Source organism: Phoenix dactylifera, chromosome 1 (assembly GCF_051530095.1).
Source record: "Phoenix dactylifera cultivar Ajwa chromosome 1, Ajwa_hap1_PhDact_Kaust_v1.1, whole genome shotgun sequence".
Lineage (NCBI taxonomy): Eukaryota > Viridiplantae > Streptophyta > Magnoliopsida > Arecales > Arecaceae > Phoenix > Phoenix dactylifera.
The window spans coordinates 33,788,758-33,855,410 of record NC_143190.1 but is presented as its reverse complement, the minus strand read 5'-3'; the positions used below and the strand labels follow the sequence as shown (position 1 = coordinate 33,855,410).

Below are 66,653 nucleotides of genomic sequence, written 5' to 3'. Positions count from 1 at the left end.
TGGTGGAATGTAAATCAGCTCAGCGATATGTAGTCTTGGCAGCTGTACGCTTAATTACCAAGGTGGAGCTTCTAAGTTCTAACCAATGCCCCTCATAATGGAATGGCCATCATCAAAAGATTGTGGTCACAACGTTTTCCCACTTACTTACATGGATGGGCCATCCAAAACGCAACAAGTCGTCACCACAGTATTTCATCTGTACAAAACTAAAAATGATAGTTTAACACATTTAATAATAATAATAATAAAAAGAATCTATAAGCCATACTGAGCAAAACAGGCAGTGCAAATAATAGGTTACTACTTGTTATGGTCAACCACACAAAGTCCAAATCATGGTCACATAGGACGATGGAAGTATGAAGTACAATATATGATTACATAAGCAACGTAAGTACAAGATATCAGCAACACATCCACAAAGTATAAAAATAATTAGTATAGTACCAGATCGAACACATTTTTTTATCTAAATCTTCCATGATCTGCAAGCTTCCTCGCCAGAAATCTCTCCAAATACAATGTACAAGATACACATAGTTTCAGCCATAGTACAATGTAGAACATGTATTAAATGAAGAGCATGTAATGAAATATACCATTGAAACCATATGAAAGCATGTATGATGCATATGCAAGCATATAAGAGAGATCATACAAAGGAAAGCATGATACGTAGATTCTTCTCAAAAAAAAAAAAAGATACATTAATTGAAAAACATAATACATAGGAAAGCATAATATATAAGAATATGCAAGCATGATCCATAGAAAATTTTGACGCGTAGGATCAGATAGGCATGATATATTAGAAGCTTTCCATAAAACCAGAGAAAACAATGAAATGTCACACTCAATCAAATCTAAGTATTAGAATCATAAAGGTCACCCATCCTTTGTGATGTCAAATCTAAGTATTAGAATCATGATGGTGTTATAATGAAAAATGACGGGCACTGGTGAAAGAACAACGTGTTATCATTCAAACCACTCGTAGAAGAGGACTTGGTTCGATCTCCAGCCTTAGCAAATAGTCATCATATTACTAAGAAAACAAAGTTGAGTTTGGGTTCAAACTCAAACTTATCCATCAAGTTGTTAAAATCTCTTCTAACAATACAAAAGATTTAGGTTCAATCTCACCGTCCCTCTGATATCTATGGATTCTTCAGTTCTCGCTTTTTTTTGTTTTCTTTAAAGAGTGGCTGCTTTTTATAAAATTGAGTCTGCTGTTCTTATCTTTATCGGATGTAAGTCCAAATGGTATTGGTGATTCATGTTGTCTCTTTCAACTCCTCCTGTCATTATGCGTTGAAATCTCTCTTCAACTTTCAAGTCCATGATAACTTTTTCTTCCACCACTTCTCCCCATTTGGTTCAGGATAATCTTATATAAAAATATAAATCTAATATCAGATAATATTTCGTATTAAAAGTGGACGAAAAAGATGGTAAACTAAATGGTAGATTCCATATTTATTTTTTTTAAAAAATATTTTTATTTTAATTATTATTTATTTAATAATATTATTTCGGATGCTTGAAGGTCCTGCTGATCCGAAGTGATTTAGAAAAATCTTCAGCTAAGCATGGTAATTTTTTCAGTGCTATTGTTAGAAATAATTTTTCCATCAATTAAATATAATAAAATTTATTTTTTATATTTTTTTAGATAAATAATTTTTAGAAGTAACCAAATTATAGAACAATGTAATATATCCCAATCAAAAGAATGACAGTAATACCACCGGGTGGTAAGCATGGTTGGAACAGGGCTAAAATTCTACCGGAGTGGCCCACATTCGAAATGCGCGGGCGTCTATTAAATGCGGGAACCGAATGCCCCCGTCTGGTTTGTCCGATGAAGTCGCTATCTAGTCTGCCGGTACTTAGGTGGTACTGGTGTGACGTACTCACACGTGGAAGGAGCTGCCACGTTGGTGGGGCTTCTTCGCTGGTGGAAAAAGTATGAGTAAAATTTATCTATTCGTATCGAATATTTTAGTGGGAGTTGCTATGCGGGTGAGATATTCGTCACTTTTTTTTTTTATCTTAAAAAAACGGCCGTAATTTAGTTGATTATAGCAGAACAGTCACCTCAGCAACAACTGTTACCTCGCCCTTAACGCCCGGGTTCCATTATTGCATCTGCCTCGAGCCGCATCTAATGAGGCAGAAGGGCTCCATCCATGGAGAATGATGGCGATGGCGATTGCCAATGGCCAATTCCCATTGTGATCACATCATTTTCCATTGATTGCAAGCAACATTACTGCTTTGAATTATTATGACAAGACTTGTGATGAGATGTCCACGAAATCATCGTAAGGGGATGACTTCTCAATGCACTTTTCATGATGTAGTTGCCATCATCATCCATCCATCTTCTCCCAAATTTCAATGGAAGATAACCAAAGCCCGTGATATGGTCACATAGGCACCAAGGGAAAAGGTTTTGGGTCACGAAGCGTGCCCTCCATGGAAATAAACGTTCAAGGCCTATAAACCTTTCAATTAGATGACCTGTCTCTCACCAATTGGCTGAAATTTTTGTGGTAGGATCCATTTGATTCCTCTTGGACGTGGGCTCCACTTTGGTTGCTGCGTGTTTGCGCGAGGGTCATCGTTCCACAAAAAGCGTTGAATCATATGATTTCTTGCTTCCCATGGCCACCAATATTTTGACGGACCAATGATGTGACTGCACGAATATTTTAAAGCACAGGTTTGGGGTCAAGTTTGTAGGCTCATAATTGACGTAAAATAATGACTTGGAACGATAAGGATAGGCTGCAAGAAACGTTTTAATCGTAGATCTACCCAGAGTCGGATCCGGAGCTAGTCACGAATAAGGCTGGGGATTAAATTATCTCATTTGTGGTTGGATTCTCTAAAAGGATATTTTAGACCTACTCATTAGATGTCTCAATCGCATTCTGTGATATTTTACTTTCTAAATTTATTGAATTTGTCCATACTAGAAGTGTATGATTCATCCCTCTTTCAAAAAAAAAAAAAAAAAATCTATTCTTCATCAGCCTATAAAACTAGTGCATCGAAAGACTGGTAGGCTCTAACCAAATCCTCTCCTACTCCGAAGACCTTCGTTCTTTGGAGGATAAAAATTTACCTAAAAGTCTATATTTATTAATATATTTTAGACAATATTTAGATAAAAATATATTCTTGTTCTTTTATGTATTAAAAATGACTTCATTCTGCATTACTACTTTTCAGAGTAAGCTGCTAAGATCTATCCATATTTTACATAATATCCTTTATTATAAAAAATATTATTATATATGATAATAATATATTATATTGTATATAATAATATATAATATAATATAAATAATATATATTATATTATATTATATCTTATGATGTTATTATATATTATATTATAATAATGTAATATAATACGTTATAATAAAATACATTATATTAAAATATAATACATTATTATATTATATTTTATTACATATATTTATTATAGATAGTGTAATATATAATAATATATAATATAATATAGAGAACAAATTATATTATATTAATAGAAAATCATTATTGTTGCTATTTTTAAAAATAATACTATATGTTTTTTGCCACCAACATTGATGCCACCACTATTACCACTGTGGTTGCTGCTATTGTAGCCATAGCTATTATAACTGTTATTGCCACCATCTTTATTATCATCACCAAATTGTTGGTGTTGCCATTACTATCTTTACCATCATCTCTACCATGCAACTATCTTCATCATAGCAGCCTCTTCCATATTATCAAGGTTTCCATTATTATTGCCACCATCTTTGTCACTATCCTTATGCCACCAACACTACCACAACTCTCACCATCAGTAATACTAGCACCCCTATCTCTACTTTCATCACCTTGCATATACTTTTAAAATTAATAATAAAATAGAATATAATTTCTAATTTTATTTTATAGCAAAATCGAAAAATGGTGTAACGCTCCCCCACGGTTGGGCAAATATCACATCACAAACTTGAAACCTATTGCTTTGAGTTTGGCATTTTTTTTTTTTGGGTCCTTTCAATGGGTATCGATTGCACCGTTGAAAGCAACCAGCCCTTTTTTGTGGTGAGAAACAACCAGCTCTTTGCTGCCAAGAACGCACAACAGTCCATGACATTATTTACTGGTTTTAATATGGCAAAGTAAATCTTAATTATTGACATGCTTCACGCATGTGAATTATGTTTCTACGCCAATCATTTCCGAAAGTATTCTCGTAATTAAATGTCACTTAAAGCAAATACCTTTAGGATTCAAGAAATATCATATCCAAATTTCCTAAAATTTCAAGAGTTAACAAATTACTCGGTAGACATAATTGAAGAGCGGAAATAGCAACTCGCAAAAGAAGCAATAAGTTAAATATAGACTTGAGAATTTGGAAAGAGTAATACAATATAGAGCTAATTATGTACATATGAAAGTTTCATTTTTTGCTACAAGATCATTTCTCATCCCTCTCTTAAACTAGTTTTTATTTTCTGATTTTATTGGATGTATTCATATTAGAAGAATTTGCTCTGTCCAACCTATCCACAAAAAAAATGTTTTATTTTTGACTGATTGTAGAAAAGGAATAGGATCATGGATGGATCGAGTGCAACACAGATGGGTCGCTGCTGTGGAATTGCCATCTCAAAGCATTTTTTTGAAAAATGTTGAAGTAATTTAAAATTTTAGGAGTTCTATTATATGATTATTTGAAAAACTCCATGTCATCTGATATTGAGGGGATTGGTGCAGCTTACTAATCCAACATGACATATTATGGTACAAAGCTCCAAATCTTTCATGACACGTGGTTATATAAAGCTTTTTTACATGCCAAACTTGGGTTCTTGAGCATTTCTAATTTCAGCAATCCAAAAAATAGAAAAATGAGTACTACAATTATTTTCCAGAAAAATATAGTATATTAAATTTGTGTAAAGCCTAAAAGCCAATGCACCTTTATGGTGCAAGCATTTTCTCTTACTTGGAGATGAGGCTGATAAAATAACTTTTTCTAAATACCTCAGACTTCTCCAAGTTTGTAAATGTGGGATGTAAAATTAAAATTTCGTGGTACAACTATTAAAATCTTTACCCGCTTGATCAGTAGGAACAATTTTTCTAAACAAATACAAATTAATTTAAATACAAATAAATATTGATTTGCAACTAACTTTCAATTTAACCTAATACAAAAATATACCTATATGTCTCACATAGATCCTCAACATAGCTTTTTTATCACTAGCATGACAGCATGCAATTAGAAGCAACCTAAAAATTCAAAAAAAATATTCCTTAGTTGCACAAATACTAAAGTTGTGGTGGCTTTCTCCATTTATCACATTTAGAATCTTACCCAAAAAGCTAGTTAGAAGGTATTATTTGGGTTCCTTGATCCTATATAAGTATACAAGATCTACTTAGTAAATAACCAATGTGAGACTAAACATACATCCACATGAGTCCTCATATACTTTCTCCGTTTAAGCTGTGACATTCTCATCAAGCTTATGGTTCAAATATATTCAAATTTAATCATAAGCACCACAACCGATCCTGATCTGCAGTGTCTTTTAGTCTACATCGATTACGGACCGGGTCCGTTATGATACCATTTGTTACAACCCAGATCTTCACCCAATACATGGCACATTCTAAGTTGAAAATATGATTATAAAGCAAATGTTATACAATTTTTTTTTTTTTTTTAAATCTCCCTTCTAGCGTGCAATGGACATCATGCCCTTCTCCACAAATGAATGAATTTTAGGGTCCTTTTGGCTCATGATCGAAATAGAAATCAAAATAATCATATTCTCCAATATATTTAGTTTACGATTAAAATTAAAATTAAAATAAAATTTAAATACTAAAAATTTGATTGAAAAAAGAATCGAGATTGCATTTTGCCGGATTGGCGCTTTTATTTATTTATTTATTTTTGGAATCGGAATTAAAACTTCCCCCGACAGCCATATATTCTGATTCTTGAGCCCAGGCGCAAAACCAAACATTCTCTAGGTTCGGTGGGTATATATCCCTCGATTCAGGAGACATTTACCCGCCGTTCCGGAACTTACTATGTTCGGGGTCCAGCTACGAAGTTTCCTCGAATATTCTCCAAATGCCAATTCAAAGAAGGCGAAGCCGAAGAACGAATCCGGGCTTGGTTACCAAAAAAGGAATCCGGACTCTCTCTTGCTGGCTTCTCCTCTCCGCTTTTGGACTTCCTCATCGCCTTCTCTCTCTCGAGGAGGCCTTTGCTGTTGCCCATAGAACCAGTCTTCTCCCTCTAGGGGTCCGATCTCTCTCTCACTCTCCCCCCTCTCCCTCTCTCGCGAGTTTGGTGACGCCCGAGGTGATGTCACGCCAGTTTCTTTCTCGCGATGCTTTGATTGGTTTGAAAGCTATGGCTGAGGGATTGAGCTAGGGTTGCGGTGCGCGGTCAACGAAAGCAACGCTTTTTGTAAGGGGTTTTTTATCTCTGTTTCAAAGTTGGGTTTCTTTCTTTCTTTCTTTCTTTATTGGACTTGCAGTCGGTTAGAATTTTTCTCTTTCGTTTTTCTTTTTGCTGTTTTTCTTGCCGTGTTCGTGTGGGAATTGGACTCTTTGGGTTGCTTTTTTTTCTTATCGTAGTACAATCGGGTTTTTGAATTGTATTCTTTGTTAAATTCTGTCAGTTGGCTTTGACTGGCGGTGGAGATCTGGTTTAGTTCTTCTTTTTCGAAGCAAAATTTGATTTTTTTTCCTTTCTGAAGTAGCTGGTTGTAATTTTTTCCCCTGTTTTCATATGATATATCAGTTGATTAGGTGAATTCTGTGTTGGGGATTTGTTTTTAAGTTGGGGGCTAACATGGTAAAGGAGGGAGCTTTCTAGGGTTTGGTCCTATTTAATGTTGGTGGTCGGGGCATGATGAACCGACTGAAGAGATTGAAAGTTTTAGAGTTTGCTTAAATTTCCTTTTTCTGGGACCTTTGTTTTTTTGGATTTTGTGTTGGGTCGTTCTGGCAGTATGGGTTCACGGAGTGGAGAGAAAGATGGAAGTGTGGAAGCTGCTGCTGAGGTGAAGGAGGGGGGATTTAGATCGAAATTAAAAGGGTTTGGGAGCTTTGGCAGTAAAGATACGTTTTTAAGGGCCGATAAGATTGATCTGAAGAGCTTGGATATTCAGTTGGAGAAGCAGCTGACTAAGGCATGGAAAAAAGACAAGAATGTTCAGAGATCCAAGGAAGAATGGGAGATTGATCTCTCTAAGTTGGAAATACGTTATGTTGTGGCCCAAGGGACCTATGGTACTGTCTATCGAGGCAATTATGATGGCCAGGATGTTGCAGGTACTTTCCCATTTCTTTTGAGGTGCTAAAATTTGTGAAGGTTTAATGCTCTGTATGTGTTGTTAGTGCATTTTGTTCTTATCTTTTATTCACTAAGAACAACTCTTCTGCAATCAAAGAAACTGAATGGTTCTATTCTAGTTGATGAAAATGTTTCCTTAGAGCGTCAACTGATATTGCTCTCTTTTAATCTGTATGTTTCTGTGGAGTTGGTGCTTTGGTGCTTGATTACTTATTTTTGTTAAACTGGGGAAATAAATGATATTTCTCTCTTTAAGCTGTATGTTTATGTGGAATTGGTGGGTTGATTATTATTTATGTTAAACTGTGTTAAAAACTGGTTATGCTGTAGTACAATTCACCTAGAATTATTAATTCCTAGCAGTCCATTGTTATTACTATATCTATTTTTTCTCCCATTTACTATTGTTGCTAATATGTAAAGATTGGGGCAAGTGGCAACTTTTTGTGAGCTATCCTTATTAACTACTTTCCATTAGAAATCTCCTTCTAGGATAGAATGGATATTCAAGATTCTGTCATATTTGCAGGAAAAAGGAGGTTAAACAACATTTTCAAGAAAATGAATGTGCACGTGCAGCAGACACAATTCAATAATTATCCCACAAAATGATTTGGAATGTTCTTTTTGTTTTTAAAAGTGAATTTGCATTGCAACTTCTTCTTTTGGTACATCATGAGGCTTCCCTCTTTTGAACACCTAGACATACCAAGGAAGCTTAAATGCAATAACACACTTTTTCTAGGGAGTAGTGGCATTATTACAAGAAAAAAAGCAACATAGACTAATATACCAAATATAGAAACCAGTCAGGTAATTAAGTATAAACGAAAACAATATAAAGTCAACCATCACCTATTTTTTGCTCCAAGACTGTCAAAATCTACATTCCTTCTTGCACGACACTTCCTGTACAAATAGGAAACCTTTGAGAATAGTTAAGATGGTTGGTTGCTGATACTGCCTTGAATGCCAACCACAAAGCATATCCTAGTGCCTGAGCAGCAGGTAGAGATGCAACAATATACATCAACACTGTATATATGGACTGTGCTTTAACAGGGTCAAAAACTTATAAACTCACATTCTCTCAAATTGAAAGAACTCTATCTTGCTGTTAGTTTAGAATCACTTGATCATGAGGTCCATCTCTTGTTATAACTAGGGATGGGCATTTGGACCTGAACCAATTAATTTCACATGTTGGATTTTAAGCGTCACCTACAGATCAAGCAAGCCTGATCCGTTAACAGGTTGGGTTGGATGTGTGTCCATGGGTTTTAACCTGTTGGATCGTTATGATAAATATAATTATATAATCTTATGTTTTTTCTCTTTATGCTCCCCTTTATAATGAAAACACCCTCTTGTTTTATTTGCTTCAAGGGAGACAAATAAGAGAAGTGTGACAACCTTGTGGGAGTTCATATATTTCCAGTCATGGCATGGAAACATAGCCAACCATGAAAAATAGAACTCTAACTTTGTTATCTTGGTATCTCCCTCTGTTCAACAATCTATAGTCTCTCCATCTTGCTTTATCTCCCTGCTGATTGGGTTGGGTTTAAGCTTAGGGTTACTTTAGTTTGGTGGTGGAGATAATTCAACACGAACAAACATAACCCCTCGTGGCCTGTTATTATAATTCCAGGCATCGTTTTATCTCACCGTCCATAAGGCTTTTAAGTTTCCCTTCTGTGAGACTTGCAGCATAGACAGAGACCAATAACCTCCTTGATGGTAATAATAACATTTCAATTTTTGATCCTGTTGAACAATGTTATCAGGCCCACTCTGGCAACAGGTAGTCCTTAAAATTTATACCTTTCCTTTTGTCTATCTGGCAGAAGTATAGGTAGTCATATTTATTTAATTGAAGAGGCCTATGTCAAGAATTATTATCCTTCCACAAATACTTTCTCAATCTGAATAAAAATCGAATAGTTCTTCTCAACTAAGTTGAAGAAATCATTTCTGTGGTAGGGAGTTGTCCATGAAATTACATGCCTTATTTTAGCATCGGTGATTGAAAAAGATTGGGTACCGTTGGTGAGGCTATTTTAAGTTGATGCTGCTGATTCCATAACACAACAATATCATGTATAGGCAATGAAAACTATGGCAAAACCTTAGTTGGAGGAGCACCTAAGGGAAATACTCATATTTGAAATTATGGGAAGTCTTGCTATCCTAATCTTGATAATTTTTGGGAACAAACTTCCTTGAAACATTTCTTCCCCAAAACCTTTGGGCAGGCTTTGTATATCCATTATATTCTATTCAGCGAAACAACTCTATCATAACAACATAGGGTGAGCCTTGGTGCAATGGTAAGGTTGGGTTGCTCTATTGTGATTGGAGGTCACTGGTTCAAAAAATGGAAACAGGCCCTCCGCATGAGGGGGTAAGACTGTGCTTATCTAACCCCTCGCAGACCCTGCAATGGCAGGAGCCTCAGGGGTTGGGACCGGCCTTTTTTTAACTCCATGAGAACACCATTCTTGTTTCTTTTTGGAGTTTTCTTCATTAGAGTTTTGTTATTCCTATTTAGATAAGTCCATTCAAACACCATTCTTGTTTCTTTTTGGAGCCTTCTTCATTGGAGTTTTGTTATTCCTATATTGATAAGTCCATTCAACTGCTATTATAGAATCACTTTACATATAACATCGCCATTAAGAGGTAAAGAGAATATATATTTCTTGTACTTCTTCTTAAAGTCTTTCAATACATTAATCCATCTATAAATTTTCATCTGTCCTTGCTCAGGTTATCGGCCCTCCTTTGAACCTTAATTTAATCATATTATCTTGATGATGTTGGGGTCATTATAGCATATGTTAACTTCTTTTTTTTACTTAAAATTCTCGTATGGACTTTGGATGAGTCATCATGTTCCTTGTCATCATTTAAGTTGTTTGATTAGAATACTTGTACATATGAGTTTTCAGCCGAACAAAGTGAGCTTAGACTTTTTTGGTTAGTTTTCTACCACACTCTCAAATGAGTTGTAATTTTTTCTGCTTTTTTATTTCTTTATCTTTATCCTTGGATGGTCTAATCCAAGACTATAATAGGGACGTTGATTTAAGTAAACTGTTCGTAATGTTCAAAGTAAACTGATCGTAGTGTTCAACCCAAACTGATTTGTATCCATGCGTAGATCAGTAGATGGATGTAGCCAACGACTTTTGGAAACCCGTCAGAAAACTGTAATAAACCCTCATCATTATCATCTTCACTCTTGCTCTAATTCTTTGCAGTGATCCACCTCTTTGAATTGGAAATCGTCATGGATGATTCCAATGGTAATGGCAAAGAAGCAAGTGCAACAATTGAAGAGGGCTGCAGACTAGGAAGCCGGAGCTCAATCCCCACAAAAGCCTTTTTCTTTAAGAAGCACACTTTGATGTTTAATTTGAATTATTTAATCTGGACTATTGTTCACATGAATTTCAGCTGCAATGAGATTAAACTTCTGCATGGTTTCTCTTATTGAAAAGAGAGAAATTCTTGAACATCTTCATTCTTTAATCAGCTTTGGTAGTTTAATTTGGGGTTTTCGCAAGGACACTGATTTAAATTAATCTTGCTGTATGTTCTAAGTTTTACCTAGATAGATTGGCATCTAGACAAATTGGTAGACATTGCACTGCAACCAGGAAGCCACCTCCTAAAAATATAGCAACGCCTCTTCCTGCCACTGCTTTCATCCTCTTCCGTCCTCCTCTCACATATTTCTTACATGCTTCACCTCCTCCAATTCAGAGCCCTTGCTAGAGGTGATGATGTATCAAGGACTAGTTGGTGGAATGGCTAAAGAAATTTGAGAAGCAGGAGGCAAGGACCAACTGCACCAAATCTTCATCCTTAAGAAGCTTGTCTCTGGTGTCACTACTAGACTTCCATCTGAGATTCCTTTATCATTAAAGAAGATGGATTGACTCAACGTGGAGGTGGAAGAGCTCGAGGACAAAGGTGGATAGGCTTGATGTACATAAAAGAAGCAAACATTGCTTTCAAGGAGTAATGAGACGACCAGCTTGGTGCATGCAAAGAATGGTGAGAGAATGAACAACAGAGAGAAGAAGAGAAGGCTATGGAAAAACAAAACCTAGAGAAGGTTAAAACCCACCAAGAAATCCATGAAGAAGGGGGATGATATGGACATGGAATGCTAATTTCTTGGACAGCCAATCTCAGCCATTTGGAGAAATTCGTTTCTTAGAACTGGTGCAGCCTAGTTGGTTGTCATTTTTATCCCTTTTCAAGAATAGTCTTCTGACACCATCAAAATAAGCATGTTCTTTATTAATGGTTTATTTATCTTTGAAGAACCACAAAAGAGTGAAATATAACTATTTGTCAGTTGTTTCAGAGGCCTTAATTATTCGACCTATGTTATCAGGCTCCCTTTCTCCAGCTTTCATATATGCGTCATCATGAAGGTTGTAAATGTTCATCCTCTCTAGTTTGCAATTATGACATCTAGTTCTCAATAAGGCTTTACATTTTTTTCCCCTTGAAAGCTTACAAGAAAACTGAAGAAAGAAAAAGCATACTTTTGTTAGGAAATTCACTTTTTATATCATGTATAAAGTCCTGAAAAAAAGTTTTGCTAAGTGCAAAAACTGTCACATTTTAAGGCATTTCACCTTGTTCTTTTACTTTTGTTTCTATTCAGCATTAATGAGAGGCTTCTAACTATTTGGCATACCTTATTTAATGCCTTTCATGGTTAGGACAGGCATCTGTCTTCCTTTTAGCATGTATATACTTATTCCCCGACCATCCTTTCATTGGCTTTAGATGAGTTGGTCATTGGGCAACATGCCAAGTGAACCAAGCTTATGACTTAATCAACTATGATCGCTCTCTCTCCCCCTCCCCCCCCCCCCCCCCTCTCTCTCTCTCTCTGTGGGGTGGGGGTGGAGGAGGTAAAGTTGTGAATGTGAGGAATATTACTATCATTTTTATGTCTCTCATATTGTCACCTTTTAAACATCTTCTCCATCATGCTTCTCCATTTTCACATTTCTCATACTGCCCTGCTGAAAGCTGATCAACGGACCAAAATCATAGCAACATTGATTTGGACCATTCTTTTATGAAATCTTGTGATGTTTATGCAAGAAGAAGAATATGACGCTGTTTGTCGAGGGAAAGAAATTGGAGGTTTGCTTTATATACTGACAATGAGCAAATAATATTTTTGAAATAATATTCAAAAGGTCTCTCATAGTTTTTGTCTAGACATGAACACACAAGTTGTGTGTATTTTTCACCTATTCCTGTATAGCGGGCGTGCTAAAAAAATTTCATCCTGCTGACTTTTAAGTTTTCTGGAGCCCTTGAAATGGCTATGATCCTGTCTGTTTCTTCAGTGATTCAGAGCATAAATGTATTTCTACAGATCTTGTTAAATTAATAATACTATTTGTGAAACGAAACAGTTTGGGTGAGTCTAACTAGTAAGACGCTTCCAAAGATCTTAAAGAAAGACATCTGACCTAGATCTTCCTCAAAGTTTATATTATTACTACTATTGAAGGGCACGGGAGATCTTTTGGTGCTTGTACTGGTTTTGCTCTGCTGCGAGGTCTATGTAAGCATGTATTATGTGCATATAGGAATTATATAGTTCCTACCTAGAATATTGATTGTCATGAACAATTGTCTTCAGTGCAACACCTATGTCTTTTGATTCATAAAAATATTTCTTTTATCAGAAAAGACATTTTCCATAGTATCTTTTGTTTGGCGAAATCAGTTATGGGAACAAATGCAATTTGATTTTGCTATGAAACTTGAAGACAATTCGGAAGTATTATGGGAAATATTCAGTTTCTGAGTGGACTGCTCGTATTTTGCTAGTCTTACTCTGAGCTGTGTTACATAGATATTTATGTCTGTCTCGATGAATACGTGTTGTATACATTTCTGAATTAGATATGCATCAGAACTTGGACATTTGGCTTCTTTTTTTTTCAGCTTTTACAGGTAGATGGATATTTGATCTTCCAGTAATGAGTAACCCATCATGTTGATGTTGAAAATGGCCTTTTTTTTTTAGAGATTAGTCATGAATGTAGATATTGAAATAACTTTTTAAACTATCTTTTTGAAGTTTGAAAATGATAACTATAATTATTTTTTTTTTCTACATATCCCTCTATATCCTTTTTGTCCTCATGTTGAGTCAAACACTTGGACACATGCTGTAACTTGATTCTCGTATCCTTCTCCATGCAACACTAACTCTGAGTGATTCCAATTTCCCAATCTCGTATTTTCACTCAGCTATTTGCTATTAATGTTTTTTGTATCTGATATAAGTATGTTTACTCTCTAGCACAATGTTCAATACAGATACTGCGAGGGTTTCTTTTTTTTTTTTTTGCTAAAGCAAATGATTCATATAGTTCGAGTACGGATACATCCAATAAGATCAGAAAATAACAAGTTCTAGAGCGCTCTAGGCAATTTTTTCTCACCAACCCATAGGGTGCCCCTAGAATGACTGGCCACATACGAAGCCACCCAGTCTGCAGCTCCGTTTGCCTCTTTAAACACATGCTTAGCCTGGAAGGCCACACCAACACTCATCATAGCCCAAATATTCCGAAGCAGGGGGTGGCCTCCACCACCGCCATTGGAGCCACCCTGTATCCAACCAATCATGGTTGCTGAGTCGCCTTCCAATATGATTGCACTGGCCTGTAGCACACGCTGAGCATGGCTCAGCCTGGCCCATGCCGCCCTCAGCTCCGTGCCAGTAACTGAAGTATCGAAGATCTGGCAGCCGCCAGCAACCACTACCCTGGAGTCCGGGCTCCTGATGACGATGCCAGCACCTCTCTTTCTGCTGCTGTCAAGCACGCATCCGTCAAAATTGACCTTGAGGAAACTCGGGGATGGGGACTCCCAGGTGAAGAACACCATTCGAGGTGCTATCCGAGCAAAGAGGGAGCCCCAGGTATCCCGAGCTATCAAGGGTCCTATGTCTGGCCTGCATGAGTGATCTTAGATGCCTGTACTCAGGCACGCTCCACGGTGAACTTTGGAGACAGACTGCTCTCACTAAATGTCTGAACATTCCTTGCTAGCCAGATTTGATAAGCCGTACAGGTCGCCCCAATGGCCACCTGACGTGTCTGGGGGGCGTCGGACCAATGACGAATCACCTACAGGAAAGGACCCAGCCGGCTTTAGGTATCCTGCGGGATCTCAACAAGTCTCTAAACCCTCCTAGCCCGCACATAGTGGAACAGGACATGATCCACGGTCTCGTTCACTTGGCAGTCCGGGCATTGGGGTTGGATTTTGACAACCTTTACTGGAACTGTTTTCAATCTTCTGTTATGTCTTCATACAAGGAACTTCGTGAACCTGTGTTTTCTAATTGATTGATCTTTTATTTCTGTTTCTGCTAAAATTCAAACATCTTTATGGTCTCCAGAGCTCTATTCTAACAATTCTAGATTCCTTCAGCATAGTGATAGGATCACATGTTAATTAAATCAGCCTGAATCTCATCCAAGATTAGGTGATGAAATTTGAACCATTTGGAACATGACCTGTTTTGTGTTATATGAGACCAGAAACCCATCTCAAGGTAATACATGTATGATTTTCCCAGTTCACATGAAAACTTAAAGTACTATATAAAAATTTATATGGCTTTTGGTGAAAACTCCATATGTTTCTTTGTGTTGTTAACATATTCTTAATGTGTTGTTAACATATTCTTAATGTGTTGTTCTAATAAATCTCAGGTATAGAATCATCTGCACGTGCTTTATGAAACTAACTTATCTGTGGTTGTTAATAAAGCTAACTTGTTTAACTATTCTTATAATGCTTACATTTTTCTTATTGGTTATTTATTGCATACAAGTTGACTGTCCTGATTGATACCCCATTTTAAGGTTGGGTCTGATCTGATATGCTTGCAGCTCTATATGGACGTTTGTGCAAGAAAAACCCTCTAAAAATATAAAAGAAAAGAAAATTTTACTAAGAACTATCCTTTTTATCCGTTTGAACTAAGATAACAGTTTCAAACAGTTCATACTTGTTTCGGCAATGTTACAAATGATTGTTTTCTGATAAAACAGTTCTGTTGTATCCTCCAACAGTAGCGTTACGAAATAATCAATTTTCATATTATAGTGAAGTTGTTGGACTGGGGAGAAGATGGTGCTGCCACGGATGCCGAAACTGCTTCCCTTAGGGCATCATTTCGACAGGAAGTTGCTGTTTGGCATAAGCTTGACCACCCAAATGTTACAAAGGTAAGCATCTCCACAGAGTATGTTTTAACTAGTAGCCATTATGTGTGATCTGTGTGCTCATTCCAAGTATCATGGTCTTAGTGCTAAATTGTAAACATTTTAATTGTTATTAGTTTATTGAGTCTTGTCTGGCATTAAATTTCAATTATATTAGACTCGGGGTGTTTCATTGTTTCTTTGAATCAATGCTTGTGCCGGAGCTTCGTGCTGTTTCTGGTCTTTACATGAGAGTTAATTGATATTCCTATTCCTATCCCTGCTTGCCAATCTTATTTGTAAACACAAAATCTTTGATGCAGTTTATTGGGGCATCAATGGGGACAACGGACCTTAAGATTCCACATTCCACAAGCAGCGGTCAGACTACTATTCCAGCTCGAGCATGTTGTGTAGTTGTGGAGTATCTTCCTGGGGGAACACTGAAGCAATATTTGTTTAAAAATAGGCGAAAAAAACTTGCCTATAAGATTGTAATTCAACTTGCCTTGGATCTCTCTAGAGGGTAAGTGATGGTGATATTGAGATCTGTTTTTTGTAGTTAATAAAACTGAATACTTAAAACATGCATTTAACAGCAGCATTATTATTTTGCAGGCTGAGCTATCTACACTCAAGAAAGATTGTGCATCGGGATGTGAAAACTGAAAATATGATATTGGATGCCCATCGAAACCTTAAAATTGCTGATTTTGGTGTTGCTCGTGTCGAGGCTCAGAATCCCAAGGATATGACTGGTGAAACGGGAACCCTGGGGTACATGGCTCCAGAGGTGTGTATTGCCTATATCTAACTACTGTTGTTGTAGCATGAAATTTTGAACTATCATGATCATTTGGTGTTTACCAGGCTACCTGAATGTTTGATAGATTGCTATGTATTGGCTCAGTAAATGAATACCATGGTAACAAGAATCTTATTAGGACAGATATAAGACCATTTTGCATGGGTAGAAAAGTCTAGTTTTTGTTTGAGTTATTCAAGGAATTCTTACAAAATTTGACCAGGTCCTTGATGGGAAGCCTTACAACAGAAAATGTGACGTCTACAGCTTCGGCATATGTTTATGGGAAATCTACTGCTGTGACATGCCTTACCCTGATCTCAGCTTTGCTGAAGTCTCCTCTGCTGTTGTTCGGCAGGTTAGTTTGTTACTTCCCCTTTCTAGTGGATATGTGATTATGAGGAGCTTCCATTTTCACTTGTTTTCTGAATAATAGGTTGATTTATAAGTAATATAAATAACATGGCTTTTTAAAGGGCTAATATGAACCTGTTCATTAGTTTACTGTTGAAACATATACATAGTCCAGGTACCTGGTAATAAAGAACTAAAGATTGTAATCTTTTCTAATTATATGCCAGAATTTACGACCTGAGATTCCTCGATGTTGCCCTAGTGCTTTGGCAAATATTATGCGAAAATGCTGGGATGCTAATCCAGATAAACGACCTGACATGGATGAAGTTGTGAGGCTTTTGGAGATGATCGACACGAGCAAAGGAGGTGGAATGATACCTGAGGGCCAGGCACGTGGCTGCTTCTGCTTTCCATATCGTGGCCCGTGATATCCTTTTTCTTTGGTCAACTGCCTTCTTTATTAGTGTACATGACCCGAATGGCTATGTGGTGCTTTCAAATTGCTAGGTTGGTGTTAATGATCTGGAAAGGCTCCTTTGAGTTAGATGGAAAAAAAGATTGTTTATTACATCGATTATCACTGCAGCGATCTATGGATCTTGAAGTTATTTGCATCTTTAACAAGGTTATTACTATAATCATAACAAGTTGTGATTTTATTGTCGTTATAGTTTGTACAGTCTCTCATGCTTTTGACAAACAGATGGTATGTGATTGTTGTATCATTTAAATCCCATTTGTAATGCCATTCATCATTAGTCTACTTACAATACCAGAATTATAGGGAGGTTGTGCGACACTAAAGTAAAGCAGATTTTATGTCACAGGACCCTAGTAATATAGTGTCTCAAGTGTTACTGTTGGCTGATAGTTTTCAGCAACTCGAATCAGGGTTATGAGATTTTTCTTTTTGCATATTTCTTTTTAAAAAATGCTGAAAGATGTTGATACCTATTGTATCAGAGATGAAATGAAGGCCATCACCATGGAAACTTCTAAAAAACAGGTTACAGTTTTTAGGACTACTGAATCCTTTAATTACTTTTTATTTTTCATTTTAAGAATACAACGATAGGTGCAAAAAATGGCTCATTACCTTCATGAGTTTTAAATCAATACAGACTAAAAAGGAAAAGATACTTGGCACAGTGCAAATAGATCAAACAACATCTCTGTTATTGAACACTTTATTTCATTCAATGATGACTATTATCTAACTAGCCATTGTGTATGTAAAATGCATCTGTTGTAACTTAACTGGAAGGATTCAAAAACTATTATAATGATATAGAAGGGAAAAATGAAAAAAAAATATATATGACTGACCTGGATTGGCTGCCTTTTTATATTCTCTGTTGATATATGAAGGCTGAAGATGGATGCTGCTGGTTTCTGTTCTCTTCAGCATTGATTTTGCTTTTCTATCTTATTTCTTCTTCTCTTTTCATGTACCAAAAAAAAAAAGAGAGAGAAAACAGTCTTGACCTGGAAAAAAGAAAAGACTCAATTATGTGCAAGGGACTATATATAAGATGCCAACATTGCCAGGGATAAATGTAAAATAACAATCAAGCATTAACATGGCCATGAACAAAACTGGTCTGTTGTTCCTAAGCCCTCTTCGAAATACAAGATTTGCATGGTTAACACAACGCATTAACATAACAGAGAATGCATATGTGCACATTAAGAGCATGTAACCGATAGGATCGGTTGGAGGTTAAAAGAAAAATCTCAAAAGGTTTTTTTTTTTTCATATATATATATATATATTTCATTCAATGGGGATCCATGCCACAACCCTTTGTGCTCTCGCTTCTCTCATTCCCCTAGTTTTCCCTTTTGTTCTTCTTACATTCTACCTATGCCGATGTCGCCAAACAAGTTACTGAGCGTATTCCCTTTTTCTATATGTGCAATGTTGCCAAACAAACTTTAAGTGTGCTCCTTTTTTTATTTTTCATGTGCAATGTTCCTTAATTTTTAGATGCAGTCATGCAGGCACTGTCTTTGTTGGTGCACATTATAGACGGTTGATGATAACTGTAAAACCTACTTTGTGCAAGCAGGCAATTTTGAACCATGGTATAGATATCTATTCAAACATAAGTTTGATTTATGGTGCAATACTGCTTCATCCTATCATAACAGGAGTTGTATGGTTGACGCACTTGATCATCGTGCATGGGAGAAAAAACTGGCAAAAGTTTTTCCACCTATCATGAAAAAAATCATAAAATGCTCTCGCATGTCATACAAATAAGGCTGAAATTGGATTGGATACTTATATATTCATATCTATATTTATTTTGCTTAATAAATACAAATATGGATACAAATGTTAGTTTTATGTGAAAATTAATATTCATATTTGTTTTAAACGAATAAAGATAAAATCGGATGCTGAAAGTATAGATATAAATATGAATATAAACAAGATAAATTAAACTTTATGATCCTAGAATCAATGATATTATTAAGTGGATGGTAAATCAAGTCAATAATATATTAATGTAGTTATATATATTTTTTAAAAGTGTATGAGTGCTATATAAAATTAAATAGAATTATAAATAGAATCGGATATTCGATTACGAAATGGATAGTTACTTATTCATATATATATATATATATTTAATGAATATGAGTACCGATATAGATATTAGTCGGATATTCAAATTTTTATCTATATTGCAATAGATTCGAAAATAAAATAAATCCAGATAGATATTATCCGATCCACTTTCATCCTTAATCAGGGGGATGCATGACAGGCTTTTGTGACACTGAGGTTTCTGGTCCATGTCCCAAATGATAAGAGATAGGTGCACCGTGGCCCCTGCCTTGCACGCTGCTGTGTTTCTTTTTACCACTTCACTCAAGGATGTGTCTCCAACCATTTAAACTTATGGGCTTTATATTGGTTACCATCCTTCTACATGCTTCAGTTTGTCTATTTGAAGTACATTGCCAGCGCGGTTTGCAAGTAATGGTGACGGTAACGATGTGTCCCATGTGCCATGGCCTATACATTGATGGAAAAACTTCAAGTAGTTTAAGCAACATTTGAATTGGAAGTGCTTTATTTAGCTTACCTCTTGAGTTGACAAAGATTATTTTAACTTAAAGTATAGTAATGGAGAAGTTGATTTGTGAAGTGCTACATTTACACGTTCTTAGATGTGATCCAAATTATATTAGGGCTAGCAAAATATGACCTGATTTGTCAACCCGATCCATATTCGACTCATCATACGTAGATTTGGATTTGGACTAAACATGTTTGGGTCGTAAATAGATCACCCCGTTTAATTTGTTTAATATTCGAGTCGGCTTCAGATTTTAGGGGTCCGATCCGTTTAATCTATTTAATACGTTTAATATCCGGAGCGGATCGGGTCGGATAATGCGTTTACATGTTCACCGTTCAATCCTGTTGTTCAAAATTATTTCAATCTCGCCTCACGTCTGCAACCTGTTCCCTCGAGTACTCCTTACTGTTCAAAATTATTGAAATTTAGAATAAAAGTCTAAAATCGCGATTCATAATCTCTGGCTGGTGGCCACTGAGCGCTCCTTACTGGCTATTGTCTATCGCGTCTCGTCTCGAGTGACCGAGTCCCGAATCCCAAGACATTCCGGCACTCACTGGCTGCCCATCCTGCCATCCACACTCGAGATTAATGTCGCATCGCCTTTCTAATTCCCACCTACCCCATCACGTTTGAGTGAGGAGCGAGGTCCGACAATGGTTTTTTTCTTCTTTGATTCTTTTTGAGTTCTACTTCCTCCTTTCCTTCTCTTCCTCTTGGTTTTTGCTCTTGGCCAACCCAGTGCCCAGTGTGGTTGTGCCCCCTTTTGCCTTTCCTCATCAATCGAGTGGCGAGCCGTTGACCACCCTCACCTCTCAAAGTCTCAGTCTCTGGCTCTTTGCCATGTCCCAATTTGACTGACTCTCCTCCCATCTCACGTTTAGCTGTTTATGGTAAACGCCCTAAATGGATTAGGGTTTCTCGCCCCTATTCCATCGGCAAGCGACCCCTTTCCTCTTTCAATCTTACTTTTAGAGGAGTAAATCTATTCTTCCTCTAGAATCTAGATCTAATCTTTCATCTCAAATCTTAAGTCTCTAAAAACCCCCATCATCATCCTCAAACCTCAACTCCTTTCTCATTTTTCTCTTTTATCACTCATTTATAGTTTACTTAATCTATTGCAGTGTTGCCTCTTTGCAAAATAGAAGATCAAGGTTGAAGGTACCCTCAATCTCAACACGATGAGCTATTCTACAAGACTAGGCATGCTTTATTATTTTCATTCTTTTTTTATTTTAATTGTGTTATTAAAATATTCTTCTGTTAGATCTGGGTCGGACTATTGGTTAGACAAATAATTTTAGGATTTTTTTGCATGAATACCCTCCAAAATATATAAAATTATGTGAATACCTTCGAAAAATTACTATTTATATGTATACCTTCATAAAATACTTATTTTGCATGTATATCTTTTTTTACTTTCTTGCAGAGAAAAAAGGCTTAAGGCAAGATATTTCTACAAGATGGAATTCAACTTTTTTAATACTAGAGAGTGGTCTATTTTACCGCCGAGCCTTTCTTCATTTGAAATTGAGTGACTCTAATTACAAGCATTATCCATCTGAATAGGAGTGTGGCAAAGTTGAGAAGATTAGCAAGTTGTTGAATGAGTTCTATGATGCTATTTTAGTATTCTCCGGAGTTAAATGTCCTACATCAAACTTATATTTTCTTGATTGAGCTCACTTTAAGATAAGAGATGGAGAGTGTAGATGCTTCAATGCAAAGAATAGCATGGCAGTTGCATAAAAAAATTGAAAAGTATTGGTCGGATCATAGCTTAATCTTGGCCATGACAGTCATTGTTGATCCTTGACACAAATATCAGTTTGCGGAGTATTGTTGTAGAGATGGTTGTACCGAGAGCATGCGCATCCGTGATTGTATGTTTTCTCTCTTTAATTAGTATATGCTTGCTTCTTCTAAAGCTCCAACTACTAGCACATCAACTCATGGAGACATGGAGAGTGGTACTTGTGAAACTTCTGAGCCAGGTAGAAAAGCAGATGCTTTTAAGGTGATATAAAACTTTTTTATCAAAATAAATGTATTGAACTTGTATATGGTATTATTTTTAATAAATAAATTATTTCATTTTTTTCAATAATGTAGAATTTTGATACATTGAAAGCTTTGATTTTGTGACTACTGCACAGAAGTAGTCTCAATTGGAATTATATTTGGATGAGCCTAGAGTTGATAGAAAGTCCAATTTGGATATCCTTGATTTTTGGAAAGCCAATCAGTTCCGATATCTTCAACTTTCTCTTATGACACGTGATATTCTAATTATTCCAATATCTACGGTTGTCTCTTAATCTGCTTTTAATATTGATGGGTGAGTACTTGATAAGTATTGTAGTGCACTTAAACCGGATATTGCTAAGGCATTGATTTGCACTCGAGATTTGGGGTTTGAAAAGAAATTTATATGTTTCAATCATTATATTTCTATTATTTTTTGAATGAATTTATTATTAATTATTGTAATATTTCAATGTAGATATTTTGGATACTGAGTTAGATGATATTGTAGAAGATGTCATAAACTCAAGTTCCTATAATGAAGCCCAATCAACTCAATGCTCGACCAATGTTGAATCCAATCCATAGTGAGATGAATCATGAGCATGGATACTTTTTTGGACTCCTTTTTGGTTTTGATTTAAATATGGATGTTGTCATAGTTTGGGACTCTTTTTTGTTTTGCTTTGACTATGGATCTTGTCATTGGACTTATGGAGTTATGGAGGTGGTTAGTAATCATTAAGTGGTAGATTTGTGTAGTTTCTTTTGATATTTATAGCTATTTATTGTAACCATGATTAGAAATTTGGTTCTTGTTTTGTGAGGGATTTAATTTCAGCCTTCCATTCTATAAACTTTCAGGTTCTAGTTTTCCATTTAATTAATTTGATACCTTCCATTGCTATGCGGGTTATATGATGTATGTTCTAGTTTGCCATTGTCATCCGGTTTTGAATTTGTTGTACCATGCAATGTTATATCGTCCCTGTGCATTTGCTTTCTGTTGGTTTTAAAGAGCTTCCATGGAGTTTGAATTTTATAAAAAAACATCTATTGTAGTTGATTTAGAAGGAAATATCTAGATCTGTTGACTTAGCACATTTTTGTTTCAGATGACGGAGGATCTTCATTACTAAGATTCTATCATCTAGGTCATTTACTTGGCGCAACCAGAATATGCACTGCATATATACCAGATCAGCCATGTAATTGAAAGTTGAAACTGATTGCCAATGAGGGCATTTTTTTTCTTGTCATTTCTTGTGGATATTGAATGGTTAGAGTTTTTGTTTTCCCCATTAATATTGTTATCTGATCATCTAGTTGGCTTCATGAACATGCTAGGGGACGGAAGGTTGAGGACCTTGCAATGTTAGAAAAATTCGGCTTACCATAATAAACAATCTTCTTGAGTACCACCCTGTATGTTCCTATTTTCATACTTGTCTAGATTTCATATGTATTTTAATAGTTTTTGTTCTTTAATTGCACGATCTATTTGCTGTTTCTGCAGGATCTAGTGAGAAGCTGGCAATGGGCGAGGTTGTTGGAATAAAACCTCCAGAGAAGAGGTTCTTTCTGATAGTTGAATATAGTACCACATTTTGTTGAGCCAAGCTTTGTTGATACAAAGAATCTACCTTACTGTCATTTCTTGGTTCAGTGTTTGGAACTTTGTGTTAGTTTGGATCTAAATATTTTGCGTTATCCTTCATTGGCAAAGTATGTTAGCTTTCCTGCTGAAGTTCTGAATTAAAACTTGAGGAAACCGATGCTATAAGAAGATGGCCTACTGCTTACTATCTTCAAGCTGCTGCTTTTCTCAGTCTTGGAATGGAAACCGATGCCCAAGAATCACTCAAAGATGGTGCTTCTCTAGAGACTGAAAGGGATCAAAAATACTGAAGTGTAAAGGTTTATTGTATCATGCAAGATGATGGGATCAAAATTTGAAATATATTCATCAAATGAAGTTAATGATACAACATTTCAACACTACGTAGGCAAGTTTCTTGTAATGTTTTCTACATTTATCTTCTTTTTTGCTTTTGCTGCTTAATGTATTAAACAGGTTGGTTTGGGTTGGATTGAGCTAACAAGTTACCTATTTATTAAACAGGTTGGGTTAGGCTAATAGGTTACCAACTTACCTATTTATTAAACAGGTTAAACAGGTGGGGTCGGATTGGATAAACTGATTACCTATTTATTAAATAGATTAAATAGATCGGGTCGGATTATCAGTTTATGATATTTCTGATCTATTTAATAGATAGATCGAGTTCAAATTTATAATTTTTTAATCCAACTTGCATCTGATCCAACCCGAAATTATACACTTCTATTGATGCAAGCATCTTTGGATCTACCTATGCTATTTTGAGGATAGACAGCTATACATGCGTGGATATAAAGCATGCTGCATCTCCATTTCTTTCCTATAAGACAGACCTTACACGTTACTTCATTATATCAATTGTTGAAAAATTTTAGAGGAAGCATCCTTTCTATTACGCAACATATAGAAAAATTGTTTGGATGCAAGGCAATAATAGCTTTAGAAAATAGAAAAGGTTGCTTCCTCTAAAATTTCTTATGTTAGAAGGAACATATGTTCTATCTTTAGGATAAATATTGCATCGAAGAACTTTATAAGAGAAATATTGCAATGAATTACTTCAAAATTTTTGATGACACCATATTCCATGCTAATGGCAGACAGAATATAGTCTAATATATTCCATGCTAGTGGAAATGTCATTTTCTACCTGAAGGACAAGTTCATTGCAATTTCCTGTTGTTCTTTGGGTAGTAAAGGCAAACAAGTTGTGTACCCAAAAAAAAAATAATTGCAAACAATTTTATTCATCCCTATCCTTGTGAAGTTTGGGTGGGACAGATCCTCCACAAACATGGCAGACAGAACATAGTCTAATATATTCCGCTTCTTCTTCGCTGCGGATTAGACAACAAGAAAAAGCTATGACTAAACTATGGATATGCTTATCCTTTCAATAGCCAGGCCAAGAATGCGATCCAATCACCTCACCTCCATCCCTTCTGACATGAAACCTGCCGTCTACCTCAACAAGGTACGTTTGTCTGCACGTCACGTCAACGTATCAGCCTTGGACTCAAAAAAATATTGTTATAATGCAAAATTCCTGAAAACTAGAGGATATTTGAAGCCATCTTGTGGCAGGATCAAAAGTCAAGACAAATAAACTTAAAATTAAAATTTAAAAATTAATTTTATATTATTTAATATAATTTATTGGAGCAAAATTATAGCTATAGGTCCAAATCGATCTAATTTGATTATTTATTGGACTGATTTTTCGAATTAGATTGAGGCCACTTATGTTCCAGCCCGAACTAACGTATTTGTACCTCTAATTATATTATGAGTAAAATTTTACTCTCTTCACGGAACATCCTAAAATGCACCTCATGTGAGATTTCTAATACATGCCAAACAAAATAAGCTTATGCTGAAATTGGAAGACATTGCCACTTTTTAGAGATCTAAATACATTGAATGGACTATGCTAATAAACTTTAATTCCACTCTATTTCTAAATTGTTTAGGTATATATCTTGTATTATCTCTATTCTATTCAGTTATTAACTATGATACGGTGATTGGAGATTGGAATTTGGATTTTTTTTTAAGAAAAAAATCCCCAGTGAGGATCCTAGATCTTTAAAAAAAAATCCCCAGTGAGGATCCTAGATCGTCAGAAAATCTGTACATAAAGTTTATTATTATTTCAGTAAAGGTACTTTTAACGCTTGCTGCTGTCTATCGCCATGTGTCCCCATCCACGTTCGCATATCCAACCAGGGGCATTTTGGGAATCACACCTCCACTCGTCGCGCTATGTGAGGGTAGTTCTAAATACACCCCCCCTATTGCTCAGGACACCCCCCAAAAATTAAAAAAAAATTAAATACTCTCTACACCCCCCCCCATTTGCTAAGGACACTCCTAAAAAATTAAAAATTCCTAAATTACCCCCACCCTCCCCACCCCCCACCTCCCCACCCCCGCCTCTGCCTCCCCCCTCCTCATCCTCCTCCTCCCCCTCCCCCTCTTCCCGCCCACCTCTGCCTCCCCCTCATCCCTCTCCCCTCCTCCTCCGCCTCGCCTCTGCCTCCTCCTCCTCCCCCCTCCTCATCCTCCTCCTCCCCCTCCCCCTCTTCCCGCCCACCTCTGCCTCCCCCTCATCCCTCTCCCCTCCTCCTCCGCCCCGCCTCTGCCTCCTCCTCCTCCTCCCTCCTCCCTCCTCCTACTCCTCCACCCCTCTACCTCCGCCCCCCATCCCCATCCCCTCTTACTCTGCATCCCCCTCCGCCTTCTCCCCCTTCTTTGCCTCCTCCTCCACCCCCTTCTCCTCCACCTCCCCCTCCTCCTCCTCCTCCTCCACCTCCCCCTCCTCCAACTACCCCTCCCCCCTCCGCCGCCTCCTCCCCACCCTCCTACCCCTCCTCCCCTCCCCTCCGCCGAACAGAAGGATTCTGTTCGGTTGAGGGTTGCCGAACAGAAGCCTTCTGTTCGGCACTGGATCGCCGAACAGAAGCCTTCTGTTCGGCACCGTTCAGCCGAACAGAAGCATTTTGTTCGGCGATCCAGTGCCGAACGGTACTGAGAAAATTTCAAGGGCAATATGGTAATTACACTAAAGGTTAGTTTGGGTATTTTTTTTTTAATTTTTGGGGGGTGTCCTGAGCAATAGGGGGGGTGTATTTAGAACTACCCCGCTATGTGATGGGGCACCGCCTTCCCCGCTCCATTCCTCTCCTTCTTCTTCGGTTTCTTCCCTCTTCACTCTCTCCCTCTCTCTCTCTCTGTTTCTCTTCTTCCTGAGACATGGGATCCGGGACCACGGATCCATCGGCGCTGATGCGAGAATTCCTGCGGGAGGCCGGGGGGTGCGCCGTGCTCGACGGGGGGCTGGCGACGGAGCTCGAAGCCAACGGCGCTGATCTCAATGACCCCCTCTGGAGCGCCAAGTGCCTCATCAGCTCCCCCCATCTCATCAGAAAGGTAAATTTCTCTTCTTTTTCTCTTCTACTCCTTTGCAGTAACTTAAAGTTCCGATCTTTCTGGGTTCTAATGGTAGTACCCCAATATTTTTGCTTTCTAAGAGACACTTGTTTTCCCTTCTTGCGTTTTCATGTTCAATTTATGCTCATTTAGTGGGATTTTATGGGGATAGATATTCGGAATCAAGTTCAAACTCAGGCTGGGAGGAGTTCAAGATTAACCTTAAATAAACCAAAAGAATTCAACTAAAGTTAGAAACTAATGAAAAGAAAGATCTTTGCCCCTTTTTATCTCCTAAAGTTTGCCCCGTTTCAATTTCTCCTGCACCCGACTGTATACTTGAATAAAGATTTTATATGATTCTTTTGTTACATTAAAACTCGTGTACAAGGTATTTTTTTTCCTCTCCTAACATTAGGTGGTATTTTGATTTATTGTTTCTTTATAGAATTTCTGGTGAGGGTGTGTTTTGGTTTCTAGTGACCTGAAGGCTGGGGCGGCCCAATACATTTGGAGGCCTTAGGCGAACTCACCAAGGAAGGACTTTTTTTTAAAAAATAAAAATAAAATTAATAAGTGTAAAATATTTTAAAATTTTATTTAAAAATAATTCGTCTAGCTTTTTGAGATGCAAAATTACTAATCAAACTTTTGTACTCAAGATTTATTAAAATACTATTTTCAATCAATAAGATAGCTAACTCATTTAATCTTTCTTGTGACATAGTTGACCGTAAATAAGATTTTATCAATTTTAATTTTGAAAAACTTCTTTCAGTAGAAGCAACTGTTATAGGTATTGTTAACAATATCCTGTAAGCAATGCATATATTTGGAAAAAAATCTGTTTTTTTTAATAAAGCTTAAAGTATCAATAGGGGTACTAGTTTATGTTTGTAAAACTTATTTTAAAACTTTTAACTCTGAAAATAAATCAAGACCATCAATATCAAAATATTCACTATGCTTTTAAAAATTTTCAAGATTAAGACAATATTTTTTTAGATCCTCTTTATTCAAAGATTTTAACTTTCTAAAATTAAACAAAAAATCAAAAACATTTTCATATATGGTGAATTGTTCAAACCTATTTTGAATTGAAGAAATAGCTTGATCTACTATATATAAAAAGTAATCAATTCTAAAAGATTCTTCGGCTAATCTTTCTATTTCATCATCACTATTTTTATCAAATTATTTTTTCTACGGATCACACGTTTTTCACAAAATGTAGGTGCTATTTTCATTTCATTTGCAGATTCTTTAGATGAAACCAAAGGAGACATGAATCCATTTTTTCTATAACTTTTTAAATAAGAAAAAAGATCTTTTAATTGATTTATAGCAACATCAATATGCATGTTTTTAAATTGTAAGTTCTTACTAGCTGAGTTAACAGCAAACAATATATCATACCAAATATTCATGCCCAATAAGAATTCAAAATTCTCAATCTTATATGTAGCTAAACATGTAGCTTCATTCTTTGTTTTAGGATCTTCATTAGTTTTCGCTAATTGAACTAAGGCATTTCTTATTTTAAGAGCTTGGTTTTTAATTGCTTTAACACTTTCAAGACGACTTTTCCAACGTGTCTGTGACAAGGGTTTAAGTGTCAATGTGGATACATTATCTTGTAAAAATTTTCATCGTTTTGTAGAAGAAAAAAATAAGGTATAAATTTGTTGTATCACTCCAAAAAAAGATATAGCCTTAGAACATGAGTTAGCAGTATCACATAATACTAAATTTAAGTTATGACATCCACATAGTATGTAAAACGCCTTAAAATTTATATTCAATAATCTTCTTTGTACACCTTGATGTTTTTTTTTAATATTAGACTTGTTGTCATACCCTTATCCTCTTATATCATTAATCTCAAGTTTATGTTTTTCTAGCATATTTATAAGTTCACTAAAAAGACCTTTTCTAGAGATATTATCTACTTCTAAAAATTCTAAAAAATATTCTTCTACTTTTATTTGATTTGTTGAAGTATCTATACATCTTAAAACTAGGGTCCTTTGTTCTTGATGGCTTGCATCAGGAGTGCAATCAAGTATTACAAAAAAATATTTTACTTCTTTAATCTTTTTAATTATTATGATTTTAATTTTAGATGCTAACATTTGAATCAATTTATTTTGAATCTTATGACCTAAATAATGATTGTGAATTTCACCATGTTGAATGCGTCAAACATGTTTTTGCATTACTGGATCAAATTCTGCAATCATTTCAATAAAACTTAAAAAAATTTTATCATTGCTTTGGTAGATCGTTTCATTCTTTCTCCGAAATGCTAATTATTTTTTGCAAGATTTTTCACAACAGCAATAAATAGTACTTTTTTCCAATAATCCTTCTCTTGGTTTATTTGTTCTTGGAGACTTTTGTCAATTGTTTTGTTTTTCAACAATCTCACTTCTAAATCAATCCACTTATTCATGCTAGTAATATGTTCATTAGTTGTTTCATGACTTTTGAGCTTAATACCTAGATTTTTTCAATCCCTAGTTCCTTCATTGACTAAGTAACTCGTGCTATGCGTTGAATCAAATAATTTACAACAAACATAATATACCCTATCCAAATCCTTCGAATACACTAACCATTTTCTATCATATTTTTCATCATGAGGTAATTTACGAATGTAATGTATAGTAGAAAAGTATCTATTATTTTCATCCCTAGGAAAATTAAGATCATAATCTCTAATTGGACCTCTTTTCACTAATAGATCTCTCAATTTTGTATCAATATTTTTTCATTGGCCAGGATCATATATTTTTATAGAAATATAACTAGTTTCATTAAACTCTACACTATCTTTGTTTATCCTATCTCCATCTAATTCTCATTGTGTTCTTCACTAGAGATTGTTTCAGTAGATTTTTGAATACTACTATGAATCTGGTTGTCAATCTCATTTGTTTTATTCTTTTTATGTCATCTTCAAACTTTATTTCGTTCTGAGTTGAACTTGATGTATTGTTTTATTTATTTATGACAACAAATCTATCTAGAGCTCCTTTTTGAGATTGAATGAGTTCTTCGATTTTTCTTTTCTTTTTGATTTTCATACCCACATTCAAATTTTCTATTAGACATTTAAATCTAAAAATAATATTATCAAACAAAATAATTAAGACAATCACTACAAAAAAACCAAAGTATAAGAGAGTTAAAAATGATAAAATCTGAAATGTCAACAAAAGCGGTGCCGGACTCGACGACGAACTCAAGTCCTGACAAGCGGTGTCGAACTCGACGGTGAGAAGTGGTGCCGGAGCTACTGTTAATTTTAATGGGGACTCTAGACATGAAAAACTACTGTCAATTTTTAAGAATAAGCATAAAGTTATACCCAAAGCAATAGACAATAAAATATGCAGAAAATCATGCCTAATTTTTCTATCTACCAAATAGCAGTTCAAAAGACAGCATAACTAAGAACTATAGTCAAAATTGCTTACGATGGCCATAACTATTCCAAAAAAGCTGTTCTAAACTATTTCTTAGCATTAAAGTATCTTTTATACTTACTATGTACTTTGATGGTAAAACTTATTAATCAAGAATTATTCAAAGAATAAGATTGAACAAAAAATTTCAAACACATGATATCACGATTCACATAAACATCATTTTTATTATTTTCATTTATCTTATTCTTGAACCAAGCGCAGCCTTTGAGGCTTTGAGCACTACCATACAGGTGTGTGGTCATTTAAATGCAGGGTTTAAAGTGCTGATATGGTTATATACAACCACAGGAGAAGAGAACCAAATTTTTTGCTTGAATGGAGTACAAAAAAGAAATGCCTCTTAACTGCAGGCACATATTACCAAATGTAGAGTTTCTTGATGACTTGATCCTTATGGGAACTATTAATACAAGATTAACTTTACAAAACCATCTATGTCAAGCAGATTAATTTCCAGCAGTCGGTAGCCTTACATCATTATCCTCTAGAAATTTGTCCCAGGAGGTCTTGCATATGAAAAGAGTATTTGCTCTTTTAGAAACATGATATAGGCTCTGGCAGCAAACTTTAATCACTGAAGAGATCGAAATATAGACAATCGAACTAGGAAAAAATCAAGAATATGAAAATATGCGCCTTCAATTAGCAGAGAATGCATCCAACACCCCCTCCCCACCTCTCCCCCACCTAATCAACACACACACAAAAAGAAAAACAAAGAATGCATACAATGATGTAAGAGTAAGAACAAAATGGTTAAAATGTAAAATGATAACCATAGCCACTAGAAGGTAAACACATAGTAGCATTTTTAAGAGGTAAACAAGGTTTTCAAACAAATAGCATAATCTAACAAAAAAAAAAAAAAGAAATCTGAAGTCCCTAGGGGCTAGCCCCTTGCCCAGTTGCCCTTTGGTTGGCTCCGAAAATCATTTGCCATTCGCCAAATGCCAAATTGCCAATCGGAAGACTGAAGTCTGAAGATAAAAAAAAAAAAAAAAACCGAAGTCGGAAGCTCACTTGGAGAGGGCGGAGGGCCGAGAAGGAGAACTGGAGAAGAGATGCAGTCACGCTGTCATGCCGGCAATGCCGCCTCCTTGATCCCTCATCACTCTCTTCGGCCGAGTGCGGAGTGTCGGCCCGACGGGGAGGACGGCGAGTGGGCCAGGGGCAAACGGGCAAAGTGAGACTGTGAGAACCGAGTTACCGAGGACGGCGAATGGCCAAACGAGTGAAGGACGCCGATGAAACTCGGAAGAACTAAACTAAGGAGGACCGACTACCAACTAGGCGACTACCGAGGACGGAGGAACTCAAGAACCACCGAACAAGAAGGAAGAACTCAAGAAGACAAGAACCGAAGAAGAAGAGCTGAAGAAGACGGGTGAGCCCGGCGGTTTACTGGTTATCTGGGTTACTGGTTTACGGCGGATGGTCGGATGGAGAAGATGGGCTACGCTGGAGCCTGGTCCGCTTGGAGAAGACGGGCTATGTCCATATGGGGATGGCTAGGACGTCTTGTTCTGTAGCCATAGGCTGTAAGCCGTAACCCCGGTGGCCGTGCCTGCCGCTTGGATGCTGCCATGGCCATGCTGGAGCCTGGATGCCTACGAGCCTATGCTGGAGCAGCTCTCCCGAAGGCCTTCCTTTGGGCCGAGGCCTTAGGCGACCGCCTCGGTCGCCTAAGGCTCGGGCTGGACCTACTTGAAGGAAGAAAGGAAGGTTGCAGTCGATAGGTTGGTTTTTCCGTGAAAGAGAAAAATGGGTATTATTAGATATTACTTTGTTCCATGGGTCATGACGAGATATAATGCCAAAACTGCATGCTTTAGCAGGATATTTACACCCTAAAATCGAGACTGCCTGCTGCGGGCTGCCCATTCTTTTCTTTCTTCATTTTTTGCCCTTGAACTTCTAAAAAGTAACACCATTGTAATGCATGTTTTATAGAAAAACCCCTGGTGTCATTATTTGCCTTCCTTCTCTTTATTATTTTCCTGAGAAATTAGCACATTGTTCTCTTATGCACCATTCCTTTGCATCCTAATGAAACCAGGTCCATTTAGACTACCTTGAAGCAGGTGCAAATGTTTTGATCACAGCATCCTATCAGGTGTGCTTGCTTTTTTTTTTTTTAATTCCTTTTTTTCTTTTGTTGATAACGTCATCTCATGTGCACTTCTAATTGTGATCATTTCAATTGGTGCAGGCTACCATTCAGGGATTTCAATCCAAAGGTATTTCTAGGGAAGAAAGCGAAGATTTATTGCGTAAAAGTGTTGAAACTGCTTGTGAAGCACGTGATGTATTCCAGAAGGAGTATTCTAAACATTCTCATAATGTTGAAGACAACGAAACTACGTACAAGCAACATCCTGTTTTGGTGGCAGCCTCCATAGGAAGCTATGGAGCATTTTTGGCAGATGGTTCTGAATATAGGTGGGACGTCCGAGCTATCTATTGTCACTTTATTAGTGTTGGCATGCGCTCTGAGAAATGTTGACTTTTCTTATGTGAATAATTTAATGTTTGTAGTGGAGACTATGGTGAAGCAGTTACCCTTGAAACTTTGAAAGATTTTCATAGGAGAAGACTTCAGGTGCTTGCAGATTCGGGTGCTGATCTGATCGCCTTTGAAACAATCCCAAATAAAATAGAAGCTCAGGTAAATTCTAGTTGATAAGCTTTATTTGTTTGTCTTTTCTTTTTTTATTTTTTAAAAAAATGGGTTATGCCCAGCTGCTTTCCGCAAATCATTTTGCACTAAGGCTTACACATGTTTAAAATGCATGCCATCAACTGAATATTAGTATTTTAAACTGATATGTCATATAAACTTTTTGACATGTCATTGTTACCATATTAGGCTCTACTATTATGTTGATAATATTTAATTTTTCAAAATGTGTGGCAAGGAAGCTAAGTTCGATCAGGTTACACCCAGCTGCTTTCTGCAAATTGTTTCTTAAGTGCTGCACCAAGGGCTTATGTTGTGTTCTACCAAATATTCAGTACTTTCAGAGCATCTTTTTTTGAGAGAAGATCAGACACAGTCCAATCCAATTAACTGAGAAAATTAGCAAAGGATACAACCAACATAGAAAACAGAGCCAAAGAGCTCGGTCCAACAACCTAAATATAAGCTCCAGTCTACTTTGTGAACATCTTACTCTGATATTTCATTTATATTTACATTGTGATATTTCATTTATATTTTTATAACTAGGCTTTACTATTAATCTAATGATTCTTCTAAGTTTCGTGCATATCATCTGCAGCAAACTCTTTTGTTACAATTTCACTAGATTTTGGTTCAGCATGTCATTGTTAAATGAGTTGTGATCTGTGCTTTTGCAGGCATACGCTGAGCTTCTTGAGGAAAATAATATAAAGATTCCAGCTTGGTTTTCTTTTAACTCGAAGGATGGAATTAATGTGGCAAGTGGAGATTCATTAATTGAGTGTGCCTCTATCGCCAATTCATGTAAAAGGGTTGTTGCTGTTGGAATCAACTGCACTCCTCCAAGATTTATTCATGGGCTAATTCTTTCTATTCAGAAGGTATGAACAGCCATTTTATTTTTCTCTGCAAGATCAATGTTTATTTTTAGTTTTCTCTTCCATGCTAAATGCTCCTTTGCTTTTTGACAATATGTTGAACATATAAATGTTTGCATTGCCTTGCATGCTTCGAGAAGACCTATCCTTGATTGACTTAGCAAAATGGAATTCCTGTCAACTTCATCTTGGGATCATTTGGCCACTTCTGGATTTCTTACTTTTAACTTGATGTGCAAAATGCTTGGTCAATTTAATGAAGTGTATTTTTATGTTTTCCATCATTTATCTCCTCTCTAGAACTTTTCCTTTTCTTTTCATCTTTTCTCTGTTTCTATCCATTTCATCTTTTTACTCAAGCATTATTTATAACTATTGAAAAAGAAAAGTCAAAAGAATCTAGGCAAGATTCTTTCTGAAATGCAGTAATGAATCTACAATCTGTATTATATCTCAAATTGAACACTAGTATTAGGAAGGAATCTGCTAATTGTTGGTTGATTTGTATGACTCTCATGGTGATCGAGCTGTGAAAGGGCAGTAAAGCTCTTTTGCTATGTTGATGAAGGCACCTGCCAATAATTCAATCATATACTTATATGCTTAGCTTGTAGACTTGTATTGATCCATGCACCTAAGACATCTCATTTGATATTGTTTTTTCAGTTTTTGCAAGAAAGAGCATCAGTGAGATACTCAAACAAATACGTATGAAAATCAATGGCTTTCACAATGTTCTTTTAGTAATTGGCATCTGATCCCCATGGATGAGGCTTTTCCCTTAATCATAATTTTACATGGATACTCACATGCATGCGTGCATCCTTCAGTGCATACTCAGATAAATTCCTAAATACATATACATGCATCTATACCTGTTCATTCCTACTTTCTTGTCTGGACTTTCTGGTCACATTATAATTCCAACTTAGTGTATCCAATTCCTGATTATAACCTACGTTGTCTTTATGGGTGCTTTCCTTGACTGTATTATTTAAAGATTCTAATTGAAGCTATATACAAATGCATCCTGTACCGCATTTTTACAGTGCATTGGATGACAAAATATGATTTCTCTGTACAGGTTACAGATAAGCCAATTTTAGTCTATCCAAACAGTGGAGAGAGATATGATGCTGATAAAAAAGAATGGGTGGTAAGTTCATTACGAAAGAATTTAGGAATTCTGAATTTGGTGCTGCTCTTGCAGAGAATGTCTGTCTTTGTTGCCTTGTATGTTTAAATTACTGATACTCTATCTAAAGCGGTGGTGGGTGAATCACCACCTCTCAGAAATAATATTCCATCAAAAAGTATTCAATTCTCTCTACTGAAATAAGAATATATGTTGTGGCTTGTTATACTTAAATCTTCATGTGCTAAAAGATTTTGGTTTGAGCAGTTAGTGTGGAAGTAGACTGACCCATCAAAATGGGAGCATTAAAATTTTACAGAAACATGATTGCAGTTGTTAGCAGCATATAATGTGCTTGGTTTAAACATTTTTAAGTATTCATTCCATATAGAGAGATCTCCCCTGCTGTGAATGGCTTTGACTCCCTCTTTAATGGCTCCATCCAAGTTTTAGCTTCTCCTTCCAGACTATTAAGCTAAAATTGTTTTTCAGCTGGCCCTATTCTACACTTTTGATGCTATTTAAATGTTTTTCAAAAGCTGCTTAGACATTCAGGGGGCTGGCTGAGTAAGTGTGTTTGCAAGAAAACAATAGGCTGGCAGACTAAAGTGCTCTGGCCTCATGATCACTGTTTCTAGTTTTCTTGGGAGAAATGTTTTTTTCTGCTGCTGCTGCTGCTGCTGCTGTTGTTTGTATCAAAATTAATCTAAAAAGATCTATATAATGACTTACAGTGTCTGGTTTGACTTCTGTAGTCAGCTGATTAATTGCGTTGATGTATTATTGTAACCATCACTGGTATATGGTAGCAAGAACCAGATGTTCTAATCATGTCTTTCTTAACTCTTGCAGGTGTCCACCGGAGTTTCAGATGAAGATTTTGTATCTAATGTTGGCGTATGGCGTGAAGCTGGAGCTTCTCTTATCGGCGGTTGTTGCAGGACAACTCCAAATACTATCAGAGCCATCTCGAGGGCTCTTCACTCGGGATATGATGTTCCGCAAACATCTGTACCATAAACTCTTCAGATCTAAGCTTTAGTTGATGTCAATGTTAAAAGAGACCTGTTAGAATTAAAGTGCTGAGCTCTGCACCTTTCTTTTGTTTACACACAATCTCAGGTGCTTATATTGCCACTTTATTGTGTCTTGTCAGATCTACACAGGTTGGGTGGTCCATTGGTCTAAAAACTTCTCTTGTTGCTCTGCCCTCTGGTTTTTAGAAGCGATTAGTTGTGTAGAATATATCATATTTAACAAATCCTCTTTAGCTTTCCTGAGCAGGTGGCCGTGGCACTTTAGACAACCTACTTTGAGTTGCATGCTCATTCAATTATATCAATGAACAAGAATCCATGGTGGTGGATTTTTCTGGGGGATTTTCAGCTTAAACGTGGATACAGCATGTTATAGTAAAGGAGTGAAACCAGAGACCAATATTTATAAAGTAAGATGTGTTCATGGTTTTATTGAAACAACTAATCAATTATTTCACAAAGTTATTGCCAAGCATTGATGTCCCTGCAAGCATTCATGCTAGCGATCTACAAACCTTGCCTCAATTGCTCATGCATACTTTTGTCTTGTTTAATGAATGTTATTAGCTGGTTGATATATAATATCTATTACTGGTTTTCATTTTCCATCTTTTCATCACAAAAAAATAAAAAACAAAACAAACTACAACCAGCTAGAACCATTGCTCAAACAAGCCCAGTTGGAATATATTATTTGGGTTTCTAGGTCATATATAAGCATTCAAAATCTATATAGTATATGGTCGATATGAGACTAGATATATATTATTAAGTCATAGGTTGTCTACTCTGATATAATTTATGACCATTCAGTAAAAAATATTATTTAGATTTTTTGATTTTATATAAGTATCTAAAATTTATTTAGTGCATAAAATGGCACAAACAAACTATATCTTTTGGCATACAAAAATTGGAACCTCAAAGGCTGGCCTAGCAATATCATTTATGTTGGATTTGGTATCTCCCTTTCTATATTCAGGAAAATAAAATACAAACATTAAATGGAACGCTCTTGCTTCATGTTATTTAGGAATTAGGAGCACTAGCCTGAGGCCAAGAGAGGGAGTGCGTCCGTTCGTGGGATATGATGCAATATGTTACAACTTTAGTTTCCATCCTCTTGCATGATCCATGTCCATGTTGAAGTACGCAAATTTGAAAGGCTTAAACCTGTTGTTTTTTCTATTTTTTTTTTTTTTTGAATATATTAGCTGCTCACACTAATCATATGCGAGTACAACTAGCCGTGTCAGAGAAAAGAAGAAAACTCGGTGGAGGCGGGACAATAATACTTTGAGTCTAAAAAAATTCACCGAAATGGTGTGCAGTATAGAAAACGACATAGTTAGTAGTTTTATTCGCCTCGTGGTAAATATGCATAGTTTGAAAGGCATCATGTTCTTCCATCGGTCACCATATATTGACACCTGTTTCAATCGGAGGTCTTGGACCACACTAGGCTCAACTTTTAACCAGAAAAGCTAGTCCTCACCAAGCCATATATTGGAGCAAGGCCGTGAGGAGACAAGACCTTACGTGATAGGTGCCAAACCCACTATGGCAAGAACCTCACGGTCCCAACGCTCCAGTTTTGCCACTGCAGCCATCAGAATGGAAAAAAAAAACTCTCTTGTTGTTCACTAGGAACTACCAAAACACTGTCCAGGTCATTTTTCACATAATTATTTCAGCTAAACTTCTCTGAGGCATATCCTAATTTATGGACAAATTTCTTAGACAACTTCTTGAAGTTTCAGCAACCACTAAAGACTTATTTGGTTCATGAAAAAAACTTTTTTTTACCAAAATATTTTTTTAATGTCCGAGAAAATAGTTTTTGTATATTTGGCCGACCATGAACAAGTGACAATTTAGAGTGGCTTATATTTGGTTGAGTATGTACTTTTCTAATAAAGTTGTATAAAATATATGTATATTTTTAATTAAAAAAAATCTTAACCTATTCTATTTAAAAGTTTTAAGGGCGCTTTGGGCAAAAAAAATATTACAATTTTTGGCCATTAAAAATTGGACTTTTTTTATATTCCACATAAATTTTTGTTTCTAATAAAATATAAAATTTTATTAAAAAAGCTACTTTCCCATCTTCCTCCTTTAAAAATTCCAACTAAATATGACTTAATTTTTAATTTTCTATTGATGATACTTTTCTCTTCCTACCAACCAAATGAATCTAAAAAATAATGGGTTAGTTTTTCTCTACCTGAAGTGACCGCGTGAACCCTGGCTATTCACATGATACATGACTTGTTCCTGAGTTTTGGGCTCGAACAGTCCAGCTCTCTACGTTGATGAGAAGTCGCAAGACATCATCACCCCATGGGGGAATCAAAGTTGTATAGAGCGCATCCTTCGATTGCAGAAAAATCCAAATGAGCAAACTATGGGTGTTGGGAAAAAATCCAAATCATCCGGAAGATGCTGTTTCAAGGGGCGCCCGATGCAAGGCAGCCACCTCGGCCAAGCGCCCGAACAGAGGGTGCCAACCAAGCAATACCCGGGCCATAGGCGCTGTAGGCGCCCGACTTAAGGCAGCCAGCTCGGCCAGGCGCCCGACCAGAAGGCGCCGACCAGGCAACGTCCGGGCCGCAAGCGCCCGACTTGGGGCAGCCAGCCCCGCTCAGTGCCCGGCAGGATGCCAGGTTCCGAAGCATCCCACCCTAGTACTCGGCCTCGGCCTGACACCTTTCGGGAGTCTAACTCCAGACACTCAAATCTCGCCATATCAGGCTACCGCCAGACCATTAATGCGCATGGCCTCTGTAGGCCTCTAGTGCACTCAACCATTAATGAGCACGACTTAAGATGATCTCCGGATCACTCGACCATCAAAGCATATGACCTTCCCCGATCACCGGTTCGCTCAACAATCAATGCACTCGTTATCTACGGACCCCAGGCCCTCCACAGCGGGCGGTTGAACCACTCCACCAGGTCCGATCAACCACGACAGTTCACTGAATCCGGTCTGATCCGGTCTCATCTCCCACGACACCATTAATGCACATGATCGTGCTCAATTATCACAAAGAGGACAACCTGCCCCGTCACCTCCCAGGTAATATAATATCCCTCTATAAAGGGGAACCCCTCCATCGGGGGAGGGTTGGACACAAAAACCCAAAAAAGAAACATCCTCCTCCTTTTCTCCCTCTTACTTTTCCCCCTCTGACTTAAGCATCGGAGGGCCGGCGCCGGGAACCCCGGCCACCGGCTTCTTGCAGGTCCTCCGGAGGACGCCACCCGCCGACGTACTGCTGCCCGCCATTCCAACAGCGGAGCTCCTCCTCCCTCAGCCGACGGTCGTCCTCGGGTCCAATTTCCAGCAACAGTTGGCGCTAGAGGAAGGGCCCGAGTCGCGGTCATGAAGTTGAGGAGTAAAGGAGCCTCCAATGCCTCCCGGCGTCCCCCATAAAGTCTCGGACACTCTGTCCAGAATTTACCACCTCCGGCTGATCCAATTTTCCAAGTTCAGCCGGAACAGTTCAATGTCCTGGTACAGCAAGTCCAGGCATTAGCTGCTGCCGTCCAAGGCCTGCGGCGCGAGGAAGCCCTACCTACGCTCGCCCCGCAGGCCTAGGTCCCGCCGGTGCTTCCTCCAAACGGCCCGATTCTCCAAGGCCAGAACCTTCACGGCTCTTCCAAGGCCAACAACGAGGAGCGAGTGTCTTCCCGGAGAGAACTGCTTGGGGGATCTTTAGACAGAAGGCCCCAGCTCTCCGAAGCAGAGTCGGCACCGGACCACCGCGAGCCGGAGCAAACTACGGCGACAATTCTCCGGGCTGGGGAGCTCGACAGGAAAGTCGAGAACCTGGAGCGCCAGATCGAAGCACTCCGCAGCAGAAAGGCAAGGCATGAGGGGGACTTTGAATTCACCACCAAGTCCTCCTTTTTCCGCCAGATTGAGGACGAGCCGATCCTCTCGAGGTTCAAGATGCCTCAAGTGGAGCCTTACAGCGAAACCACCGACCCCCTCGACCACCTGGAAAGCTACCGGGCTCTCATGGCACTACAAGGTTCCTCGGAGGCTGTGCTCTGCAAAGCCTTCCCAGCGACCCTCCGAGGGACAGCTCAACTCTAGTTTTCCGGGCTGAAGCCAAGTACGATATCCTCTTTCGAGCAGCTCGGCAGATAGTTCGCCACCAACTTTGCTGCCAGCCGATGCCAGCGGCGGACATCGGATTCTCTCCTAGATATCAAGCAGAAGGAGGGGGAATCTCTCAAAGAGTACCTCGACCGCTTCACCGTCGCGACCTGGGAAGTTCGCGAGCTCGACCAGTCGATAGCCATGTCGACGTTAAAGACTGGAGCTCGCTCCTATAGATTCCTCTTCTCCATCGAGAAGAGCTTCCCAGCTGACTTCACCGAAATGCTGGCCCGGGCCCGAAAATATGCGAAGGCCGAGGAGACTATCGCCTCCAGGCGGGGCGCGACCGAACAGGCTTCGAAGAAGCAGAAGAAACGCCGCGAGGAGCGCGGCCGCCGGCGAAGCCCATCTCCCCGTCGAAATAAAATTTTGCCATGACTAAGGAGTCCACCTCGGCAACAGAGGCGGCGCAGAACAAGGTCCCCGCCCCGACTGAGGTCTCCAACACGGCCGCGGGTTCAGCCGGGGAAGTACGAGAATTATACTCCCCTCAACGCTCCTCGGACGGAGATTCTGATGGAGATCGAGGGCCGAGATTATTTTCGGCCTCCACCACCGATCAGGGGTCCTGGAGCCCACCGCAACCCTAGAAAGTATTGCCGCTTCCACCGAGATCACGGTCACACCACAGAGGACTGCTTTCAGCTCCGGGACGAGATCGAGGCACTTATCCGTCGCGGAGTATTGAACCGGTTTGTACAAAACCGGCTCGAGGAACGAAGGCCAGCAGAAAAATGCCGAGCAGCCCGGAGTCTCAAATGTCAATAGGCCCATCGCAGGCACTATTGACACCATCGGAAGAACCTTGGTCGGAGGGCCGGCCGAGGAAAGGGACCCCCCAAAGCGCCTGCGCACCTCCGAAGCCATCTCATTCTCAGACGAGGACTTGAAAGGGGTTGAAGTTCCCCACGATGACGCGGTGGTGATCTCAATGATTGTAAATAAGTTTGATGTAAAACGTGTCCTTGTTGATAATGGAAGCTCGGCAAACATTTTGTATTATGCTGCTTATCAAAAGATGGGGATGGCAGAAGACCAACTTCAGAGAATGAATGCTCTGCTGGTTGGATTTACCGGGGATTCGGTCTCGGTTGAGGGCGAAGTCGGCCTCCTGGTCACGGTCGGGCTTGCCCCTCGAGAAAGCACCGTAGAGATAGATTTTCTTGTGGTCTGCCTGCCCTCAGCCTATAATGCCATTCTTGGACGACCAGGGCTGAACGCCCTCCGAGCCGTGATCTCGACCTATCACTTGCTCATGTGATTCCCTACTGACCAAGGAGTCGGCGAAGTTCGCGGGGACCAATTGATAGCCAGACGATGTTATATGGCGGCTTACAAAGTAAAACGGCCAAGCAAAGTATCTGGCCAGCAGGAGTTATCGGCTAAGGTGTCCACTCAAGCAATGGACCGCACGTTGCCCATCGAAACCTTGGAGGTGCGGGACCACCCTTGGGAAAAGCGGGTGGAACCTGGTGAGCTTCTTACTCAAGTTCCCATACAAGAAGATTGTCCGAGCTAACCGTGGAAGTCGGCTCCGGCCTGAGTTCCCTGGAGAAGGAACAGCTGATCGGATTCCTCCAGGCCAACAAGGACATCTTCGCCTGGACACCCACCGATATGCCGGGAGTCGACCCCGAGGTCATGGTTCACCGGCTCCAGGTGAGACCAACTTGCAGACCCGTAAAGCAAAAGAAGCGGAGATCCGCCTCGGAACGACAACAAGCTGCGGCCGAGGAAGTGGACAGACTCCTCGAGGCCGGCTTCATCCGGGAGGTCTCCTATCCGGATTGGCTCGCCAACGTGGTCCTTGTGAAGAAAACCAATGGGAAATGGCGTATGTGCGTGGACTACACCGACCTGAACAAGGCCTGCCCAAAGGATAGCTTCCCCCTTCCGAGTATTGACCAGCTCGTGGATTCCACTTCGGGGCACCAACTCTTGACCTTCATGGACGCCTTTTCGGGATACAACCAAATCCGAATGGCGCCAGAAGACGAGGAGAAGACAGCTTTCATCACCGACACGGGCACTTATTGCTACAAAGTGATGCCGTTCGGGCTAAAGAATGCAGGAGCTACATACCAGAGGTTGGTCAACCAAATCTTCAAGGACCAAATAGGCCGAAACATGGAGGTCTGTGTGGACGACATGCTGGTAAAAAGCTGGACAGCCGAGTACCATGTGGCCGACCTCGATGAAATATTCTCCAAGCTCAGGAAGTACCAAATGAAGCTTAACCCGGCCAAGTGTGCGTTCGGAGTCACCTCGGGCAAATTTCTGGGTTTTATAGTAACCCAACGCGGAGTCGAAGCTAACCCCGAGAAGATTCGGGCGCTGCAGGAGATGGTACCACCAAAGACGGTTAAGGAGGTACAGCGACTCACCGGGCAGATCGCGGCCCTGGGAAGATTTGTCTCCAGGTCGGCTGAGCGGTGCCTCCCATTTTTCAGAATTCTCAAGCGACCAAAGGACTTCTTGTGGTCGGAAGAGTGCCAACAAGCTTTCGAAGAACTTAGATGCCTTCTCGCCTCTCCACCGCTGCTTACCAAGCCTCAACAGGGCGAGCTTCTCTACCTGTACTTAGCTGTCTTTCCGGTCGTAGTGAGCTCGGTCCTAGTCCGGGAAGAGGACAAGCTTCAAAAGCCTGTCTACTACACCAGCCGGGTCCTCAGAGATGCTGAGGCCTGATATTCTAAGCTGGAAAAGACAATCTTCGCCCTAATCATCTCAGCCCGAAGACTCCGACCCTACTTCCAAGCTCACACAGTAGCTATACTGACCGACCAGCCAATAAAGCAGATCTTACAACGATCGGACCGGGCCGGGAGAATTGCCAAATGGGCAGTCGAGCTCGAGAAGTTTGATCTCGAATACCGCCCAAGACCGACAATTAAAGCTCAGGCGCTCGCTGATTTTATCGTAGAATGCACCCTGCCAGACGACCCCGAGCACCTACACATACCAACGGAGGAAACCCCAAGGCCACCCTGGGTCCTGTACGTGGACGGCTCCTCGAGCTCGGGGGGTAGCGGAGCAGGACTCATCCTCACCAGCCCGAATGGGGTAGTTGCAGAGCAAGCCTTACGCCTCGAATTTCCTGCCTCGAACAATGAGGCGGAATATGAGGCACTCATCGCTGGGCTCAAATTGGCAAGAGAGCTGAAGGTCGAAGACCTAAAAGTCTATAGCAACTCCCAGCTGGTCGTAAGCCAAGTTCTAGGAGATTTTGAAGCAAAAGAGCCCTCAATGCAGAAATATCTTCATAAAGTACGGGAACTCATCTCCGCCCTGGGCGCCTTCAATATTCAGCATATTCCTAGAACGGAGAACCTCAGGGCCGACCTGTTGTCAAAGTTGGCGACCTCTCGCATGAGCGAGCTCCCCAAGGCGATGGCGCTCGAATATCTTCAAACACCCAGCACAGAAGAGCCTGACCCGGCCATGTGCATAGACACCGAGCTGAGCTGGATAGATGAGCTCGTCGACTATCTACAAAGTGAGGTCCTCCCCGAGGATGAGCTCGAATCTCGCCGGATCAGGCGCCAAGCTTCCCGATTCATATTATATGAAGGCAAGCTCTACCGGAAGTCGTTTACCTCTCCTCTCCTCAGATGCCTCCGCCCGTCGAAAGCAGACTATGCTATGCGAGAGGTCCATGAAGGGATAGGCGGGAACCATTTGGGAGGCCGAGCACTGGCTCATAAAATCTTGCGCCAAGGATATTTTTGGCCTACACTCCAGAAGGACACACTAGACTTTGTCTGGAAGTGCGACCAATGCCAGCAAAATGTCAATGTCCAGCGCCGGCCTTCGGTCCCGCTGACTTCAATTGGTGTACCTTGGCCATTCGCCCAGTGGGGCATCGACATCCTGGGGCCATTCCCCCTGGCAACCGGGCAGAGAAAATTTCTAGTCGTCTCCATCGACTACTTCACCAAGTGGGTCGAAGCCGAGCCGGTGGCCCGGATCACCGAGCAGAAAATAAGGGACTTCGTCTGGAAGTCAATCATTTGTAGGTTTGGGCTCCCCCGCATCCTTATATCTGATAACGGTCGTCAGTTTGACAACATCTGTTTCAGAGAATTCTGCTCCGAGCTCGGCATCGACCACCGCTTCACCTCGGTAGCTCACCCCCAAACAAATGGAGAAACTGAAGTGACGAATTCGCACCATACTCCAAGGACTCAAAGCCAGGCTGGACCGATCCAAGGGGCAATGGGCTGAAGACCTCTACAACATCCTGTGGGCCTACAGAACAATATTTCGGCTCCCCACTGGCAAGACCCCCTTTAACTTGGCATACAGAATGGAAGCCGTCATTCCTCTGGAAATCGGGCTCCCCTCCCTAAGGGTCGAGCACTACAACGCGGCCTCCAACTCCTCCCAACTCAGAGAGAACCTGGACCTCATCGAGGAGACCAGGGAGGCAGCCCGAGTTCGTATGGCAAGGTACCAACGGAAAACAGCACAATACTTCAACTTCAGAGTAAAAGCCAAGCTCTTCAAGGTAGGAGATCTCGTCCTTAGGAGGGCCGAGGCTTCTCAGCCCGCCGAGCAGGGGAAGCTAGCCCCGAACTGGGAAGGACCATACCGAGTCACGCGAGTTCAGCGACCCGGAGCTTACAAGTTGGAAACCCTCGAGGGGGCTCCTATCCCTCAAAGCTGGAACTCCGAGAACCTTCGGATGTACTACCAATGAGCCCTTTAGGAGTCATCAACAAACAGGAATGCAATTCTCTCTCCATTTGTGATAATTTGTTTATGGTTCTTCATTAATTACCTCATACTCCTGACGCTGGGACACATAAATCCCAGAAAATCCCGACAAAGCTCGGATGCCCGAAAGTTCGAATGCTCGACGGAGCTCGAGCGCCCATCTGCTCGACGAAGTTCGAGATGCCCCGTAGGTCGACCGTAAAGTCTCAAACTCTCTCGACCTCGGAAAGTGTCGCAGGTCGACAGTGCGTTCCCAGACCCCTCGACCTTGCGCACGATACCTCGACAAAGTTTGGGATGCCTCGTAGGTCGACCGTAGAGTCTCAAACTCCCTCGACCTCGGAAAGCGTCGCAGGTCGACAGTGCGTTCCCAGACCCCTCGACCCTACGCACAATACCTCGACAAAGTTTGGGATGCCCCGTAGGTCGACCGTAGAGTCTCAAACTTCCTCGACCTTAGAAAGCGTCTCAGGTCGACAGTGCGTTCCCAGATCCCTCGACCTTGCGCACGATACCTCGACAAAGTTTGGGATGCCCCGTAGGTCGACCGCAGAGTCTCAAACTCCCTCAACCTCGGAAAGTGTCGCAGGTCGACAGTGCATTCCCAGACCCCTCGATCCTGCGCACGATACCTCGACAAAGTTCGGGATGCTCCGTAGGTCGACCGTAGAGTCTCAAACTCTCTCGACCTCGGAAAGCGTCGCAGGTCGACAGTGCGTTCCCAGACCCCTCGACCTTGCGCATGATACCTCGACAAAGTTCGGGATGCCCCGTAGGTCGATCGTAGAGTCTCAAACTTCCTCGACCTTGGGAAGCATCGCAGGTTGACGGTGCGTTCCCAAATCCCTCGACCTTACGCACGACATCTCGATAGAGTTCGGGATGCCCCGTGAGTCGACCGTAGAGTCTTAAACTCCCTCGACCTCGGGATGTGCCACCGGATCAACTGCAAGCCCGAGTTCCAGGTGTTGAGCTCAATTCTCCAACTGAAGTCGGAATGCCCCAAGAACCGGTTCCAAACTCCCTCGACCTTGGGTAGTATCGTGGGTCGACTGCAAGCCCGAGCATCTTCGGCCTTGCATCTATCGGCAAAAACCAGGATTTTTCGTGATGACTTTCCCCGACCGCGAAAAGATTGGCAAAAACGGGGACCTTTACAGACCCCCCGATCTGCAGAAGACCACCTTTAAAGAATGCCCCTTGGAGACGATCGCAGAGCGGACTCGGCCGTCAACCTGAAATGCTCGGCCCCGATGGTGCAAAAGGTATTACTTACCTAGCACCTACATTTATCGCATTTACTTTATGCACCAGGATGGTCGACGAAGTCTCGGTCGAGCTCAAGATCTCAAGGGTGAGATGCCTAGCCGAGCCAAATACAAGCCAAAGAACGAGGGAACAGGCTACGCCTTGGCGCAGGGCTTTGACCAAACCGCCGCCTCGTTCTCCTGCGGACGACACTGCATACGGATACGTGTCCCCGAAGCCAAAGAACGCTTCAAAGAGCTGACCGCAGAGTAGACCCGACAGTGAGAAAGGTATTCCTCACTCAACACTTATGCTATCGCGTTCGTTTGCTTACGCTATAATATTCAACAGTCCCGACTAAGCTCGAAAGCTCCCCCGACCAGGGTTGAGATCCGTCTAATGTCTGTCCGAACCTTGGTTCATAACCCCATCGGGGATAGGCTTTAGAACCTCTACGAGTTTATACCCGTAAAGCCGAGTCTAAAGACCCGGCCAAAGCCTCTTGGAAGGTTAACCCCGCCAAGGCCAAAGAATCGAGCTCGATGCTCCGAAAATTCGGATCCAAGAATCCGGCAGAATTCGGTTCCGAGCTCAAGGGCTCGGCAAGTCCGAGCTCCGACCAGAGTGCGAAATCGATTAAAGTTCGAAACGAGTTCCTATCAGATCTAAGTTCGGAGCATTTCCTAATGGGCCTATGCTTATCGAGCCCGAAACTTGTTAAAAGGAACTAGATCTAACCGGTTGAGAAGAAAAAGGCAAAATAGGAGTAAATTTAGAATGAACTTAGAAAAGAGATCTTCATTAATAAAAGCCCGAAGGCTAAGTACAAGACTCGGGCTCGGCCATACACTTTTAGGGGCCGACCTTACTTACAAAAAAAAAAAAAACAAAGGTAAATCCCGAAGAGGCGGGCGCTGCTCGTTAGTTATCCGCAGTCATCGCCTCGGCCCGAGCCACGTCAGCAGCTTGAGGGGCAGCATCAGAAGCTCCTTCGACCGTCGAAATTTCACCCTCCTCGGTCGTCGGGGGTTCGGCCCTATCCGAGTCTTCGGACGCGTTGAGCCTCTCGACCCCTGCTCCGGGTCGGAGTAGATCAAGGTCGAACTCGGGGCAGAGCCACCTCAGTTGATTTCGGAAGTCATTGAAGCCGCGAACGAAACCATCCACGGCCTCCTCCTCCATCAGTTCCTGAAACTCTTCCGATTCCCAGAAGAGTTGGATCGCCCTCTTCGCCTCCTCTTCGACCTTGAGGTGAACCTCCTTCACCTCCTGCTCGCGGATAACGAGCACCGAAGTGGCCTCGGCCAGACGCGCCTCTGAAGCATGCAGCTCTGACCTGGCCAGGGCGTGTGCGCCCTTCTCCTCCTCGAGCTCGGTGTTCAGAGCCCGAATCTCGTCCTCGGCCGCCTCCACCTTCGCTTAGCGCTTTTTGCTCGGCCTCGGGTGCGAGGCGCCTCTCCTCGGCTTCCTCCTGCCCCCGCTGATACTTTTGGGGCTCGTTCCCGATAGTCTGCGACTATATGCATTAGCGTCTTGATCTCGTGGAGGTGCTATAAAAGAAAGAGATAAGAAACAAAGTCCGAGCTAATTCGAAACGAACTTACACAAATGCAAAGGCAAACTTATCCGGATGGCAGAACAGATGGTCGTATCCATGAAGGCGCCATAACTCATGGACCGGACCTTGGCTTGGTCGGCCGGGAGCAGCGCGACCCAAAGAACTTCGCGCGCCGTTTGGGGATTATCCAGGACCGAATCGCCCTTGAAGACTGCCCAACCAGGAGCATAAGGTACTCTCTCCTGGTGGCCTTGATCCCCCGACGGGCCCGGAGAACTGGGCCTTGCTGGGCTCGGTGGATGCGGCTCCGCAGCCCCCTGATTGCTACTCGGCTCGGGACCGGGGAGTTGGGGTTGGGCAGGTGCCCAACCCAACCGCTGTGAGATGGGGGCGGGACACGCAAGCGTAAAAGCCCCCGTAGAGCCCCTACCCTCTTGACCGTGGTTCGGAGCCTCCATCTGAACAGGTCTAGCCGCCCTCGCCCCGTCCGAACAGGTCTAGCCGGCCGAGAAAAGGGACCCCCCAAAGCGCCTGCGCACCTCCGAAGCCATCTCATTCTCAGATGAGGACTTGAAAGGGGTTGAAGTTCCCCACGATGATGCGGTGGTGATCTCAATGATTGTAAATAAGTTTGATGTAAAACGTGTCCTTATTGATAATGGAAGCTCGGCAAACATTTTGTATTATGCTGGTTATCAAAAGATGGGGATGGCAGAAGACTAACTTCGGAGAATGAATGCTCTGCTAGTTGGATTTATCGAGGATTCGGTCTCGGTTGAGGGCGAAGTCGGCCTCCTGGTCATGGTCGGGCTTGTCCCTCGAGAAAGCACCGTAGAGACAGATTTCCTTGTGGTCTGCCTGCCCTCAGCCTATAATGCCATTCTTGGACGACCAGGGCTGAACGCCCTCCGAGCCGTGATCTCGACCTATCACTTGCTCATGTGATTCCCTACTGACCAAGGAGTCGGCGAAGTTCGCGGGGACCAATTGATAGCCAGACGATGTTATATGGCGGCTTACAAAGTAAAACGGCCAAGCAAAGTATCTGGCCAGCAGGAGTTATCGGCTAAGGTGTCCACTCAAGCAATGGACCGCACGTTGCCCATCGAAACCTTGGAGGTGCGGGACCACCCTTGGGAAAAGCGGGTGGAACCTGGTGAGCTTCTTACTCAAGTTCCCATACAAGAAGATTGTCCGAGCTAACCGTGGAAGTCGGCTCCGGCCTGAGTTCCCTGGAGAAGGAACAGCTGATCGGATTCCTTCGGGCCAACAAGGACATCTTCGCCTGGATGCCCGCCGATATGCCGAGAGTCGACCCCGAGGTCATGGTTCACCGGCTCCAGGTGAGACCAACTTGCAGACCCGTAAAGCAAAAGAAGCGGAGATCCGCCCCGGAACGACAACAAGCTGCGGCCGAGGAAGTGGACAGACTCCTCGAGGCCAGCTTCATCCGGGAGGTCTCCTATCCGGATTGGCTCGCCAACGTGGTCCTTGTGAAGAAAATCAATGGAAAATGGCGTATGTGCGTGGACTACACCGACCTGAACAAGGCCTGCCCAAAGGATAGCTTCCCCCTTCCGAGCATTGACCAGCTCGTGGATTCCACTTCGGGGCACCAACTCTTGACCTTCATGAACGCCTTTTCGGGATACAACCAAATCTGAATGGCGCCAGAAGACGAGGAGAAGACAGCTTTCATCACCGACACGGGCACTTATTGCTACAAAGTGATGCCGTTCGGGCTAAAGAATGCAGGAGCTACATACCAGAGGTTGGTCAACCAAATCTTCAAGGACCAAATAGGCCGAAACATGGAGTTCTATGTGGACGAGATGCTGGTAAAAAGCCGGACAGCCGAGTACCATGTGGCCGACCTCGATGAAACATTCTCCAAGCTCAGGAAGTACCAAATGAAGCTTAACCCGGCCAAGTGTGCGTTCGGAGTCACCTCGGACAAATTTTTGGGTTTTATAGTAACCCAACGCGGAGTCGAAGCCAACCTCGAGAAGATTCGGGCGCTGCAGGAGATGGTACCACCAAAGACGGTTAAGGAGGTACAGCGACTCACCGGGCGGATCGCGGCCCTGGGAAGATTTGTCTCCAGGTCGGCCGAGCGGTGCCTCCCATTTTCCAGAATTCTCAAGCGACCAAAGGACTTTTTGTGGTCGGAAGAGTGCCAACAAGCTTTCGAAGAACTTAGATGCCTTCTCGTCTCTCCGCCGCTGCTCACCAAGCCTCAACAGGGCGAGCTTCTCTACCTGTACTTAGCTGTCTCCCCGGTCGCAATGAGCTCAGTCCTAGTCCGGAAAGAGGACAAGCTTCAAAAGCCTATCTACTACACTAGCCGGGTCCTTAGAGATGCTGAGACCCGATATTCTAAGCTGGAAAAGACAATCTTCGCCCTAATCATCTCAGCCCGAAGACTCCGACCCTACTTCCAAGCTCACACAGTAGCCATACTGACCGACTAGCCAATAAAGCAGATCTTACAACGATCGGACCGGGCCGGGAGAATTGCCAAATGGGCAGTCGAGCTCGGAAAGTTTGATCTCGAATACCGTCCAAGATCGGCAATTAAAGCTCAGGCGCTCGCTGATTTTATCGTAGAATGCACCCTGCCAGACGACCCCGAGCACCTACACATACCAACGGAGGAAACCCTGAGGCCGCCCTAGGTCCTGTACGTGGACGGCTCCTCGAGCTCGGGGGGTAGCGGAGCAGGACTCATCCTCACCAGCCCGAATGGGGTAGTTGCAGAGCAAGCCTTACGCCTCAAATTTCCTGCCTCGAACAATGAGGCGGAATATGAGGCACTCATCGCTGGGCTCAAATTGGCAAGAGAGCTGAAGGTCGAAGACCTAAAAGTCTATAGCAACTCCCAGCTGGTCGTAAGCCAAGTTCTAGGAAATTTTGAAGCAAAAGAGCCCTCAATGCAGAAATATCTTCATAAAGTATGGAAACTCATCTCCGCCCTGGGCGCCTTCAATATTCAGCATATTCCCAGAACAGAGAACCTCAGGGCCGACCTGTTGTCAAAGTTGGCGACCTCTCGCATGAGCGAGCTCCCCAAGGCGACCACGCTCGAATATCTCCAAACACCCAGCACAGAAGAGCCTGAACCGGCCATGTGCATAGACACCGAGCCGAGCTGGATAGATGAGCTCGTCGACTATCTACAAAGTGAGGTCCTCCCCGAGGATGAGCTCGAATCTCGCCGGATCAGGCGCCAAGCTTCTCGATTCATATTATATGAAGGCAAGCTCTACCGAAAGTCGTTTACCTCTCCTCTCCTCAGATGCCTCCGCCCGTCGGAAGCAGGCTATGCTATGCGAGAGGTCCATGAAGGGATATGCGGGAACCATTTGGGAGGCCGAGCACTGGCTCATAAAATCTTGCGCCAAGGATATTTTTAGCCTACACTCCAGAAGGACACACTAGACTTTGTCTGGAAGTGCGACCGATGCCAGCAAAATGCCAATGTCCAGCGCCGGCCTTCGGTCCCACTGACTTCAATCGGTGCACCTTGGCCGTTCGCCAAGTGGGGCATCGACATCCTGGGGCCATTCCTCCTAGCGACCGGGCAGAGAAAATTTCTAGTCATCTCCATCGACTACTTCACCAAGTGGGTCGAAGCCGAGCCGGTGGCCCGGATCACCGAGCAGAAAATGAGGAACTTCATCTGGAAGTCAATCATTTGTAGGTTTGGGCTCCCCCGCATCCTTATATCTGATAATGGCCGTCAGTTTGACAACATCCGTTTCAGAGAATTCTGCTCCGAGCTCGGCATCGACCACCGCTTCACCTCGGTAGCTCACCCCCAAACAAATGAAGAAACTGAAGTGACGAATCACACCATACTCCAAGGACTCAAAGCCAGGCTGGACCGATCCAAGGGGCAATGGGCTGAAGACCTCTACAACATCCTGTGGGCCTACAGAATAATATTTCGGCTCCCCACTGGCGAGACCCCCTTTAACTTGGCATACGGAATGGAAGCCGTCATTCCTCTGGAAATCGGGCTCCCCTCCCTAAGGGTCGAGCACTACAACGCGGCCTCCAACTCCTCCCAACTTAGAGAGAACCTGGACCTCATCGAGGAGACCAGGGAGGCAGCCCGAGTTCGTATGGCAAGGTACCAACGGAAAACAGCACAATACTTCAACTTCAGAGTAAAAGCCAAGCTCTTCAAGGTAGGAGATCTCGTCCTTAGGAGGGCCGAGGCTTCTCAGCCCGCCGAGCAGGGGAAGCTAGCTCCGAACTGGGAAGGACCATACCGAGTCACGCGAGTTCAGCGACCCGGAGCTTACAAGTTGGAAACCTTCGAGGGGGCTCCTATCCCTCAAAGCTGGAACTCCGAGAACCTTCGGATGTACTACCAATGAGCCCTTTAGGAGTCATCAACAAACAGGAATGTAATTCTCTCCCCATTTGTGATAATTTATTTACGGTTCTTCATTAATTACCTCATACTCCTGACGCTGGGACACATAAATCCCAGGAAATCCCGACAAAGCTCAGATGCTCGAAAGTTTGAATGCTCGACGGAGCTCGGGCGCCCATCTGCTCGACGAAGTTCAGGATGCCCCGTAGGTCGACCGTAGAGTCTCAAACTCCCTCGACCTCGGAAAGCGTCGCAGGTCGACAGTGCGTTCCCAGACCCCTCGACCTTGCGCACGATATCTCGACAAAGTTCGGGATGCCCCGTAGGTCGACCGTAGAGTCTCAAACTCCCTCGACCTCGGAAAGCGTCGCAGGTCGACAGTGCGTTCCCAGACCCCTCGACCCTGCGCACGACACCTCGACAAAGTTCGAGATGCCCCGTAGGTCGACCGTAGAGTCTCAAAACTCCCTCGACCTCAGAAAGTGTCGCAGGTCGACAGTGCGTTCCCAGACCCCTCGACCTTGCGCATGATACCTTGACAAAGTTCGAGATGCCCCGTAGGTCGACCACAGAGTCTCAAACTCCCTCGACCTCGGGAAGCGTCGCAGGTCGACAGTGCGTTCCCAGACCCCTCGACCCTGCGCACGATACCTCGATAAAGTTCGGAATGCCCCGTAGGTCGACCGTAGAGTCTCAAACTCCCTCGACCTCGAAAAGCGTCGCAGGTCGACAGTGCGTTCCCAGACCCCTCGACCTTGCGCACGATACCTCGACAAAGTTCGGGATGCCCCGTAAGTCGACCGTAAAGTCTCAAACTCCCTCAACCTCGGGAAGCGTCGCAGGTTGACGGTGCGTTCCCAAACCGCTCGACCTTGCGCACGACACCTCGACAGAGTTCGGGATGCTCCATGAGTCGACCGTAGAGTCTCAAACTCCCTCGACCTCGGGATGTGCCACCGGATCAACTGCAAGCCCGAGTTCCAAGTGTTGAGCTCGATTCTCCAACTGAAGTCGGAATGCCCCGAGAACCGGTTCCAAACTCCCTCGACCTCGGGTAGTATCGTGGGTCGACTGCAGGCCCGAGCATCTTCGGCCTTGCATCCATCGGCAAAAACCAGGATTTTCCGTGATGACTTTCCCCGACCGCGAAAAGATTGGCAAAAACGGGGACCTTTACAGACCCCCCAATCTGCAGAAGACCACCTTTAAAGAATGCCCCTTGGAGACGATCGCGGAGTGGACTCGGCCGTCAACCTGAAGTGCTCGGCCCCAATGGTGCAAAAGGTATTACTTACCTAGCACCTACATTTATCGCATTTATTTTATGCACCAGGATGGTCGACGAAGTCTCGGTCGAGCTCAAGATCTCAAGGGTGAGATGCCTAGCCGAGCCAAATACAAGCCAAAGAACGAGGGAGCAGGCTACGCCTTGGCGCAGGGCTTTGACCAAACCGCCGCCTCGTTCTCCTGCGGACGACACTGCATACGGATACGTGTCCCCGAAGCCAAAGAACGCTTCAAAGAGCTGACCGCAGAGTAGACCCGACAGTGAGAAAGGTATTCCTCACTCAACACTTATGCTATCGCGTTCGTTTGCTTACGCTATAATATTCAACAGTCCCGACTAAGCTCGGAAGCTCCCCCAACTAGGGTTGAGATCCGTCTAATGTCTGTCCGAACCTTGGTTCATAACCCCGTCGGGGATAGGCTTTAGAACCTCTACGAGTTTATACCCGTAAAGCCGAGTCTAAAGACCCGGCCAAAGCCTCTTGGAAGGTTAACCCCGCCAAGGCCAAAGAATCGAGCTCGATGCTCCAGAAATTCGGATCCAAGAACCCGGCAGAATTCGGTTCCGAGCTCAAGGGCTCGGCAAGTCCGAGCTCCGACCAGAGCGCGAAATCGATTAAAGTTCGAAACGAGTTCCTATCAGATCTAAGTTCGGAGCATTTCCTAATGGGCCTATGCTTATCGAGCCCGAAAACTTGTTAAAAGCAACTAGATCTAACCGGTTGAGAAGGAAAAGGCAAAACAGGAGTAAATTTAGAATGAACTTAGAAAAGAGATCTTCATTAATAAAAGCCCGAAGGCTAAGTACAAGACTCGGGCTCGGCCATACACTTTTAGGGGCCGACCTTACCTACAAAAAAAAAAAACAACAAAGGTAAATCCTGAAGAGGCGGGCGCTGCTCGTTAGTTATCCGCAGTCATCGCCTCGGCCCGGGCCACGTCAGCAGCTTGAGGGGCAGCATCAGAAGCTCCTTCGACCGTCGAAATTTCACCCTCCTCGGCCGTCGGGGGTTCGGCCCTATCCGAGTCTTCGGACGTGTTGAGCCCCTCGACCCCTGCTTCGGGTCGGAGTAGATCAAGGTCGAACTCGGGGTAGAGCCGCCTCAGTTGATTTCGGAAGTCATTGAACCGCGAACGAGCCCATCCACGGCCTCCTCCTCCATCAGTTCCTGAAACTCTTCCGATTTCCGGAAGAGTTGGATCGCCCTCTTCGCCTCCTCTTCGACCTTGAGGTGAACCTCCTTCACCTCCTGCTCGCGGATAGCGAGCACCGAAGTGGCCTCGGCCAGACGCGCCTCTGAAGCACGCAGCTCTGACCTGGCCAGGGCATGTGCGCCCTTCTCCTCCTCGAGCTCGGCGTTCAGAGCCCGAATCTCGTCCTCGGCCGCCTCCACCTTCGCTTGGAGCGCTTTTTGCTCGGCCTCGGACGCGAGGCGCCTCGCCTCGGCTTCCTCCTGCCCCCGCTGATACTTTCGGGCTCATTTCCGATAGTCTGCGACTATATGCATCAGCGTCTCGATCTCGTGGAGGTGCTGTAAAAGAAAGAGATAAGAAACAAAGTCCGAGCCAATTCGAAACGAACTTACACAAATGCAAAGGCAAACTTACCCGGATGGCAGAACAGATGGTCGTATCCATGAAGGCGCCATAACTCATGGACCGAACCTTGGCCTGGTCGGCCGGGAGCAGCGCGACCCGAAGAACTTCGCGCGCCGTTTGAGGTTTATACAGGGCCGAATCGCCCTCGAAGACTTCCCAACCAGGAGCATAAGGTACTCTCTCCTGGTGGCCTTGATCCCCCGACGGGCCCGGAGAACTGGGCCTTGCTGGGCTCGGTGGATGCGGCTCCGCAGCCCCCCGACTGCTACTCGGCTCGGGACCGGGGAGTTGGGGTTGGGCAGGTGCCCAACCCGACCGCTGTGAGATGGGGGCGGGACACGCAAGCGTAAAAGCCCCCGTAGGGCCCCTACCCTCTTGACCGTGGTTCGGAGCCTCCATCCGAACAGGTCTAGCCGCCCTCGCCCCGGCAACCGCGCCAGATGAAGACCTGGCTTTCTTCCTAGGCTCGAGAGGGGCCCCACCAGCTTCGGCCGCCCTCTTCTGGAACCGAGCATACAAGGCCGAATCCTTCGTTACCATTTTTGGAATGTCTGAGAGCAAAGAAATAAAGAAAAAGGGTAAATATCAGGAAATAAGAGCAAGCAAAAAACAAAACACGAATAGAAACTATCCTTACCCTGAGGGTGCGCCGAGCTCAGGCCGACGTTAACTAGAGCGTCCTCGCTCACAAGGTCGTTTAGCAGAATGTCCTCCTCGAGGCCGCTAAGGGCATCGAGGATCTTCTGCTCGCCCTTGACAGGATGGGGAGCTTGTTGACGGCCTTGAGCCGGGCCTGCTCCCACCGAGGATTGAACCCCCATGTTCGCTCGGAAGACAAAAAGAAAAATTTCTTTTTCCATCCATGGATGGATGGAGCCCCCCAGAAAAGCGGCCGACCACCCCGAAGGGCAAGATAAAGCCACTCTCCGTCACCCGGGTTGGACTTCAATAAGAAGTACCACCGAAAAACGTTGACGGATGTTGGCATCCCATGCAAAAGGCATAAGGATAAAAAACCGACTATAGTTCTCCACGCGTTCGGAACGAGTTGCGCCGGGACGATCTGATATGTCGCCAGCAACTCGTTCACAAACCCGTGAAGAGGGAACCGCAGGCCGGCCCAGAGTGATTCTGTGTACACTCCGATCCGGTCCGGAGGGGGCCTGGTCACCCGATCCCTCGACCCCTCGGGTTCCAAGCGGAACCCGTACTGAGGGAAGAACCACTCCTCGACCATTTCCATCTCCTTGATACTAATGGCGGACCCAACCTCATCGGGACCACGACCGATCCTAACAAAAAAAAGGGGGAAGGGGGAAAGAAACGAACGAGAACAAGGGCCTCCCGAGCAGACGAAAGAGAGCACCTATCAAGATCACCGCCAGAAATGAAGAGAAACTGGAGTGAAGGTCCCGGGAGGCCGCCGGAGGAACGGGGAAGGGGATAGTTGGAGGATAAGCAGCAAAGGTCGCCAAATAGAAACCCTCAGGGCTAAGTTGAGGGCTTGTATAAACCTTTTCAATAGCCCAGATCGGCGAAACAGGATCCCACGTCCCGTTTAGATCGTGCCACGTGCCGATCCCGGGAGCCATACGGGCATATCCAGTTCGAATCGACGCCTTGAATGTCGAATCAAGGCGGCGTCACATCGGATCGCGGAGCCACATCATGAGCCCACGACACGAGGCCGTTTCGAAGGGCGAAAAGGCGTCGCCCCATATCCCCTTATTAATATCACCTTGAAACGTGCAAAATGTCACCAAAATTCGAAAACTCAGTCCCTACCAACGCAGCATTAAATGAACTACTTCCCGCGTCCGAGCCCGCAAGCGGCTCGAACTAGGAAGTCGGAGGGTAGTGTTGGGGAAAAACCCAAATCATCCGGAAGATGCTATTTCAAGGGGCGCCCAATGCAAGGCAGCCACCTCGGCCAGGCGCCCGACCAGAGGGTGCCGACCAAGCAATACCCGGGCCAAAGGCGCCGTAGGCGCCCGACTTAAGGCAGCCAGCTCGACCAAGCGCCCGATTAGAAGGCGTCGACCAGGCAACGCCCGGGCCGCAAGCGCCCGACTTGGGGCAGCCAGCCCCGCTCAGCGCCCGGCCGGATGCCAGGTTCCGAAGCATCCCACCCTAGTACTCGGCCTCGGCCCAACACCTTTCGGGAGCCTAACTCCAAACACTCAAATCTCGCCATATCAGGCTACCGCCAGACCATTAATGTGCATGGCCTCTGTAGGCCTCCAGTGCACTCAACCATTAATGAGCACGACTCAAGATGATCTCCGGATCACTCGACCATCAAAGCATATGACCTTCCCCGATCACCGGTTCGCTCAACAATCAATGCACTCGTTATCTACGGGCCCCAGGCCCTCCACAGCGGGCGGTTGAACCACTCCACCAGGTCCGATCAACCACGACAGTTCACTGACTCCGGTCTGATCCGGTCTCATCCCCCACGACGCCATTAATGCACATGATCGTGCTCAATTATCACAAAGAGGACAACCTGCCCCGTCACCTCCCAGGTAATACAATATCCCTCTATAAAGGAGAACCCCTCCATCGGGGGAGGGTTGGACACAAAAACCCAAAAAAGAAACATCCTCCTCCTTTTCTCCCTCTTACTTTTTCCCCTCTGACTTAAGCATCGGAGGGCCGGCGCCGGAAACCCCGGCCACCGGCTTCTTGCAGGTCCTCCGGAGGACGCCACCCGCCGACGTACCGCCACCCGCCATTCCAACAGCGGAGCTCCTCCCCCCTCAGCCGACGGTCGCCCCCGGGTCCAATTTCCAGCAACAATGGGAAAATTGTGCTTGGTGAATCAACCACCCGAGCATAGAGGAGATGAGAGCTGTGTAGGTTGGCCTCAGCTGTGCCTGCTATCTTTTGAAAGCCAAGGTCATTCAGTTTGAAGGAGTGTGCGAAGGAGGCCCGAATCCATCCCCTGCTTCGGAGTAAGGAGGTTGTGTTTCATTTGGGATCAAACACATCTGCAGAGAGGTGAATGTTACTACTGACTGAAAAATATTCTTTATGGCTGATCACACAAGTGAGGTACTCTAGACAAGTGAGGCTCGACTGCTAAGAGTCTTGCGGGATATTTTATTTTCTGATTTTTTTGAATGTATCCATACTAAAGTGATGTGAGTCTCAAATAACAACAACAACAACAACAAAAAAGAAAAAAAAACCGACCACCTACCGTACAAGAAAAAGAAAAATCCACGGTGATGAGTATTACTTAAAGGATCATTGTGGTTTCCATAGGGGAACCTTCCAAGTTGCATGCCGTCATCATTTTTCTTCAAAAATTAAATTCTATACACCCAACAAGGACCAGGATTTGTTCTTGAATCCATCATTGTCATATATAGCGCTTGGTTTTAGACCGACTTTCCTTTCCACAGCCTTTCGGCCAGGGTTGCATAACATGAACGTAAGAATCCCTTTTTTGAATATATATATATATATTCGGGTGTCTGACTCAAAAAAAAAATAGGGACACAAACATACATAAAAATAATTTTTATTTTTTAATTAAATTGTATATTTAGTCTTAAATATTTTATAAAATAAAGTATTATAATATATATTATTTGTCTAGGTCTTCTAGTTTTGTTGCGCAAATCACAGGATCCAATGATGCAGAACAATGCGAAGAATTGAGAGAAAAAGAGAAAGAAAATCAACACATAAATTTTATGTGGTTTGACAATATGCTTATATTCACGGAAGCGAAACGGCTGTAATTTTTCTATCTCTCAAAATAACAAGGGTTACAAAATATTTATAGTTAAACCCTGCCCCAGAGTCCCAAACCCTATCAATGTCACTAATAAAATAAAACACTAGATAAGTGCCCCAAGGATAAGCAGATGCAGTTGTTTCACTCCATTCCATTAGAATGCCAGTGTACCACTCAAATAAGAATACCTTAATATGGTCACTTACTCTAACAAGTTTTATGTTTTTTCAATTTTCTAATTTATTGAGAGATACAAGAAGAATATGTTGCAAAAGATATCTCAATATCTACTTCATTGACCAATGTATGATAAAGAAAAAAAAAATTGGAGTCACTTCCAACACTATTATGATAGGTTAAAGTCATTATTATTAGTTGAGCCAAGCTATCCATCTACGTATAAAGCTGGAAAAAAGAAGCTAGGTATTGAGGTATATGACATGTTTGTAATTTAGATACGTATCCGATATGTTTTCTTGAAGGAGATTACTATTGTTTACTTCACACAGCTTATTAATTCTGCACTAAATCTGCTTGTAAAAATAAGATGTGGGGAAAAAAAATCTTCAAAAAAGAAGCACCATCTACTGGCTATGAAAACAAGTCATTTGCACTAAAAAAAAAAAGTGCGCAGAATAAACAATGAAACAAAAGGATGTAGTCTAAGGATAGACCGTGATGTAACTTAAATATGGATTGCTTATAAAGAAAAAAGAAACATGGCTAAGCAGATTCAACACATATAAAGTTCAATCTACATGCATGGGCTGTTACAATACTAAAACCTATTTGTCCACCCAAATTCTTCATGATGCTCAAATTAAGACAATCAATAAACTACAAAGTAGCGAATGCATTGTAAAGAAGAGAGACATTAATTTTCATTGAGATCGTAATAGTTTTCAGAAAAGAACAGCAAACTTGGCCTTTGTGGTTCGTCTTGAGTCTGTTACCACTACTACCATGAGACTGCAACATGCGTAACGTGTCTACACCAATCTAGCATGTCGAATTTGGATCCATTAAACGGGGTCATTTTATAGTCAAATTAAGGATTGGACACACAGAGAATTGCTTGAGTCTAAACCCTCTATCCTGCTTGCTTGCATCAGAAAGCTATTCAAGTGGGGCAACATGAGTTCAATAGCCTGGCCTCTATCCTCCTTGTCTGGACAAGTCTGAATTGTAGACTCCAGACATTTGTAAATGGCCTGGGCTAGGGTTGGATCAGTTTCAGGCTTTACTTGACTCAAACTTGGACTTGGGCCTGAACTGAGACACAAGGTTTAGATGCCAAGTTGGGTTTCTTGCTGACTCTGGTCCCTGGTGAAACCTGAAGTGAGAAATCACATTTGCAGTTTGAAGACACTAAATAAGAAGAAAAATTAAGCTTTATGTTGATTTTACTCTTCATTTTTAGTATTAATAAAGCATGACAGATTAAGTGTTTAGTATCTGCAAATTCTAGGCTTACCTAATAATTTTACCTGCCTTCTTTCTCTCCAGGATATTTTTAAGTTGTTCAGCATAAGGTTACTAAGCACATTGATAAAGAAGAGGGAGAGGCTTCTGGCTTGGAAGAAAGGAGTGGAAGTTGTAATAATTAATAGACACATTACTTTAATGTGAAATTTACTTTAGAACTATTAATCTTTTTGATCATAACGGGCCTTCCACCCGGGGGATGTTCTGAGTCAAAAATTTTGGAATGTAGATCCATCATGAAAGAACAATTCTTACAAAAATATTTGATTCTTGAGTGCTTAAATGCAGTAGGTTTCTTTGGAAGGAAAACTTCGACACGAACAAATATCTTACTCTTCCAAGGGAATCTTAGTAGAAAATTGGTTCTTTTGAAACATGTTCTGCTGATTTCTTTTCAGCATAGAAGTCTTCATTCTGTTATTCATATGTCTGTTAATTATTGTTTCTGGAGGTAATGCTATATGCTATTTCATCATTGCAGGAGGCTTGCTGCATGACGACTGAAGCAAGATGTCTTGGTGTTCTGGCACCAGCATTATATGCCATTGACTCACTGCTTCATACTCTTAACTTACAAGTATGTGGATGACTTGGAGGTGAAAGTACTCTTAGAAATTGAATCACATGGTATTGTTGAGGAGCTGATTGGTGATATAACCTACAAATAAGCAATGCAGTAGGAGAACTACATGATAGAGGCCTTGTTCATGGTGACTTGCTAACATTAAATATGATAGTAAGGAAAGAGAGTAATCGACATGGAGGATCTTAGCATTATTCTAACTCTCCATCATGTTTTACTAAAAAGGAGGAGCAGGGTCGGCTCAACTCCTAGGTGACTGAGACACTTAAGGCCTCGGTCTAAAGACTCTTAGCTATAAATGCATTGAGGCCCCTAAGAGACTCTTAGCTATAAATGCAGCATTGAGGCCCCAAGCCTAAAGACTCTTAGCTATTATTATTAGTGAGTTCGCCTTAGGCCCCAAAATGCATGGAGCCGCTCATGAGGAGAAGGAGAAAAAACAGAAAGAAACTTCAAGAAAAAGCCACATGTGCATCACCTTGAAATGCCTTATAGTTTTGGTTTTTAGTTCTTCCATGCACGGATGTCTAGGGTAATTCTACATTACACTTGAATCATTTCTTTTCATATATCTATTTTTACCTCCACTCCACATTGACTACGAGCTGAGCTTCACATCAACTCTTCCTAATGATAAATTTCCGGAGCGTATGTGCTAGAGAAAATTTTGTAATCAATGCATGCAATATATGTTGGAATGTGATAAAGCCAGAAATAGCCTGGTTTGCACACAGCTTGCTAAATTTCTCATGGAATATTAATTTATAAATTTGCAGGCGAATACTTTGAAGAAGAAATATTGGCATACCTAGGTGACTGCAAAAACAGTGTAATATTTAGATGGTTTTGATGTTTTGACATCCAACAAATTCTCTGTGTCATTATGCTTATCTTACTGCAGATTGCAGCCAAGAATTGGGAAGAAAACATGACTCACAATTTGTAATTCTAACCTCATTGATCTATATCTTTCTGAAGAGTAAGAAAAGAACTAGGGAGATTGGATGCTGAATTAGATGTAAGGAGGTAGAAAAGTAGAACCAGATAAAACACTCTTCTGACACAAGAAATCCACCAAGAGAATAGAAGCAAAAAGATAGCAAGGAGAACTCCTCCTCCAAAACCAAACATTAAATTCTCATTCAATATATCAAATTCTTTTTTTTTCTATTTTCGTGGCTAATATATCAAATTCTTCCCTAATGGTTTATTCACTACAAACTATGTATATAGACATAAGATGACCTTACATATTTTAATATATTAATGCTTACAACTTTCTATAAGATGAAGAGAATAAATATTTCAATCAACTCTAGAAGAGAGTATGCATAGACTATATTTATTAAAGTTGGAAACTTTAAAAGACATCTATATTTATAAACGCACAATTAAAACTTATAATCATCGATAATTAATACTAATAAATATTTTTTGACTAGAAATTAATTTCTTGACTACATGGTAGGCCAGTCCAAAATAGCTGATGTAAATTGAATTGAACCAATAGTGTCAGTCCATCGCTCCTGCATCACTAACCCCCCAAAATTTGTTTCCTTCTGGAGACAATTTCGAATGGAATCACCTTTAAGTCGCTTATGGCTTTCCGAAAGATTTCCCTAGAGGCCTTTCTTTCACGACACTTAATCTTCTGCTCACCTGAAGTACTTTTGGAATGTAAAACATGAGGTGTGGACCAATCAGTATCAAGTCACGATAGACAAGGCTTCAGGGTGCTTCTTTTGTGAGAAAAAGAATGAACTACATGACCTCAAATGGTTGTAAGAGTTGAGAAGACTGAAATCCTCCATTTATGAATCTGATTCCTTTGAACTAGGACTCCGCATGCCTTTTCTCCTCCCATGGCTTCCATGCCTAAATACTTGACACTGCTTCTAGCTGTCTATTTAAGATCTGATCAAGTTACCCTTAGGAGTAAAAGTGGATCGAATAATATCTATCCGGATATAGATAGAAATTTGAAGATCTAATTAATATCCGTATCTGCATCCATATCTGTTAAGAAAAAATAGATATCAATTTGGATAGACAACTGTCCGATCTGTATTCAAATATCCGATTTCATTTGTAATTTTATTTAATTTTATATGACACTCATGAACTTTAAGAAAAATAATAAATGACTGCATTAACTTTTTAAGAACTTGATTTATCATCCACTTAGTAATATTTTTAATTCTGTGGTCATAAAGTTAAATTTTCCAATTTATATCTATATTTATATATCATATTTTTGGTATCCAATTTATATATGTATCCATTTAAAATAAATGTGGATATAATTTTTTGCAGCTGACTAATATATTTGTATCCGTATCTGTATTCGTCAAATAAAATAAATATGAATGTGGATATGCTAGTATCCGATCCATATCTGATCAGATTTTAGCCCTAGTTATCCTTCAGCTAAACGTTTGGAAGCATAATTACAGGCATTTGCTCATCAGAATATCATTTCTACATAAGATTTGCAGTCATTTAATTTCCAAGTGAGAACAGATACCATTGTTATGTTGCTCGCTAATCCCATAATCTGATACTCATTTTGAACTTCGAAGTTGCAGTTAAATAGTCAGGTCCAGTTTGGTCTCGCCCAGAAAACCGGGAATTGCAAGCTTCTGTCTTAATATCAGACTGTTGAAGTCTTCTAAAAGCATATTAATTTGCATCAACTCGTCGGTTCCCCGCCATTCCGGACATAAACAATGCTATTTGTAGCGTTTGCGAACTCATAGTTTGTCCTCCAATAAAGAAATCCCTCTGAATCACTGTTTGTTTCTCTCAATTATTTCGTTCTTTACTCATTTTTTTTAAGGCACCGATGTTAACGTTTCAAAAAATTTAGCCCATAAATTAAGGGCCGTTATTTTATTTGATATGTCTCTTGACTCTTTGAAGGCATGATTCAATGATTAAGATGGGGATCTTCTCTTGGGCAATAATGGGAAGAAAACAACATATAAAATATCAATTTTATGAAGATTCCTTGATTCTGATCAAAAAAAAAAAACTCATTGACCTTGGCAGTAACTAAATTTCACATCACCCAAGGAAGCTGGCTGATCTCAGTAAATTGGAGGCTAGCCTGTGCAGCCACAGTGTATGGTGAAACCAGGCCATTGCCTGTAGCTTTAATACTACTAACAGACAACTCTGAAATAACTGTCTGCTGACCCAACTGTGATGCTCAAATTCACTGGGTGTCCTTTGGAGTGTTCTGAACTGTCCCCATGGCCTGCAGTGCATATGCTTTTTAAAATAAGTTTCTTTTATCCATTCTGTATTGGCAGTGCTTTCATTTCAAGAACACGTTCCTTGAATTAATAGCTTATTCTGAAAAAAAACCAAACAACTTGCTATAAATTATATGCTATGTATGCTATTAAATTAACTGGGAAAAAATTGCATGATGCTAAGGGATAAACAGACATGAGGGAAGTGCATCTAATAAGAATAGATGGACTATCAATTGCTTGCTATATGTGCTACTAAATTAACTGGGTCAGTCTTTTCTCAGGAAAAAGAAAAAAAAGAAAAAGAAAAATTGGATTGGTCTGCACAAAATAGGATCATGATTGGCCTGTGTGTAATTCAATAAAGATAAGAATATAAGAAAAATATGACTTTGTAAAACGCACGGGTTTCCCAAGTTCTTTTTTTTCTTTTTCTTTTTTTGTGAATAGCTAGTAAGGGAGGCAAAAGCTAGCCGCGCAAAACTTTATCGGAGGAATTGGTATTTGCAGAGAGTGCGAGTTAAAGGAAGGAAGTATAGAGTGCATAAAAGCAGAACTATAAGTATTAGCTTTAATCAACCAAACCTAAAAGAAGATTAGAAGATATCAATCCGTTAGTGTGTAGGAGTCAAAACAGAAGCAAAATGCAGAGGACTGTGTCATAGTTTGAAGAGCTACGTAGGACCATAGGCATGGGTTTCACAGGATATAGCAGAGGTTCAACCAATGGCATGAAGGGTACCAAACCAATGCCCATGGTCCCCTCTTCTTCTTTTGTGGGCGGGGATAGTCTAGTTTTGATTCAGCTGGTAGGTAGAAAGATTTCTGCTGGATTTAATCACCATGAAGCTTGAGCATGGCATGCATGCATGCTAGAAGGATACGTACATTTAGAGCCACGTACGAGATGCACAACACTTTCCTCAAAGCCAACTGCATCCTATTGCTTAACTACAACAATAGATTGCGTGAAGGTAAGTATTGATGGACTGAAAAAAAAAGCTGAGCTTAGACTTGACAGTCCAAAATGATGCAATAAATGCTGGATATATCACCAGGATATATCAAGGTGGTCTACATCAAAGATACCAACCTGACTAATAACCGGACATTCTTTCAAGCACCAGATCCAATAACTCCGACATCTACGTAACAACCATCTCATAGTACAAGGTAGCTTCTCTCACAATTCTATCTTGCTCGTAGCCCTCTGATCAAGAAATTGATCGACAAAATAGGGCCCATCTTTTCTTTATCTCTGTGGTCCAATGAGTGCATCAGCCACCTTTCTTGCTGTGAATAAAAGAGAGCGAGGGGAAGAGAGAAGAAAAGGAACAAAGAGTCATCATCTTCCCGTTACTTATAAATAACATGACAGTATCTGTAGACATGGTTACTTGGAGGCACCAGAAGTGCTTGGTTTGGAGCTCATATATCATCATATAATTCTTTCTATGCGAGGAGCTTGCAATTCTTATTAACAAAAATTAAAATTAAAAAGAAAAAAATGAGCTACCAAAAACGACATGGGGAAAAAGCCAAGCTGGAGAAACACAAGGCCCAAGTTTGGTGAAAACCGTTGAAGAGTAAAGCTAAATAAGATCGCTATGAAGGCCTTAAAGCTGAAAAAGAAAAAGGAAAAAGTGAGAGAATGCTTTGCCCAAAGAGTACGGATCCATAGATCTTTGACTGCCCTCCTCTGTGTCCCATCCATCGCCATGCTCTTTGGTTCTGCGTTCTTAAGGCATCTGGGGCCAGGGGAAGGTTGGAGACAATGGGGACAATTTGGGGCGAGAATAAATTGGATTGCATGTCAAGAAACCAACCTATACTAACGAATGTGTTTTTCTTTTCTTTTCAGAGATTTTTTCATGATAGCATTTGGAGTGAGCGTGAGATGGAATCCATGTCTTTTATATCAATGCAGGAGGGGGGGGGGCCAGCTGACACGATTCAATCTATAGTATTGTTATTTTCACAGAGTTCGCAGCTTTCTGGTGAGGTTTAGGTCCAGCCAATGTAGCAGTATCATGTTACAATGTTTGTGAATCTCCAAAGTTACTCGTAGCGACAGATCATGTAAAGGGCATCTACATTATTTTAGCTGCTTCGGTACAAATTCTATGAAATGACTCATCTTCTACAAGCTTTATTCTCCTTAGTATGCCCTTCCCAAAATGCATAAACAATGGCCATTCTTGACACACCATCTACCAAGTTTTTTTTCTTTTTTCTTTTTTATGCGTAAAATGAACAGCTAGGGTTCTTTGCAGTACTCAAGCCGCACTGCAGAGTGTTGTGCATCGCTGAATGGCGACAATATATGCTTGTGGATCGTGTTGTTCGATGGTCATCCATCTCTTGATTGCGGAGTGCAGTACTGTACCCTTTGAGGGCA

The 66,653-nt window shown here is 41.8% G+C and overlaps 4 protein-coding genes and 1 long non-coding RNA gene across 5 annotated transcripts; all 5 read left to right on the top strand.

The window, feature by feature from the left end:
• Positions 1–6,054: 6,054 nt before the first annotated feature.
• Positions 6,055–17,594, top strand: LOC103711351 (serine/threonine-protein kinase 54-like). The gene is made up of 6 exons (XM_008797462.6): positions 6,055–7,377; positions 15,572–15,693; positions 15,993–16,195; positions 16,288–16,462; positions 16,698–16,832; positions 17,056–17,594. Exons 1-6 carry the CDS (start codon positions 7,056–7,058, stop codon positions 17,257–17,259), a joined length of 1,161 nt encoding a protein of 386 aa, XP_008795684.4. The 5' UTR covers positions 6,055–7,055; the 3' UTR covers positions 17,260–17,594.
• Positions 17,595–20,944: 3,350 nt separating this feature from the next.
• LOC149768578 (uncharacterized) lies at positions 20,945–23,955 on the top strand. The gene is made up of 4 exons (XR_016410906.1): positions 20,945–21,087; positions 23,070–23,162; positions 23,302–23,379; positions 23,471–23,955. It is a non-coding gene; the product is annotated as an uncharacterized LOC149768578 (long non-coding RNA).
• Positions 23,956–26,717: 2,762 nt separating this feature from the next.
• On the top strand, positions 26,718–36,304 carry LOC103711353 (homocysteine S-methyltransferase 2-like). Its single transcript, XM_008797463.5, has 7 exons — positions 26,718–27,004; positions 32,552–32,608; positions 32,705–32,934; positions 33,031–33,160; positions 33,853–34,056; positions 35,138–35,209; positions 36,041–36,304. Exons 1-7 carry the CDS (start codon positions 26,828–26,830, stop codon positions 36,206–36,208), a joined length of 1,038 nt encoding a protein of 345 aa, XP_008795685.4. The 5' UTR covers positions 26,718–26,827; the 3' UTR covers positions 36,209–36,304.
• Positions 36,305–43,642: 7,338 nt separating this feature from the next.
• On the top strand, positions 43,643–45,095 carry LOC149768577 (uncharacterized). Its single transcript, XM_089930509.1, has 2 exons — positions 43,643–44,334; positions 44,651–45,095. Exons 1-2 carry the CDS (start codon positions 43,643–43,645, stop codon positions 45,093–45,095), a joined length of 1,137 nt encoding a protein of 378 aa, XP_089786635.1.
• Positions 45,096–51,907: 6,812 nt separating this feature from the next.
• LOC149768576 (uncharacterized) lies at positions 51,908–52,300 on the top strand. The gene has a single exon (XM_089930507.1). The coding sequence runs from the start codon at positions 51,908–51,910 to the stop codon at positions 52,298–52,300; it is 393 nt and encodes a 130-aa protein (XP_089786633.1).
• The last annotated feature ends 14,353 nt before the right edge of the window (positions 52,301–66,653 follow it).

What these genes read in the sequence shown, in the direction of transcription:
- LOC103711351 (XM_008797462.6), top strand. Translation starts at nt 7,056, where the DNA reads ATGGGTTCACGGAGTGGAGAGAAAGATGGAAGTGTGGAAGCTGCTGCT. An exon ending in TGATGGCCAGGATGTTGCAG is followed by an intron (nt 7,378 to 15,571) that starts GTACTTTCCCAT and finishes TTCATATTATAG; the next exon opens with TGAAGTTGTTGGACTGGGGA. An exon ending in ACCACCCAAATGTTACAAAG is followed by an intron (nt 15,694 to 15,992) that starts GTAAGCATCTCC and finishes TCTTTGATGCAG; the next exon opens with TTTATTGGGGCATCAATGGG.
- LOC149768576 (XM_089930507.1), top strand. Translation starts at nt 51,908, where the DNA reads ATGGAAGCCGTCATTCCTCTGGAAATCGGGCTCCCCTCCCTAAGGGTC.
- LOC149768577 (XM_089930509.1), top strand. Translation starts at nt 43,643, where the DNA reads ATGCAGAAATATCTTCATAAAGTACGGGAACTCATCTCCGCCCTGGGC. An exon ending in TCCATCGACTACTTCACCAA is followed by an intron (nt 44,335 to 44,650) that starts GTGGGTCGAAGC and finishes GTGGGCCTACAG; the next exon opens with AACAATATTTCGGCTCCCCA.
- LOC103711353 (XM_008797463.5), top strand. Translation starts at nt 26,828, where the DNA reads ATGGGATCCGGGACCACGGATCCATCGGCGCTGATGCGAGAATTCCTG. An exon ending in TGATCACAGCATCCTATCAG is followed by an intron (nt 32,609 to 32,704) that starts GTGTGCTTGCTT and finishes CAATTGGTGCAG; the next exon opens with GCTACCATTCAGGGATTTCA. An exon ending in CAAATAAAATAGAAGCTCAG is followed by an intron (nt 33,161 to 33,852) that starts GTAAATTCTAGT and finishes GTGCTTTTGCAG; the next exon opens with GCATACGCTGAGCTTCTTGA.